The sequence below is a fragment of the Candoia aspera genome, chromosome 7, assembly GCF_035149785.1.
Source record: "Candoia aspera isolate rCanAsp1 chromosome 7, rCanAsp1.hap2, whole genome shotgun sequence".
Taxonomy (NCBI): Eukaryota; Metazoa; Chordata; class Lepidosauria; order Squamata; family Boidae; genus Candoia; species Candoia aspera.
Genome location: NC_086159.1, coordinates 46,140,381 through 46,199,473, shown reverse-complemented (window position 1 = coordinate 46,199,473; position 59,093 = coordinate 46,140,381). Strand labels below are relative to the sequence as shown.

General features: G+C 40.9%; 2 protein-coding genes across 2 annotated transcripts; one reads left to right on the top strand and one right to left on the bottom strand.

Annotated features, from left to right (window-relative positions):
• Positions 1–2,786: 2,786 nt before the first annotated feature.
• On the top strand, positions 2,787–23,012 carry LOC134501036 (cathepsin E-like). The gene is made up of 9 exons (XM_063308590.1): positions 2,787–2,842; positions 3,907–4,084; positions 7,212–7,329; positions 8,667–8,785; positions 10,316–10,515; positions 11,307–11,426; positions 13,236–13,380; positions 19,873–19,971; positions 22,220–23,012. Exons 1-9 carry the CDS (start codon positions 2,787–2,789, stop codon positions 22,409–22,411), a joined length of 1,227 nt encoding a protein of 408 aa, XP_063164660.1. The 3' UTR covers positions 22,412–23,012.
• Positions 23,013–24,675: 1,663 nt separating this feature from the next.
• Positions 24,676–42,638, bottom strand: BEST3 (bestrophin 3). The gene is made up of 10 exons (XM_063308589.1): positions 42,477–42,638; positions 40,907–41,070; positions 39,595–39,689; positions 38,730–38,963; positions 36,866–37,020; positions 35,700–35,777; positions 34,914–35,066; positions 28,712–28,792; positions 27,627–27,778; positions 24,676–25,752 (listed from the first exon to the last, which is right to left on the bottom strand). Exons 2-10 carry the CDS (start codon positions 41,056–41,058, stop codon positions 24,822–24,824), a joined length of 2,031 nt encoding a protein of 676 aa, XP_063164659.1. The 5' UTR covers positions 41,059–41,070; positions 42,477–42,638; the 3' UTR covers positions 24,676–24,821.
• Between the last annotated feature and the right edge of the window lie 16,455 nt (positions 42,639–59,093).

Below are 59,093 nucleotides of genomic sequence, written 5' to 3'. Positions count from 1 at the left end.
TGAATCTCCTCTTTAGGAAGTTTCATTTTTGAGGTTTATGTTCCATGCCTTAATGACCACTAATGTCATCAGCAATACTCTCAGCAGTTTATCCACTCATATGTCTGGCTGGGTTCAGACATTGTGTTAAGTCATGATATAGCTTCTTCATTTTTGGTTTAGCCCATGGTATGAATGCATGTTTATGGTGGGCTGAGCAACATTTTTTTTTGGCTGTGGCTGTATTTTTTAATTAGAACTATGAAGGCTACAGTGGTATGACACAGATGAAGTGACATCACCAATGAAGACAGGGACAAATATTGGACACATTTTTGAGGGGAAGGGGATATTTAAGGGGAAAAAATCAGCATACATGTAAAGAAGGTAAACTCTCTTAAGTTAGGAACAATATGGAAGTTTGCCTTTGTCCTCTTATAGGATGTTTTTTCTTTCCATCTTAGCCTTCAGCTCAGGATACTCAGGGTTGACTGTGGTCAGCCCATTGAGAGTATTTATGGCAAGCAGCACATTCTATTTTATGTTGCAGAGTACTGACATGGCCCTCTGCCAGAAAGGTTGAAAGAACAGCAGCTTAGAGGAAGGTATAGAGCAGGAAGAAGGTCATAGGGAGATGAACTTACAGCAACCTCCCCCCAACCCATAGTCCAACACAGCCTTCAAATGACCACAGCTCAGCATAGGAGCGTTAACGAAGTTTGAGATGATAATGCACAGTGGGAAAGCAGAGGCTACTCAACCTTTATCCCTGTGACATTTTCCTGCTGAAAGTAGCCTCGTCAAGGTATGAATATCACCTTCAATAGTTGAAAAATGAGGCCAAGGGATGGAATTAATTTCCCCTCCATTTCACAATGATCCTAATTCAAATCTGGGTCCTCATTGGCAGGATTTTATTTAAAAAGTAGTAAGCATGGAATGAGAAATGTTTTAAAGCATCATCTGATCAGAAGTGGAGTGGATTAGTTCAGTTTTCATGGCACAGTTAGTCACATTCAAAGTCAGAATGTGGCTTTTTGTTATCTTAAATATTAATTATTCAATAAATATGACAGTTTATTTGTGCTTTATTACATTTCTTTAGTGTTCAGTATTTTTTTAGGATGTACTACAATATAAAATTTAGGTGGGAAGCTCTGGCTTACCATTTAACCATTAATCTGGTTTATCAACATAGATCACTGTGACCTCAGGTGACTGCAACTTGTGACCATTGATGAAGTCAAAGTCTCAGCAGGGAGATCAGGGCATGAAACAAAATATTGCAGAGAATGAATTCTGAAAAGTCTCTGGTGTGTGTGGGGGTAGGGTAGGGGTGGGAACTGATTAATACATTTATTCTGCCTCTGAAAGATGGAAGCTTTAAGAAAAACAGTCCTTGCCGCTTTGTCTGCAAAGAATGAGAGCCCCTTCACAAGGTGGCTTTGGGTGTCAGAGAGGAATGGTGTCATGTGAAACAACTTTTTTTTTTTTCGAGCTGAAAAATACACAAATCTGCTTAGGGATATAGCTGAATGAAGACCAGACTTTTGAGTTACTATTTTTGGTACAGGATAATTTTTGTTGCAGATTGATTTTTCCTCCCACCAGAGGTGACTATATTTTGCTAGAATAACTTGCACTGATGAATTAGAGTGCAAGGCTTTAACCTGCTTCTTTGGACTGTAAGGAAAATTAAAGGCATTCTTTAACACCCAGTGAGAAGCTGATTTGTTTTATTCATATCCCACCCTTCTTCTAGGTTATTTAGGGCCCAATGTGTAGTTTTTATCTTTGCCAATATTTTATCCTACAATAAACTTGTAAGGCTGGGAAAAAGATTACTAGACTAATGTTAACGGCTGGATATGATTTGAATTGTGTTTTCCTCAATTTTAGTTCACTATGACCATGAAATCACTGGTTCTGAAGTAAGACAAGGTCAAATTAGTTTCCTCTATTGAGTCATTTAGCTGTGTGATGTTCATATTTTTACAGAGTTCTGAATTTATTATTTGTTCACTGTTTTCCTACTATACGTTCATCATAAGGATGCTCAAGTAGCATACATTAAATTCTGAAAACAAAATATTATTACAATATTACAATCCAATCCAATACAGACAAGGTCATTTAAATGCCATAACCAGCAACCAAATTAATCTCAACTAAAACTGAATAGACATTGTTAAAATAGCTATAGAAGATAATTAAATTTTTAAAAAATTTCTGGGCAAACAGAAGTATTTTAATCTCATGCCAAACTCTGTAAATGTATACTGTAATAGTAAAAAGACTTCTTTATAGTCATAGACCAGCATATACCGTACATTTCAAATCCATCATAATTAATAAATGCAATATATTTCTTCAGATAAAAATTTGCAGAGATGCCCACTCTCTTAACTCAGTGAACAGGCAGGATGCTCCAGAAACAAGCATTCCTTCAGACATTTGGTCACAAGTGATCCATGCTCACTTAGACTTGGAGGTAAGGCTTTCAATGACCTGTGTGCAATTAGGTGTTAAAATAATTTGTGTCAGGAAATGTACTGATCTACTAAAATAGTTCAATGATCTACCATTAAATCCCAATGTGGTGTCTGCCCACCCCTAACAGGTACAATATTTACACAAACAGCCGTACTTTTACAGCACATTGCAGATGTACTGCCAAGCAGCTCCTGACCCTCACCTACTGATTGACTCACTGAAAGGTGATTGTGCTCCAATGAACCACAGTAAAACATAAAAGAGCAATTGCTCAAAGAAATCAGCTGCATTTTCATTTTCAATACAGTGAAGGCATGAAGGTTCTCTTAGTAACTCTGGTTTATATGCCATTCATCACTGCTCTAACAAGGTAAGGAAGAATTTCAGAGCATTCTTATCTGTGTGTCTATATAGCAATATGAAAGAAATGTATCAGCTTACTTCAAAAGCTTCTTTAGAAAAGATTATGATGTTTAAATAATGTAGGAAGGTATTTATTAGAGAATGACACTGGTTTTCATTGCTGGCAAAACCAAGAATGTTCTTTCTCACATGCATGCACAAAAGTTTACAATCACATCCATTCAGTTCCAAAGGGACTCTCTTTTACTAGGCCAGATTATTTAATCACTAAACCTAATTTATTTGGTATGGAACTAGGGGACATACTACATGTAGTCATCTCCTGATGAGCCTCTCAAGTGTTATGTTTCACAGACACACACATTTATATATATATTTTTGAAGAAATTTTTAACAAAAGAAAAGCAATACAAATACTAGGAAACAAACAAACAAAAAGAATAGTGAATAAGTAAAATAGAAAAAGAAAAAAGAAAAGATTAGAAAGAAAGAAAAAGAAAAAAGAAGAAAAGATTAGAAAGAAGGAGCTTCTGATATTTTTGACAGCAGTTATCAATGCATTAATATTTTACCCTCTCTCTCTAAGGTTACATCATAATTTCCTTCTTCCATAAGCTACCCTGTTATGTTTCATTTTTTGAGCTGATGTTTTGGGTTGGAGGAGGGTCCATCTGGCTAATCCAACAGTGAGTCTCCCTTAGCTCCAGTCAGTGATTGCTAGCAACTAAGACTAAGACATGCTTAAGACACGCTTCTGTGGCCTGAGGTCTTCCAGATGGAACCAGCACAGAGTGCCCCACACTGCGTCCAAGACCAGCATCTCCCTAGATGGCTTGCATGTAACAGCTAGCTTTTTAATTGTCAGTGGCCACATTTTCTCATGGACAAGATCTAAATGGTTCGCTTCCAGTGAGTGTGTCCAATTAAACTAAGGGTTATATGAGATAAAGTATACTTTGATAATAGTATCAGTGAGTTCACCAAATCTCAAAGCAGAGAAACAATGCAAGTCCTGACATTTGGGAGGTGCCAGTGCCAACATTCAAATCTATATTTATATTATTCAATCAGGATTCCACTAGTTCAGTTTAACTCTATCCGACATGTACTTCGAAAAAGAGGAGAACTGGAACAGTTTTGGAGGGATAATTTACCTGAAAGTTTTGCTCGGAAGTACTATCGTTGCTTTCCATCAGATACTCTTTTGTCCATGGGAACTGCAAAGGAAAAGCTTCATGATTACATGAATGTGAGTATATTCCTAGACAATGGAATGAAGAGAACAGGCTGGGACAGCCCTGGATCAACCATTAAGCAAAATAAGCATGGGTTTAGGGCACTGAGGGAAGGGGGACACCACAGCTTTTTCCCCCCTAGCTATCATGCCCTGAACTCAGCTTTAGTCAATTTTTTTGTAATTGTTCTTATTTGCCATGTTTAACTTTAATCTGCTTTGTTTTAAAAAATGTGAGGGTTTTTGGCATGGTGAGTAACTAAAGTTTAAACTGACCAAAGAGAGCCAGTTTGGTCTAGTGGTTAAGGTTCTGGGCTAGAAACCAGGAGACTGTGAGTTCTAGTCCTGCCCGAGACATGAAAGCCGGCTGGGTGACCTTGGGCCAGTCACTCTCTCTCAGCCCAACTCACCTCACAGGGCTGTTGTTGTGGGGAAAATAAGAGGAGGAAGGAGTAATAGGTATGTTCCCTGCCTTGAGTTATTTATAATAATAATAAAGGCAGGATATAAAATTAATTAATTAATTAATTAATTAAAAGTTTTGCTTGAAGGTGTTGTCAGATATTATATTTGTTTCTGTTCCACAGCATGAGAGTTTTCCTTCCATCAAGGGACTATGTTGAGAGGAATGGAAACCTTTCCTGGAACAGCACTGAATTGGCCTCTTTTGACCTTTCGCCTAGACTTGTGTTTCTCCACCTTAGCCCCTTTAAGAGAGGTAGACTTCATCTCCCAGAATTCCCCAGCCAGCAAGGTTGAGAAACACTGGCCTAGATGAACAAAATATGCAAAATGTGAATTACCAATCAAAGCAAATGAAAATACCGATCAGACACTCACAGTTAAACTCACTGATAGTATTCTTGGCACACACAATCATGTCATAATCTAGCAGATGCCAGTTAATTCCTAAAAATAGATTGTCAGCTGTGGTTATGATGGTCTCTGGTTTGGTATGGAGAAGAATCCTGATAAACTTCTGAAGGCAACAATGACTGATTCTCTTTGGCATCTTAGATTCAATGGCTCACTTTTTTTTATCAACCTCAGGATTTTTTCAAGCTTCACAATACATGAATTTGCTGGCAGAGTTCATGTGGAGCCTTGGAGTGAGATGTCACTGGTGTATGCTGATGACACCCAGCTCTGCAGTTATTTGTACAGGATGCTCTGATCTCCCTGACAGTTGCCTAAGTTTGATAATGGCTGGATAAGACCAAATGAACTAAAATTCAATCCAGATAAGATGGGGAAACTACTGGTGGACAGAAACCCATCCTTTGTGAGTGGTGCTTAAGTGGTTTTGAATGGAGTTGTACTTCCCCTGAAAAAAACAATTCCACAGTTTGCTCCTTAACCCCCCAGATAGCTTTGGATTCCCATGTGACAATGACCGCAAGGAGTGTATTTGCACTGTGCTTTATGTAACCATTCCTGAGCTGCTGGACTTGGCCAACGTTCCCAGGGCCGACTATAATACATTTCATGTATTTCATGTTGGGCAATCCTTGAACAGTGTCCAAAGCTGCATTTGGTGTAAAATCTAGCAGCCAGGCAGCTGACTGGTACACATTATTGGGAGTAAGTTGAATCCCTGTTAAAGATCTGCAGTGGTTGGCAGTTGCTTTCTGGATACCATTTAAAGCCCTAGGCAAAAAATCCTGATTACCTGTGGCACCACCTAAGCTGTTATAAACACCAAGATCAGGAAGAGACGCTGTCTTCAGATGCCCTCACTCTCTGAGGGCTTCTTGTCAGGCATATGGGGGAGTCCCTTCCCTACACTGCATCCATGCTGCATCCAGGAATTGAGATCAATATCCACTTTTTCCAGTTTTAGAATGGGAGTTAAGACCTTCCTATTAGCCAGGCCTGTTCAATTTGAATTAGGTTACAATGCTTTTTGCAATGTCTTAAGTATTTATGCTTTATTATAGTTGAGTGCCATATGGGCATAATGGCAGAATATAAATGGAAATTTTTAAAAATACTTAATACAAACATTTGTATAGAAACGCATATGCACTTCACAAAGTGCATGATCAAGTTCTAATATGCTGAATTAATCTGAGTATGCAAACAACAACAACAACAAACAAACAAACCTAAACCCCAAAACAACAACAACCAATAGTGGAGTTTATTTGATTGATTTGGATTCAGCACCCCACACAGTATTATCCCCTCCTCCCACAATAGATTTCTGTACTGCTCAAAATGCCTTTCCTAAGTCTTGTTTGATCTGCCATACATTGATCTCTTTTTCTTATTTCTCCTTTCACCCCTGTTTCCCATATGACTTCTTGGGGTTTTTCTGAGCATCCTCCTCACACCTAAGGAAAAGCTTTTGGAAACCAAAAGAATCTATGGGGAAGAAAAAATGGGGAAATCCAATTTCATGAGCATAGACTTTGGATTCGAACTATTTTATGGTTTACATTTATAATACAAATTAAAAGCAGGTAAACAAATAAATAGTAAAAGCATAATAAGCTGAATCCAATTGTGCATTGATTTCCTGAAAAGATCTTTGATGTAGAAGGATCTTCCATTAATGGAAGGGTTTCTGTCAGTTCCTCCTATGCTCCCTGTATTTTTTTTCTTAAGGGCAGGGAAACAACCCAAATAGAGTTAAAGGTGGCATGTGGAGCTGAAGGAACTAGCAAAAATCAACTCTCTTTATCTAAGTTTATCATAACATTGTCTGTGCTAATAGTATGATAGACTTTAGGCTTATGGGTTCTATTAAGTGTGTTTATCAGAATCACAGGGTCCACTAATCAGAGCGAGATGCCAGTTAGATAGCAGAGGGCACAGTGGAGCCAATGGCCTTTCTAAAGCCATAACTAATTATCTGTATTTACAAAGTAATAATTCTAAAGCTGAAGCTGAAATTCTAGATATCAGAGTTCCAAACTAAATTTTTTTCCAGGTGATTAATAGGATCTGCACAATACTTTAGTCAAGAACAATTCATTCTTATACTGTACAGGTGGGAAGGCTAGCTATGAGAGAAACCCTCCATACTGTCCTTTCTTACGAGAGGCCTGGGCTGAGGGCTTAGGACTAAAAGGGGTTTAGAGCAAGCTGTAAGTTGGCAGATGACTGACTACTGAACTGATGGATGTCTTTTTCCCCCTAGGCCCAGTACTATGGAGAGGTGAGCATTGGCACCCCCCCTCAGAAATTCACTGTGGTATTTGACACTGGATCTGCTGATTTTTGGGTACCATCAGCATATTGCATCAGTGATGCTTGTGGTAAGAAATATTTTTATCATTCAAATATTTAAAGAAAATCAACAATTTAAAATCTAAATTCTGCACTAGAGAATTCTGTCATTATACAAGAAACTAGGGAAAAGAATTGCTAAATTTTGTGCATGCCTGGCTCCAATGCAATGATTTCTCATGGACATGGAACCCCCTTTGAGGCTTCTTCTCTGCTGACATTTCCCATTCATTTCAGTTAGATGATTCAACTCTGCAAAATTTATGTCATTTTGGAGTTGTCCCATTTATTTTAATGAACTTTGTTTTGATTTTTGTATTTTTATTGATTCTTGTAGAATTTGTGATTTTATTGTTCATATTTTTGTAAACTGCTTTTACCTGAGGAAGGAGGAAAGTCTGTATAGAACTAAAATAATCAAGATGAAAGAATAATAGAATGCTTGAGCTGAAAGGGACCTTATACTGTAGGTCAACATGTTCTAACATACCCGACTCCTTCAGCCAGTCCTTATAAGGCTTGGTTTCTAAATCATCTATAATCATGATAGACCTAGGTAGAGATATTCATACCCACAAAAGCACTGCATGTATCTTGAATCGGAATCTAATTGTTGATCAAGTGATTATTCTCCCTTAGTAGGAAAAATTCCTACAGCCATTATTCATAAGCTGTCAAGAATAAAACATCTTTAGCTGCAGAATATCTCCCTGGTGTTTTAAGTAAGGAAACTAGATTTGGGGTGGGTCAGGAACATTTTTGAACCTTTCTCTTGGTAAGAGAGTCTCCTCAGTATACTTTGAATTGCTTAACATTCAGATCCAATTATCAGCTTTGCCAAGGGCCACCCCACAATATTTTTCTGTCTGAACAAACAAGAAGGTGACATCCTTCCATCACATGTACAGAAACTGAATAGACTGGTATTTTAAATCTTACCTCAGCTCCCTCTATGACAGTGTTTCTCAACCTTGGGAACTTTAAGATATATGGACTTCGACTCCCAGAATGGCTGGCTGGGGAATTCTGGGAGTTGAAGTCCACACATCTTAAAGTTCCCAAGGTTGAGAAACAGTGTTCTATGGCATGTCCCAAGAGAAGGCTAGCTAAAGGAACATGGAGCAGACTTCATGGATCATCCAGTTCTGCCCTCCAACAGCTCACTTTGCTCTTAGCATCTGTCACATAAAGCAGCTATCTCATTCTGCTTAATCAAAGGGTTGGCTCTGCTTTCTGCCAGATAGTTTGGCCCTGGACTATGAACATACTTTAATTTCATGCATTTATTTTGGTGAGGAATATTTTTAAGAGTTAATCCTACTTTCAAGAAGAAGTAACGGGTTAAGAGCAAACTTTATTTTTACAGAAATTCATCAAAAATTCAAGTCATTTTTGTCCCATTCCTATAAATATGGAGGGCAGCAATTTTCTCTGCGATATGGCACTGGGCATCTCATGGGAATTTCTTCCAAAGACATAGTCCGGGTGAGACAACTGCTGTTATCTTCAAGGGTTTTATGTTTTCTGAGAATGTGTATGTACTGGAATTAAGAAATAAATTGCTGGAGATAAATAAGGCCAATTCTCTTTTATAAAGAATTAAGCTAAAGTTTTGAAGGAAGGCTTGGAAGGATTGCAATATATGTTGGCTAACTCTCTGGTGACATTTAGCTTCAACATATTCAGAGCGGGTGGCAGCTATAACCAGGAAGGTTTTTGCATAGCTTCATCTGGTGTGCCAGTTGTGCCCTTTCCTGGACTGGGAGATCTTTTAGTCAGTCACTCACACTCCAGACACTTTACAACCCGACCATTGCAATGCACTCCACATGGGATTGCTTTTGAAGAGCACTCAGAAGCATCAACTGGTTCAGAATGTGGCAGTTATGGGCATGCTTTGGTATGCTATGTGATATCTCTGCCCTGTGAGCTGCACTGGTTGCCAGTTTGCTTGTGGGTGAGATTCAAGGTCCTGGTTATGACCTATAGGGCCCTACTTGGAATAGGTCCTGGTTGTCTGAGCTACTGCCTATTTCCTGTGCTGTCTGCTCAGCCAATTTGAGCTGACAGAGCTTGCGTATACTCTCAGTTTCTTTGATTAAACAATGTCATCTATCAGGACTTGGGAAGCAATGCCTCCCCTTTAAAATGAGGTTCCTCCAGACATCCAGGCGGCTCCTACCCTGTTAGCATTCTGAAGTACCATAAAGATCTGGTTGTTCTCCCAGGCCTTGGACTAGGGTGGTTGGTGCCCCCTTTGCTGGATGTTGGTGTTGGGATGTTTTGGGGTTTGCTAGATTCACCATCTTGCCTTTCTTTCTTCGTATTTGACTGAGTCTCAGTTTGTTGTCTGTAGCTTCTATTATATTGTTTTTATATTGTTTGGTATATTGTGAGCTGTCCAGAGTTGTTTGAAGTCAGGTGGCATCAAACTGAATGAATGAATGAATGAATGAAGAATGAACGAATGAGAATGAATGAATGAATGACTCTATCTATCTATCTATCTATCTATCTATCTATCTATCTATCTATCTATCTATCTATCTATCTATCTATCTATCTATCTACCTTGCTGAAGCCCAGGCTTGCAAAAGCCAGAGTTTTCATAAAATATCAATTCCATAATTTAGAAGTATAAGTCAACACCACATTTACATCTTTGATTACTATATTTTCTCCCAAAGTTATGTTAACCTATGTAAGAACTTGAAGTCAAAAAACAAACCTTGAATAGTTAGAAACTGTTAATACTTGGATGAGGGCAGTAGGGTACCTTCAGAAGTTGAAAACACATTCCAGAAGAAGGCAATAGCAAACTACGTTTGTATGGTTGTTGAGAAAACCACACAGACATGTCCAGGAAGTCATTAAGAGTGAAGCTTGATCTGAAGGAGACTTTATCTTTACCTCTTTAAAAACAATGCAAATTGGGGAATTCTCTTGAAATGGTTCACTTGCTATGCAGCTACAGTATTTTTTTCATATTGTTTTTCTCTTAAAATCCATGAACAGATTAGCAACATTTCCATTGCGGCCCAAGGCTTTGGTGAATCTGTCTTTGAGCCGGGCACCACCTTTATCTCCGCACATTTCGATGGCGTGCTGGGCTTGGCATATCCTCCCTTGTCTGTGGTGGAAGCTCTTCCAGTCTTTGACAATATGATGCAGCAGCATTTGGTTGAAGAGCCTGTATTTTCCTTCCTCTTGAACAGGTCAGTATTTTCATGTGAAAAGAAGGAAGAACTTTAATAGATATGAATGGAGGAGAAATAGATGCATCAGTTGATCAACGTCTACTCAATCCACATGCTATTGCCTTTTTGGGGAAATGATCCAGCTCTGCCTCAAAAGATTGATACATATACAAGAAGGGTATTGGTTCACCTAATTGTGTATTATATATTCTGGGGTACACTATTCACAGCTCATAGTTAAATACAGTTGGAAAACTCTTGTTTTGCAGCCACTGGGGTTCCCTTCTCTCAAAATAAACCACCAAACCACAACAATATGATTACCTGCTAATTTTCAGCCAGCCTGTTTGATCAAAGCTAACTGCATTACTTTGCATTTTTTAAAAAAATTAAGAAAATCCATGTTTCTATGAGCAACTTTTCCTAAGTATAGATTATTACATGTCCTACAAGCATATCTCCCTAATTTATTTGTATCTATACAGCATTTCCAGTTATATACATGATACACAACTTTCTCAAATATTTATGCATTGTATGAAACCTCCCCCAATATGCACTGTTTTGTATGCAATTTTTTGCTGAGAAATATTTTGTGGTAGATGTTAATAATTTGATGATTCATACTACAACATATTGCTTCCATTTTGACAGGTTACAGCATTTTTCTTGGAAATAAATCTATAACAGATTTCTTTACCATCCCTAATTTTATTTCAAATATTCTCCTCTGAGTCCCAGCATGCATTCTCATTCAGTTTGACAACTGCATCTTTTGCTGATCAGCACAATGCATTTCATCTTTTCAGAGATGGTTTTGAGGATGGGAGTGAATTGATATTTGGAGGTATAGACCATTCACTCTACACTGGGCCTGTTCACTGGGTTCCTGTCACTCGGAAAGATTACTGGCAAATTCCTATTGACAAGTAAGTTTGCTAAAACAGACATCTTGAGGTAGGTGTATAGAAACAACTTCTGACCCTTGATAAAGCAGACCAACCATAACCGATCTATAAATATTATGCCCACACTTGAGTATGAGAACCAATTTTCTGTGCCTGCACTGCTGGCTGCCAGCCACAGTCCAGTGATATGCGAGCTCAGGAAGAATTTTTAAAAGAAAAGATCCTTTTTACCAATATGTTATGATAGCAACTGTGAACATAGTCACAGGGTTGGCATAGATCGAGACCAGGAATCCAACAAACAAGTGAAAAATTCAGGGGACAAGACAAGAGACACAGTGAGGTGGGATCCAGAGTTCTAGACATGGCACAGCCAGCTAAATGTGACAGAGCTGAGGCCTGAAAAATTGTTCTCGGCATCTGTTCCAGGAAGGGAGGCCAATACACCAGCCCTGCTGAGCCTTCATCTAATAGACAGCTGCAGCAGCTGACTCCTCAGCATTGGCTCTTCCGTTGTCTTGTTTCCTGGCAAGTCTCTCCAATCTATGAGTTGCTCTCTCTGTGGCTGAATCTTTATCACCCACCTCTGCTTAGGACTGGTGGCTGGACTTCAGAGTCTGAAGGGCTGAGGGTGCAGGCAAAGAGTCCTGGGGCTTCCTGGAACTGCCTCAGTGAGAGTGGAGTCATTGGCTCTGTTGTTACTCTACCCTTACTGGAATCGCCCAAGCCAAGATGGTTGTCCCCAGATACGCTTGATTCTACTTTCTCACCATCCTGCTCATTGGAGGACATATCCAGCAGGGCCATAAAAAGCAAGCTAGCTGCGACATTTATCATGCAATTTGTCCTTCCATGATTTTTAAAACATGTGCTCACCTCTCACTCTCAAAAAAAAACAATTGTAAGTTGTGCATTTTACATAGGTGTTCATAATTTTTTATGTGGACAATTTTTATATAACTATAATTTTATTGCAGAGCAGACTTACTTTAACTATATAATTTAATTTTCTTTTAATATTTTCACTTATAAAAACTTTTTCAAAAGAAGAGACAGATCTCACAGAAAGCAACCCCAAGTTGTTTCCTCTGAATATCACTGAATATTTTTGTTTTATTTATTTATTTATTTCCTATCCTGCCTTTATTATTTTCATAAAGAACTCAAGGTGGCAAACATACCAAATACTCCTCCCTCCTCCTATTTCCCCCACAACAACAACCCTGTGAGGTGAGCTGGAGTGAGAGAGAGGGACTGGCCCAAGGTCACTCAGCCAGCTTTCATGCCTAAGGCGGTACTAGAACTCACAGACTCCCAGTTTCTAGCCCATTGCCTTAACCACTAGACCAGAATGGTTTTCCAATAATTTTATTGAAGATTATATCATACAGGTAAAACTAATATGACTACATAATACAGAAATACATTAATTTTTTTTTGCTTTTTAAAAGAAAACCAGAAGCATGGTTTTCTCATGCTCCCATTATAAATAAAATAAATTAAATATTTGCTTGGGCTAGATGATAATCTAGTACATATTTACTACTACAGGATTTTACAACAGGTATCTGTGAGATTGTAGCATTACTTTCTCTTTACAATATGCAAAAATACAAATGACATTAAAGTAGAATACAGATATAATATTTCTGAATGTGTGTGTGTAATACACAGACAGAAAACAGATTTGAGGTTGGCTGTTTTTATAGCTATTTAATTTTGTTTGCTTTTTTATTCACTTATTCCAACTACTTTTAGTTTGTTTCAAGACTATGAATGTCTGCACTTTCCCCCCCATCCCTTTCATGCTTCCCACATCCAATAATGCAGTGTGAAAATCCAGGGACAGATCATAGCTTGTAAAAACGGCTGTGAAGCTATGGTCGATTCAGGAACCTCTCTTATTACTGGTCCATTCCAAGATATAAAAAAACTACAAGCAAAAGTTGGAGCCGTTCCCAGTTCTTCTGGAGAGGTAAATAAAATTCTGGGCTGGAAAGGATAAAAACTGTTGATATGATGGTGACTCAATCATATTAAGAGAAAAAGAACTCTTGAAATAAGAGATATACTAAAGCACAAGTCAAGATTTGTTTTGCTGAAATGTAAAATTAAAAATGAAGTTTTTGTTATAACCCTTTTATCCACTATGCCCATATTTAACATATGTGGAACCTGGCATAGATGCTGCTGGAAATGGAAGAGGCTGTGTTTTTGAAAAGAGACAATTTGGCATTTATTTACAGAGGATTTCTCTGCTTTATTTGGAGCAAATGTCTTCTCTACAATGGATGCTGGTGTGGAAGAGTGAAAATTAGGAAGTTTCTGTTTTTAATCTTTCCTCTGCCACAAACACATCAGGTAAGTTCAGGCTTAGCTTTCTCACTCTTTCCCCACTCAGCTATAAGTGACAATACTTTATGGGATTATTGTAAAGATGACCTTACAACAACCCAAGGGTGAAGAACTTGAAACATTATACAAATTAATAGATTAATATAAATACATTAATATTAAATACAAATAAATACATTAATATTAACTGAATTTGCACATTTAAAAAATATTTATCAAGCCATAAGACTCCTAGTTTTGTTTGATGACCTATCTGGATTATCCTTGATTCTTCTGGCTATGAATTAATACAGTATCTTTCTTATGAGGCTTGGCCAACTTGATGCTCTCCAAGAGTGTTGGACTACTGAGGTCATAATGCTAAGCCAGCATTGCCAAATTCATAATTCCCAAGCATTCTGGCCATGCTGACTTGGAACAAGTTGTTCCACCATATAGGGGAAGGCACTAAATGGAAGATGGTTAGATGAACTGGCCAGCCTTTTTACTCTAGGGCTATCAGGTCTGGGCTGCAAACATTTGGATGACCACTTGATGGCAGTAAAGAAGGCTTGCTGTATCTCTACTCTCATCTGGATTTTGCAGCCCAGACCCTGGGTGCTCTTCTTCAGGGTCATTCTTTACTGGGCAGCAACACAGCCCATAATTTTCAAAACAGGCTCTCTCTTTTATCCATCACATCTCTGATCCAATCCCCCAGCTTGGGACTGGGATTGGCTCAAATAGCAGCAGACCAGTGGTGGAAGTGAGAGATGAGCTTGTGGGGTTAAGAAGGATAGTGAGAAGCTTCCTCTGCTGCTGCTTCATGGCACAACCCACCCCCCCACCCCCGTGGGTCTGTCATCGTTGTTGAACATAGTTTTAATTGCTTTTTCAAAAGAATGCTAAACCCATGTTTAAAAGCCTGACTTAACAATTGAAAAATGTGAAGTTGCAAGGCAAAATGGGAGTGAATTTTGAGCAACCACTCCCCATTGGTCAGCTGTTAATTGGGTACTTTTGAACACAGGTTCATGTTCTTCTAAAAGAGTGGTAAACCTGCCTTCAGGAGGAATAGAAAAAAACAGCTGAAAGGAGCTGGGGAGCACATGCAGTGAAGCAGGATCTCTTCCTATTTACAGTTCAATCCTGTTTCTCAGACTTGCTGATAGGCACTGGAAGGTACAGAATTAGCTCCCATTACAGTTTGTACAAAGCCTCAAACTACTTTTGACGGATGCTCACTTGCTCTCCAGCCTTTTCCACGTCCCTGTTTTTAAAAAGTATTTTAATAAGCACTTTATTCAATTTCAATATATATATAGTTGAAGCCTGTTGGGGAAAGAGATTGATGGCTATTTTCCCACTGGCTAGTGGCATTGGGTAGAGCGGGGTGGGAGACAATCCACCCACCCTTTTCCTTAACTTCCCCTGTTCATGTTAAATAAGGGCACCACCATTCTGGAGGCATTTCTCTTGCGACAGGATAGGAATTGTGAGAGAAGAAATTTTATATTGGTATAGTCTTATGCTCTTCAGCAAAGGATTGTTACCCTGTCGTGGTGCTGGAGCTTGAGCACCTCAATGATGCCATGAGCTAAACCATGAAGGGCCACCCAAGACGGGAAGGTCATGACAGAGAGGTCAGACTAAATGCGATCCCTGCGGAAGGTAATGGCAACCCACCCCAGTATTCTTGCCATGAAAACTAAATGGATCAGTACAACCAGAGATATGTCGGTATACCATCGGAAGATGAGACCCCCAGGTCGGAAGATGGTCAAAATGCTACTGGGGAGGAACAGATGATGAGTTCAACTAGCCCCAGACATGATGACGCAGCCAGCTCAAAGCCGAAAGGACGGCTAGCGGCCAACGGTGCTGATGGTGAACGGCAAATCCGATGTTCTAAGGATCAACACACCATTGGAGCCTGGAATGTAAGATCTATGAGCCAGGGCAAATTGGATGTGGTTATTGGTGAGATGTCAAGATTAAAGATAGACATTCTGGGCATCAGTGAACTGAAATGGACTGGAATGGGCCACTTCATATCAAATGACCACCAGATCTACTACTGTGGACAAGAGGACCACAGAAGAAATGGAGTAGCCTTCATAATTAATAGTAAAGTGGCTAAAGCAGTGCTTGGATACAATCCAAAAAACGATAGAATGATCTCAATTCGAATTCAGGGCAAGCCATCTAACATCACAGTGATCCAAATATACGCCCCAACCACAGATGCTGAAGAAGCTGAAGTAGAGCAGTTCTATGAGGATCTGCAGCACCTACTGGACAACACGCCTAAAAGAGATGTTATTTTCATCACGGGAGACTGGAATGCTAAGGTGGGCAGTCAAATGACACCTGGAATTACAGGTAAGCATGGCCTGGGAGAACAAAACGAAGCAGGACATAGGCTGATAGAATTTTGCCAAGACAACTCAATGTGCATAAGAAACACCCTCTTCCAACAACCTAAGAGACGGCTTTATACATGGACTTCCCCAGATGGACAACACCGAAATCAGATTGACTAAATCCTTTGCAGCCAAAGGTGGCGGACATCTATACAGTCGGTAAAAACAAGACCTGGAGCTGACTGTAGTTCAGATCATGAACTTCTTCTTGCACAATTTAGGATCAGACTAAAGAGATTAGGGAAGACCCACAGATCAGCTAGATATGAGCTCACTAATATTCCTAAGGAATATGCAGTGGAGGTGAAGAATCGATTTAAGGGACTGGACTTAGTAGATAGGGTCCTGGAAGAACTATGGATAGAAGTTCGCAACATTGTTCAGGAGGCGGCAACAAAATACATCCCAAAGAAAGAGAAAACCAAGAAGGCAAAATGTCTGTCTGCTGAGACACTAGAAGTAGCCCAAGAAAGAAGGAAAGCAAAAGGCAACAGTGATAGGGGGAGATATGCCCAATTAAATGCAAAATTCCAGAGGTTAGCCAGAAGAGATAAGGAATTATTTTTAAACAAGCAATGCGTGGAAGTGGAAGAAGACAATATAATAGGAAGGACAAGAGACCTCTTCCAGAAAATTAGAAACATCGGAGGTAAATTCCAGGCAAAAATGGGCATGATCAAAAACAAAGATGTCAAGGACCTAACAGAAGAAGAAGAGATCAAGAAAAGGTGGCAAGAATATACAGAAGACCTGTATAGGAAGGATAACAATATCGGGGATAGCTTTGACGGTGTGGTCAGTGAGCTAGAGCCAGACATCCTGAAGAGTGAGGTTGAATGGGCCTTAAGAAGCATTGCTAATAACAAGGCAGCAGGAGAGGACAGCATCCCAGCTGAACTGTTCAAAATCTTGCAAGATGATGCTGTCAAGGTAATGCATGCTATATGCCAGCAAATTTGGAAAACACAAAATGGCCATCTGATTGGAAAAAATCAACTTATATCCCCATACCAAAAAAGGGAAACACTAAAGAATGTTCAAACTATTGAACAGTGGCATTCATTTCACATGTCAGTAAGGCAATGCTCAAGATCCTGCAAGGTAGACTTCAGCAATTCATGGAGCGAGAATTGCCAGATGTACAAGCTGGGTTTAGAAAAGGCAGAGGAACTAGGGACCAAATTGCCAATATCCGCTGGATAATGGAAAAAGCCAGGGAGTTTTAGAAAAACATCTATTTCTGTTTTATTGACTATTCTAAAGCCTTTGACTGTGTGGACCATAACCAATTGTGGCAAGTTCTTAGTGGTATGGGGATACCAAGTCATCTTGTCTGCCTCCTGAAGAATCTGTATAACGACCAAGTAGCAACATTAAGAACAGACCATGGAACAACGGACTGGTTTAAAATTGGGAAAGAAGTACGGCAGGGCTGTATACTCTCACCCTACCTATTCAACTTGTACGCAGAACACATCATGCGACATGCTGGGCTTGAGGAATCCAAGGCTGGAGTTAAAATTGCTGGAGGAAACATTAACAATCTCAGATATGCAGATGATACCACTTTGATGGCTGAAAGCGAAGAGGAACTGAGGAGCCTTATGATGAAGGTGAAAGAAGAAAGTGCAAAAGCTGGCTTGCAGCTAAACCTCAAAAAAACCAAGATTATGGCAACCAGCTTGATCGATAACTGGCAAATAGAGGGAGAAAATGTAGAAGCAGTGAAAGACTTTGTATTTCTAGGTGCAAAGATTACTGCAGATGCTGACTGCAGTCAGGAAATCAGAAGACGCTTAATCCTTGGGAGAAGAGCAATGACACATCTCGATAAAATAGTTAAGAGCAGAGACATCACACTGACAACAAAGGTCCGCATAGTTAAAGCAATGGTGTTCCCTGTAGTAACATATGGCTGCGAGAGCTGGACCATAAGGAAGGCTGAGAGAAGGAAGAGAGATGCTTTTGAACTGTGGTGTTGGAGGAAAATTCTGAGTGCCTTGGACTGCAAGAAGATCAAACCAGTCCATCCTCCAGGAAATCAAGCCAGACTGCTCACTTGAGGGAATGATATTAAAGGCAAAACTGAAATACTTTGGCCACATAATGAGAAGACAGGACAGCCTGGAGAAGATGATGATGCTAGGGAGAGTGGAAGGCAAAAGGAAGAGGGGCCGACCAAGGGCAAGGTGGATGGATGATATTCTAGAGGTGACGGACTCGTCCCTGGGAGAGCTGGGGGTGTTGATGACCGACAGGAAGCTCTGGCGTGGGCTGGTCCATGAAGTCACGAAGAGTCGGAAGCCACTAAACGAATAAACAACAAACAGTCTTATGCTGGCTGAAGAACTGGTAGACAGACTTTATGCAAATCATGGGAAAAACCTCTAATATTCATAACAAGTGACAGTGCAACAACTGCTGGTTCTGAAAGCCACCATCCTTCTGAAAGCACTCAGTACCTTTCTGGACTGGGAGACATAATCAATTATTTTTTATTGTTTCTATTTGATTAAGCTGATCTAATCCATGCAGATCTCCTTTGAAATGTTTTGATTACCTTTTACTGCCATCTGTTGTGCTTATATGATTATGGGCTGTAGGACACTGGTATAGTTTAAGGCTGTTATTGTATTTAGATGTGGCTGTGAATTCTTTTTAAGACTCGGATAGTGACCCAATCTAGTAATCTCGAATGTAGTGCATTTGATTAAGTTTCATGGCTGAAAATTTTAACACAGCTTTGTAGGAGGAAAAGAATTGCTAAACTTATGAACTTCACTGTGTAGCTTCAGAACTGTACTCCTCTCTGAAAACTGTTCCACTTTATTGACAGGTGACTTTGCATATCATCACCTATACTGATTGGCCCCTTTGACTGGCTTGATAATAATGCTTGTTTCTATCATTGCTGCCACTGATATGCAACGTAGGACTAGTGGGCAGTTGTGCACACCTCTGAAAATGGTGTTTCACAGTACATACTGTACATGTATTACCTTGTTTTGAATCATTAAAGCAGTGACATCCTTTGTAAGGCTCACATGGCTGTTTTTACAGTTTTAAAAGAAATGTTCAGTACATAGGCCCACACACTGCAAACTACCTCTTTTGATGGTTTTATTAGTGTATGAGCCTTGCAAACAACACAACTGTTTTAGTGATTCAAGAAGTTCCCCTTTGTTCTTTAGCCACTCTTTTGAAGATTTGTAGGGTGCTATTGTTTTGTTGGCCCACTCTCTGTTTTTATGGTCAGTTTAACTTTATGCCAGCAGCATCTGTAGCTCCTTGTCAAAGAACGCAGGGTAGCTCTATCCAGCCCTGTCACTTCCTTGTGCTCATCTGATTGGATGTTGCACATTCAGCTCTACCCAGTGGAAAAGCAATTTGCAGTGACTACATTCTTATGAGAAAATATTGCCTCTTTACCAGTTCTAATATCTCCTTATGCTGTTTTCAGTAAGCCACTGTATCAGTTTGTTGGCTTATACTGTGGAAGATAGATCTAGCATCTACCATTATACTTAATTGCTAAAAATGAAACTGCCATATTCAGATGCAATAGATGATCAGATGTAAGGAATTATCAGGAACAAGAAGATGTCTTTTTGTTGGTTTCTCAGATGCACAACACTTATATGTTACTTTGCAAGTTAGTATAAATGGTGATCAAAACTTTAGTTCAAGGAATGCTTTGATTTATGTTACAGTTTCTTGTGAACTGCAGAAGACTTTCCAGTCTGCCGCCAATAAGCTTTACCATTGGGCAGAAAGAATTCCAATTAACAGCACAGCAATATATAATTAAGGTATGTATCCAAGCTTTAATAATTGTCACATTTTCTTGCACCACACAATAGACATAAGTGCTGTGGCAGATTTTTACATGCATGATTTTTGACACAGAATATTATTTTGGAAGAGTTTAGAAATCAGGTCAGGAAACTTTTTAATTTGTTGATCCTTATCTTCAGCACACCAGTTCCTGCTTGCAGTCAGAATATGCTGCTGCTTTAGAGCTATTTTCTCCTTCAGCAAATTAGCTTTGCCATTTGGTGATGAGACTGTGCACAGGATTTGCCCACTGTATCTGGAGCTAACCAGCCTTGGATAGGTGATGGTAATATTTAGAGCAAATGGAACCCATTGCCCTCAGTCTAAAGAAGAGGCGGCATGCTCCAGCTGTCTAGTCCAACTGCTTCCTCCCTGCCCCAAGGCTTGAGCAGCAGGACTTTTCCCCAATCTGTTCTATTCACATGCAGTGATGGATTACTAATTAGGGCAGGAAGGGGATGGCCCTTTCATAAAGCCATGCAATAGTTAGGCATTATTTTAGATCAGATCCAGTGCAGGCACAGGCAGTCACACCTCAAAATGACTAGAGACATAGTTGTGGGTGGTCTACTGACTGGGATTCCAATTCAGATCCAACAGAAGAGGATAGAAGAGACCAAATCAAGAGACAATGATTAGGTCATCCTGATGTGGTAGTAGTCCAAGGGCAAGTATCCAGAGTAAGCGGTTGGCTTGGCTGCAAGAAGTTTAATGGGCCTGGTGTACCCCAGTTGGCTCCCAGGAGAGGTAGAAAGGAGCAATGGTGACCCTTCTCCAGATGTTGCTGAACCAGAACCCCAAGCAGGTCAAGCCAACATGGCCATCAGGGAATGATTCTGGAAGCTGTAACTGAGAAACATCTCGAGAGCCACATGTTGACCACCCTAGTTCACAGTGTCAGCTGACTTTCTGAAGTTTATTTATTTTTATTTATTATTCCAATTTCTATCACCGCCCATCTCCCCCTGAAAAGGAGGACTGAGAGTTGTCTTAATGGCATCCTGTGTTCATAAGGTAGTCTACCTCTTGGTGATTCATGGTTACAGTAAACATTTTTGGGAAGTGAGGACCACAGTGGATGGACCCTTGCTTTCAATATGGGTAGAACCAGGATTTTCTGTTTTTCCGGGTTTAGGGCAGTTGTGAGATTATTATTACTATTTTAAAATAATAATAAAATATTTATTAAATAATAAAGTGTATTTCAGGACTTCTTATTTTGCTAACGTTTAAATGAGGGAAATCAGGCCACTGAGTTTGGCAGCTGTGGTCAGAGGGAGGCATCAGGCTAGAAACCAACAGACCGTGAGTTCTAATCCCACCTTAGGCACAGAGCCAGTTGGGTGACCTTGGGCCACTCCCTCTCTCTCAGCCCTAGGAAGGAGGCAATGACTTCTGAAATCTTGCCAAGAAAACTGCAGGGACTTGTCCAGGCAGTTGCCAGGAGTCAACACTGACTCAAAGGGGAACAGGGGTGGGGATTACAGTGTGTGGACTAAATGCAGCCATGAGATCTCAGGCTACTCACCCCAGTCTTAAGTTTAGTCTGCCTGAATTTCTAAGCAACAGCAATATAGACAGTATACTGTAGAAACTGGCAGTTAAGGGGTTTGGTTCAAGGAAGCTCCTGTCAATTCACAATATCCCATTGATGGATGACTTTTATTTTCAGAGATGTTTGGTGATGAATGCTATTCATCCATTGTACATTATTTCTAACTGCATCTGAACTCCAATGTGCACGAGAGTTTGCATCCATTTCTACCTTAGCTTGCTAAGTATATGTAATAAGATTGGGGAAAGAATCTTTGGAATGATTTATAGGGTTGGGTGAATTTGTCAATGTCACGTTCTCAGTTTTGTAAATATATTAAGCTTGATTTGTTGAGTTTGGCTTCTTTATCTTTTCTTTCATTTCTTTTTTACAAAAAAATGCAAGAAAATTTATATGGATTTCAGTGGATATTTTTGTGACTTTTTTGTTTTTTGCAATTTTGCCTAGTGTTCTCAGACTATAAGATCTAGTCCCCCCTTAGGCACAAAGCCAGCTGGGTTACCTTGGCCAGTCAGATCACAAAGCCAGTATCTCTCAGCCTCAGGAAGGAGGCCACGGCAAACCACTTCTGAAAACCTTGCCAAGAAAACTGCAGGGACTAGTCCATAGCCCCCTGTTTCAGGTCCAGCTCATGTTACCCAATGGCAGCCTTTGTTTCTCTTTGGCAGGAAAACAGCAGAGAAGAGGCCTTGTGTTTCAGTGGTTTCCAGCCACTGGATCTCATCACTAATGAAGCACCAATGTGGATTCTAGGAGATGTATTTATGTCAGCTTTTTACTGTGTTTTTGATCGTGGGAATGATAGAGTTGGCTTTGCAAAACCAGCTCCTAAAGGAAAGAGAATAAAGCAACAGAAATAGTAAAGCATCACTGGTAGAATTAATATTGATAATTTTACCTTTCACACAATGAACAAGAATCACTTTTGCTGTGTGGAGAGAGAAAGGGGAGAAGACAATGTAAGAAGATTTAACTATCTGGAGCCAACTTTTACAGCCGGACTCTGATCTTTATGTATTCATGCTGGAGGTGTAGTGGCTTTTCCCAGCCTGCTGACTGTCTTAAGTGTCAGGGCTAACATGATGCCTGATTGGAGATCTATTTATGGTTGAAACCTCAAAACCTGCTAAGAAGCCATATCAGAAGAAGCTGAATAAAATCTTCAAAAGTCATAGAGCTGAGCCATTCAGCTTAGCCAGTTTACATTTACTTGGATCATGATGTACATCCATTTCTGTCTGCAAAGGATGGTAGCTTTAGTTTTCAGTCCTCTATATACTTAGCTGGGAATTGAACTCACTGAAGTAAACTGAACTTCTTTTGTTCTGAGGTGACATGTAATTCTGTTGATTAGTTTATTACTACCAAATGGTAAGTAAAAAGTTATTTGTCTGGAATAATTACGTTTCTTGTATAACGGTTGGCATAAAGGAAAATTGTCCGGCAGGCCTGATTAGGCCAGTGGCATTTCCTCATCAGTTTTGCTAGATTCTTTTCCATTTCCCAGCTCATTGCTAACAAAGAGGGCAGCTCTTCAGCAGTGGGAAGAGGCTTCTCCTCACTGTAGACTCAGGCACTGGCACAATTAGTTAGCTGGGTGTGTGGCTGGATAAGATTCCCCTCCCCTGCCATGAAGATAGGCAGGATATTTAAGATTACTATCCAATGCATACTTACATGTGAGTTTGTTTCATTAAAATCAGAGAGACTTACTTGTTCTTGGTAAAATTAAAATACTATTCTACTTAAGAAGGCTTAAAAGTAGAATTGCAGATGTAGAATTGCCAAAACCTATATAAGATTTACTCCTCACAATGCTTTTAATCCCCCAAATCAGCCACTTTCAAATACCATCTCTCCACATGAATACTGCACTTCTCACTAACATTTATTTTTCATAGCCAAATATGTTCAGAGCTATCATTTCTCCGTAATCACCCTTTTGTTCAATCTGTTTGGAGTTTCAGATGTACAAATTGGTTAAAGCTGATCAAGAAAATAATCTTCTGAGTCATTCTGTTTTAAGTTAATTTGACCACTTTGTTTCTACCTGCCTGAAAACTGAGGTCCTGCTGAGCACTAAATCATGGATTCTGTTCCAATGGAGGCAGCTGAATTCCAATAGTTCTCTCAGGCAGCAGAATGAAACCGGTCACCTTCTGGCTTTCCTTCAGTGCTTGGCACTCAGAGTGTCTGATGGTGGCCTGAAGGTTGTAATGAACTCTCCTTTATGCTTTTCTCTCATTAAACACCCATCTTATTCCCCCCCCCCAAAAAAAAATACATAAAGCAATGACACACATTTCTTTGAGATGTCATCCTAACTTTGGAACATTTTCTCACAAACAATTTTATTGGTATTTTGGCAGTAGGCCAAGACTTTAAAAAATCAGTGCTACATTGACAACTTTTCAATCTTTTCGTAATAGAAATGGATCTTAAGGCCACAGGAATGCAAGAACTTTAATGATAGAGCTTTGTTAGTGGCAGGATATTCTCTGGGGTTTTTCAGAGCAGCAGTGCAGAGAATGTAAACAGGCAACTGGCTCCAATGAACCGTTAGAGGGAGTGTAAGAAAAGGAAGTATCTTTATAAAAGGGGAGATAGATTTGAAGCAAGAGCGGGTATGAATTCTGTACTCTTTCTCCTACTTGTTCAGAGATTGTCATCTGGTTGTAATAGCTTCTATTCATTAATTACAAAGAGTCTAGTTCTTAGACACATTTGTATAAGTCAGTGGAAACTACTGTTGAATTCATACTTGTCATGGGGGAGACTCATAATTTTTTATTACCGTTATTTGTTTCTGCTGTTCAGAGCAGTTCAGGAACCCTGTTCCGAGGGTCTTTGCTTACATGGAAGTCATAATGCAAGTTGCCATACCTGCAGATGTTTTCCTTTGTTTAAGCAACATCAGCCAGGGATGGGTTTTAGAAGGAGTGTTCCCTGTTAAATACTTAGATTTACTAACAAACGAATGAGGCTACTTATAGAAACAGAATGCCAGTTTCTTGAAGTTTGGTTATCCTCTCTCTCTGTCAGTCCTTCTGACATTTACTCCACTGTATCTTAATCCTGTTTGATTTGCATTTACATCTGTCAAAAAATAAAAGTAGGTGCAAACATTTTAAAATTGATTTTATGAAAATAAAAGCATTGAAAAAACATTAGACACTGTGCAGGCTGCAAAGCTTTGTTTCTCCAAGGGAAATTAACATTCTGCATGTCAGAAGTTCATAACAAAACTATGAGTCCATAGCACACTATTTGTCAGAGGTGACCTTTAGTGGAGTCATTATTAAACTCAGCTATATGAAGGATATCGGTTTCTTTAGTATCTGCTTGCTCTAGTAAGTAGTGTATGTCAAATGTATTTGGAGAAGTAGGACTATCAGCAGGCGTGCTTTCGGTGCTTAAGTTGCTTTTTTCAGAGGAAGTTGCCAGTTCATTGGTATTAAGTACCTCATGTTGAGCAAGAACATCTGGGAATCTCCATCTTTGATTATCTGTTGTATTGACAGATGACTTTTGAGATAAGGGTGATTTATTTCCTTTCGGCATGCCCAAGGATGAATCCTTCTGCTTGGATTCCATGTGAAGACGTTTTGTTTCTGAAGGTGTTACTGAGAAATCTGCATTACTATTGGGTGTTCCACAGAGGGTCAGCACAAGTCCTTCAGAGTCTGTCTCTGACTCACTTTGGCTGCCAAAATCTTTTCCTGTCATGACATGGGAGATGTTGTACGTCTGTGAATCCAGTCTGGTTTCTTTGCTCTCAGTTTTGACAAGAGGCTTTTCAACCGCTGGTGAGTCTACTTTGGTAATTTTCTCATCCACTCTGGATTGGTACAAGGTCTCTAGAGCATCATTCTTGCTGGTTTCTCGAATAACTTTAAGATCTAGACTTCCATGCATCTTTCCAATCTGATCAGGCCACTCGTGCATTTTCCTGCCATTTAAGGGGAAGTGTCTCCCTCTAGAGTGCATTTCCAGCAAATTATCAAAATGATGCCTTTCATGCGATGGGAAAAATATTGAGCTTTCACTTGATTGTCGCTGGTAGGTCCTCCTGCTGGGGGAAGGGGAGACTTCTCGGACACTCAGAAAACGCTTCACTCTTCGCAGCACTGAACGCTGCCTTCTGGGTTTATCATCATCCCGGAGCCAGTTTTCTCCATGGAAGAACTGGCTGTCTGCCAGGCTGCAAGGAAAAAACATGCAACATTCATTTTATGTATTAAGAGCAAACCAAGGTCTCTGAGTGCGGATGCCTAGGCAGCCCAAAACTCATCCATAAAATGGAAAGTACATCCGCAGCCTTGGGAGAAAGTTGAACTTTACCATAGACAAAGGAAAAAACTCTGTAAGGAGGAATGGAACCCTCAGTCCTCAAACCGTCTCCCTAAAATGTGAATAGGCTGAATGGTCATTCCTGAGTGGGGAAAATGAGAAAGGAAGAGGGTATGCAATGGATTTGCTTTGAAGAGGCATGGCTGGCTGGCTACCAGACAGAACACAAGCTCTCTTGCAACATTTTGCAGATTCTTTGTGAACTTTGTCTATCACTGGAAACAATTGCTGAAGTAATGATTTAAATACAAAAAATAGTTTAAATGCTGTTATAGTCATATTATTAGATCAGCAATCAACCAGCTATTTTATTTATTATTCTTACTGTTATCATTATCATTATTATTCCCGCTTTTTTATATATAACTCAAGGTAGCGAACATACCTAATACCCTTGCCTCCTATTTTCCCCACAACAACCCCATGAGGTAGGTTGAGCTGAGAGAGAGTGACTGGCCCAAAGTCACTGAGCTGGCTTTCATGCGTAAGGGAGGCCTAGATATCCCAGCCTTCTGGTTTCTAGGCTAGCACCTTAACCACTACACCAGTCTGGCTCTCATCTAACAATGTCTATGCCATTATTTTTTATATATATTATACATATCTCATTTTTCTTTGAAAAAAGTTTGTATTGCTTTATATTGAATGAAACGAAAGATCAGAATAAAAAAATATGAAGCAAAAAAGCAAACCAATGTAAACCTGCCCTCAAAATCAAAATGTGGGAGTATGTGAATATATTTTTTTATTAAGGAGAAAATAATCCCATTCCTATTCATATATCTCTCCCCAAAAAGATACCTGTACAGCTTCTCCCAACTGCACCTCTTCCAGCCACGTGAACTTCAATTCCTGACATTCGCAATAATAACTGTGCCTGCTGGGGAATTCTAGATGAAGTCCACATACTTGGAAAGCACCCAGATTATATGAATATATGAATTATTTTATAGTCAATTCTTGATGACTGAAAGTAGATTTAAAGGGAATTTTATGACATACATTTCCAAGCTGATCAATTAAATTCAGATCCCAAGTTCTCTTGCTATATCTTTCTAAAATATTCAGGAGAACCTGTTGGATTTGACCTGAGAATTCCATATAGCACTGAAGTGTTCCTTTGATTTTAAATGTTCTGCTTAAATGTTGTTCATGGTTTTAATCAGTGAGCTCTGGTAAGCCAAAAATAAATATTTGAACTTGTCTAATCTGTCCACTCTTCCTCCAGCTGAGTGAATGGTAGGCCCATCCATTTTATCCTCACAACAATCCTCTGAAACAGGCCAGGCTGCGAAAGAGTGGCCAAAATCTCCAGTCATATCTTTCTTTCCTACCAAGTTCATATCACATAATTAAACTAAATTAAAAAGGTAACTAAAAGCTAGAATCAACCAAAATGTAATTCTTAGTTAAGGCAAAGAAAACATTTATTCACTGGTGGGGAAAAAAAGGACATTTTTTAAAAATCAGAATGCCCAAAAGTCATCAAAGGTCACCTTCTGAGATCGAGAATTCCATAGCCTTGTTATTGTAACTGAAAAATGTTCCTCGTCAACAGACTTCCAATGGTAATGTGTTAGGGGTAACAAGGTTTTAGATAAAGAACATGAGGCAGGCTCCTGTCTATCTAGCTTCATTAAAAAAAAAACTTACAAGAAGAGACCGTTAATAATATAACACATTTGGATATAGAAAAGCTGAATAAGATGTTGCAGATTTGCATACCCCATTTCAATAGTTGATCCAAGGAAAGATGGAATGCAGGAATCTGCAGCTGCTAATGTATATGGTGGACGAGCTGAGGAATCATTCCAGTAAATATCTTTATTCATTCCTGGTAAATTCATATGCATTTCATCAACAGCCAACAGTGAAACCTATAAAAATTATTAAGAATTAGAATACCTGCCACACAATTTAAAACATCTCAAATATAAGCCACAATCCAGAGAACTGCACAATTAGCTTGGCATACCTAACAAGCCATATCATTTTTATTTAAATCAGCAGCAAACTGTACTTCTTTGGACCAAAGGAACAGTTTGAAATGCGGTTACTATTTAAGATGAAGTGATTTTATATCTTGGATATACAGTAGCTAAATGAGCCAGCCTTGCTGTAACCATAGGCTGCAATCAGAATGAATTAAGTTAGAACAAGAATTAGACAACCTCAGAAGGGGAGGATCCTGCTGCAGGGCCTCAATGCATATTAAAGAGTCAGCTTATGTCATGTCACCCTGACAGAAGACATTCCGCCTGAGAAGTCTACAGGGTCACCAAATCTGATGCACTCTGGCTACTCCCACCAGCATAATTTAAAAATCCCAGGGACAGAGATGGCTGTGCTCAAGACAGAGAAACCCTCCTCCCCCAGTATAGTTTGGAATGGTTCTTTAATAATGCTCTAAAATATATTGCTTTCTAATATTACTACCTACTTCAAGTGTAGAGAGTGAGAAAGAACAACATTTCTTTCTCACTCTCTAGACTTATGCTCAAGCGTCTTGCTGGACAGCTCCGTTATTGCTTCAGCAACCTTGCCATGGAACTGCGTCTTACTCTACTGGACAACAAACAGCAGTCTATTCTGAATGCCTTGCTCCATATCATAGCATTAGTTGTAGTTGCCCATGAGAAGGCCGCCTTTGTAGACCCATGGACAGTAACTTAAGACAGTAGACCTTGCCAAGAAAACTACAGGGACTTGTCCAGGCAATCTGTGAGAACTGGACATGATTGAATGGATAAAAAAAAATGATGTTACAAGACAGCAAAAAATAGTAACCATCTGAAGCAAAAGGGTGTCACCTGGAGATTCCTATCAATGCACCAATTTGTTTCAAAATCATCATCATCTTCACCAAATGGGTTGATAAGCTGCTCAGCAACCTGTAATTAGAATTGGATATTTTGAGCACAGAGTTACATATTATCCAAAACTGATTCATAAATACATCTAACCACTGCAGATATGAATAGTTCTTTGGCAACATCAAGGAGAAATCTACATAGAATAGATACAGTACCTTGTGTGGTGTAGTATTCATGGACACACCACGTTAATAGCATTAATCATTGATTTTTCAAGAGTCTATTGTTTTATTTTTTTTATTAGCTGGATATGTTGCATTCTGTCCAGACAGAGAACCCAGGGCAGCCTACAGTGAAAAACTGTACATACAGATGTAGCAGAAATAAGCAGAGCAAAACATTAAAAACTGAAAGATGACACCCTAAATATTTGCATATTTATTTATTGCAGTTATTTATTTCCTGCTGTTCAGGATCACAATCCTCCCAAATTATCTTTCAAACAATTGCACCCAAACAATACATATTATTTAAAAACAAGGAAACAAAATTCAAGGAACACTTGTTGGTAATGGATGGCAACCAGAGTGGGCTATGGGGATGGTCTTACCCAGCCTTTCCCCCCTCTCTCGTTCCCACAGCACAGTTCATGGAATGAGTTAGAAGCAATCAAGGATGTCGGATGTCGACTTTTCATGAGTGAAACAGCCTATCCCCAGTCTGGTGCTATCTATAGGTGTTACAATTCCTAACAATGCCAGACAGTCGGGCAATGGTGGAATAGACTAAGATAGTAGAAGCATGAAGTGCAGAAGGTGGCTGGGTTGGTGGGATTCTTCTGAATATTCTTTCTGCATGGTAAAATATACTACACCTGGATAAAAGATACTAGGCGTGTTAACCGTTTTGCTACATTCCTGTTTGTTATTGGTACTGTTTGATATAATTGCAACACCCAGCCTTAGAACTGCCAATGAAGATATTGAAGTGGTAGATAGCTTCTGCCATTTAGGATCAACCTTCAACAGTAAGGGAACAAGTAGGCAAGAAATACACACAGGCTAGTACTTGGTAGAACATCCATGAAGACCTTGGAAAAGATATTCAGATGTGTATCTACAAATATAGAATAGTGCAGGTACCTGTAACACAAATAGAGAATAATATGTTCCCTGTAATACTTTATAAAAGCAAAAGTAGGACTTTGAAGAAGCCGGATAGAAACAGTATTGATGCTTTTGAACTTTGGTGTTGGAGAAGACTCCTGAGAATACCATGGATAGCCAAGAAAACAAACAAATGGATCATCGAACAAATCAACACACTCAAGGCACAAATGACCAAGCTCAAATTATCCTACTTCAGACATATTATGCGAAGACCTAACTCTCTGGAGAAGGTTCTGATGCTGGTAAAGGTGGAAGGAAAGAGAAGAAGAGGAAGAACAGTAGGAAGGTGAATGGACTTGCTACAGTGGCAGCAGGTGAACCATTGAAAGACCTGAAGGACCAGGTTAGGATTGTCATGGAGAAAATCTATGTGTTCGTTAAGAGTCAACACTGATTTGATGGCATATAATCGATCAATCGATATACTTTGTATATTATCTTGGATTTCAGAGGACTCTGTCTATTAGTTTTGAGATTTTCTAAATGTTTAGAAAAATAGACTCTTTTTACTCATATTTTTCCTGGCTGTTCCATAGCTTTTTCCTCTAAATGGGCATCTAATCCTTACATCTTGAACTGAGACTGCAATACCAACTTGCATTTTTCTTTTTATGTATACGTTTATTTTGCCATTAAACAAATAAACTAATAATGTGATAATAACTAAGTAAATAAATAGAGTGCTCAATTAATTATATCAAACAGCTAGACCAGTACACAATCTGGCACTCTCAAAATACTTTGTACTTCAATTCCATTAGCTCCAGCTTGCCCCAAAAATATCATGGCAAGGGGTTATTGGAGTTGTAAGGAGGACACCAACTTTCCTCTTCCTCTGAATAAGGTAGATATTTTTGCATTGGCAAACATGCAGCAGGACACCCTTAAATGAATGTGAAAGATATATACAAGTGTGACTAGAGCAAGAAACTTTGTACTGGCTGGCTGCACGGCACATCTGCCATTGGACTGTGGCACATAATCTCACAGGATAGAAAGGAATGCAATGCAAGACAATTACATGTAACTTTAGATACTTGGCTACCACAGTGAAAAGGATTACAGACTAATTCCAGACAACAAGGGCTAGGATTAAAAGGATTCCAAGTGAGAAAATCACTGTCCTATATATAACATGATTGGCAGGCAAGCAATGATTTAAAATCATCTGTTTTTAAAGCTGTCTTGCTTACAAAAGAATACACATACTCTTATGATTAAAGCTCCTTTATTAACCAGAGAGGTAGATGAAAACATATTCAGAGGGAAATACATTTCTGCATCTTTCGTGTTGTTGAAGCAGGCAGCAATTTTTGAACTGATTATATGAACATAATTAATTCAGCATATCTGTTTTGACAGACAAATTCAATTTAGGATATCTTTACATAGTGACTTTGCTATGATGAAACTTGCTTTGTGGGCCTTATCAAAAGGAGGAGGAATTTTTATCCAGTAAGTACTAAGACAAAGAACCTGTTATATGTGTTGCAGGGATGTATATTATCAGACATTAAAAGACCTAAAAATCTGCTGCTTTTTTGCTTGACTATGGTTTTAGAATGGTTTATCAATCCCAGCATTGTTGAACTAGAAGGTAGGATGCTAGAAATTAGAATAATGCTCTGGATGAATTATTCTTCGAAAGTGAACCATCTTTAGATCAGCACAAAACATTATGCTCATATAAAGGGACTTTGCTTCAGAGTTTTTTTCCTCCTCTTGCCTCTAAATCTGCTCTGGAAAGCACTCCAGTCCTTTGAAACTGACGTGGAGCAGTGGAGGAGCAGAATGATCTGTTCCACCGGTGGACGCTATCTGCCAGCAGAATGACCCTCTTAATATCCAACCCTTATTTATTTTGCTATTAATACACTAAATACTCTTGAGACATGTCTTTACTCTGTTTAAAATGTATCACCTGCCACAATAAATGTGTAATATGGCCCATGAATTTTAGTTAAAACAAATTGATTGTTGGAATTCAACTTTGCATGCATTGGTTTGTTGCCCCTGTTAACTATTAGGCGCAAAAGATGTGGAGATATTTAGCAGAAGGACTCTGCACTTGTGTCTCCTTTCCTTTTCTAAAACACGTAGTTTGCATGTCTCTATGCCTCCTGCTAGTCAGCCTGATATTCTCAAGGCTTTCATCCCTTCCCTTTTCAGTTCAGTTACTCTTTTATCTTTTGACTCTGACCGGTTGGTTTAGGGACCCACCTGATTCACTCTCTCTCCACAATAGAAGAAAGCACGCAACAGGCTTTCAGCTGTAGAATGACTTAAGGAACTCAGGATTTTTTGCCACCATGTTATTTCCTAAGTAAGACTTATCTTCATTTTAACTTCACACAAGCACCAGCCTCCAGAATACGTTCTTATAAAAGTTATTTGCCTGACTTTAATGCTTCTCTCTCCACCCGTTCTTTTCACAATATAAAACCATCTACTATCTAACACTTATATGATAAAATCAGATTGAAATGTATATATGTTGATATTCCCCCTTTCCTGAATAGGTATCAGTAGAAGATAAAGTTCCTTTGCAAGAAAGAGTATAGGAGACATACTATTCTTCTGTAGCAAAAAACTGTTATAGGTTAAGCAGGCGTGACTAGAGGCAGTGAAGGGAGGAAATGGCACATAACACTAGCACCCAGAGGTCTCTTATACCTTTGGTAACTTGTTTACACTGGCTATGAAGAAGGTAATGGTAAGCCACTTCCATATTGTTGCCAGGAAGACACGTGGACATGTCCAAGTAGCACCAGGAATTGAGTTGGAATCAAAGGAGATTTTATCTTTTTACCTTTACACTCACACAGGGTTCCTCAACCTTGGCAACTCTAAGCTGTGCGGACTTCAACTCCCAGAATTCCCCAGCCAGCTTTGCTTTGCTGGCTGGGGAATTCTGGGAGTTGAAGTCCGCACAGCTTAGTTCCTAAGGTTGAGGAACCCTCCACTAGCAGATCTCTGCCATAGAGATGCTGGAACTCTTGCACAGAAGAGCCTTTGTCTGTGCTCCAGCTTCTGTGGCCTTGGGTCTCTGTGTTTTTTGAGCATTGCTCCTTATAGGTTGATTGCTGTGACAACTTGGCTGTACTCTTTCCCAAAGGCAGGGAATTTCACTACCACTATTTACAGTTTTTAAGTTTGAGGATTCACAGTTATGGTCAGCTTTGTATCAAGGTATCTTTAAGAAACATAAATTACAGCTCATGTTCTCACAGGAGTGGGGAGATGCAAATTATCCGGTGTGACAATTTGTGGCAACAACTTGTCTCTTTTCCAGTGATAGTAACTGTAACTGTCATAAAAATGGCAAATAGTCATTGGTCACTTACACTTCTCCTTGAATGCATCCCAGTTCCCTACTTTTATGTTACACAATCATCACCCCCAGTTTCCCCAGACAACTTATGAGTTATTCAGCATATACCACTTCTATCCAAGTTAAGTCCATCTCCATCTAATGGACATATTCTGGCACTATCTCCGATATCATTGCAACAATATATTATAGTACATTATAGTAGCATAGCAATGCGGTTAATCCAATTATGTTACCAAAACATGATAAAACAATCATGTTACTGTTAAAAACAAGCAAATAAACACCCAAAATATCATTAGCTCTAGGATCTTCAGAATTTTTTATAATGATTAATAGAAATGTTTTTAATGGAATCAATATATTTTCTAGATACAGTTGCCTTAAATATTCTTCATTTGTTATTTTCCATTTTAATCAAGTCCAACTGCACTGGAAAATAAAAAGAGGTTGCATTCATAATGGGTTAAAGAATTAATTAAAAAACAGCAAAGATCTATGAATTTACAGATTATAATCTTGATAAGGAACTGAAATAACTGAATTAGAAAATGTTCAAGGAATTCTACATCTGTAACTTGTAGCTAATTGCTTTATGTGAAGGCAGAAGTACAATTGTCATTAACTCTGTTTAGTAGCTTATGGCACTTGAAATTTCTTTTTTACTTTGACTAGATACAGAATCTGCATGGCTGCCTTTGAGAGTCAGTAAAAATAAATGATTATGACAGTTGATTACTCATTTGAATCCTTTTCTTAAAATATATAAACTTAGGGGGGAAAAAAGGATGGATTCAATGCTACATGCTCCTTGTGGCCTCTAATTTTGAGACTCTTCATGCAAGAGGTCTGGAATTTGTATTACTGTAAGGGCATGGAGTTCAGTACATTGGTGACATCCAGCTCTGTTTCACAATATAATCAAGCCAAAGTCAGGCAATTTGATCTTTGAACAAGCTTAAGCTAAAATTGATAACAGTGAACTGAGTGGTTCCTTTAATCAACTTTGCTGATAAACACTTTCTGGTGATAAGCATCTGATCACTAACATCCATGCTTTGATGATCTCCTGTTGGAAAGTTGTAATTTTTTCCATTTTGCCTGATGAAGTGATCTATGAAATTTGAAACTTGTGGTTTCCTCAGCCCAGGCACAGACACTGACACATCAAGCAGTTGGATATCAGAATGTTTTTGGCAGTTATGATAGTGGGCTATATATAAAGCTGGGAAATTGTATGGCTGACAATGGACATAGGAATAAGTGGCTAAATTCATCTACACCCCTGATAATGGACAGATAGTGAACCAGGGTACTATAAATGTGCATGTAAGGTTTGATACAGAAGTACTGCTGACACTGTGGTCACAAATGTTAAATACTTTGGTGTGTCGTATCATTAGTGTTAATGTGTAAGAGATTTGTTCAGTGCAGAGGTACTCAAGGTCTCCTATGCAGACAAACATTCCTGACAGCTTTGCTAGCTCATAAAATAATTTGCAAACACGATGTTATAGCACTACCATACAACTGTGAAATATTTCCTGTCCCATGAGAACTGGTGCTAAGTAAATTGTTAGCTCAGTTCCACAGAAAACATTAAAATTTTAACAAAGGAAAACTTTCATTCACACAAGTCTCTGATTTTGAAGAAAACAACCAGAAAATTTTAAACCTTCTTAAAAGTATTATTGTTTACCTTAAGCCATCCTGCATAGAAGAAAAACTGTAACAATGTGAAGATAGGAATGTAAAGATCTAAATCATGACCTGGGATGCCTTGGTCAGGATCCAAAAACTGACGTCCTATTAGGCACGTGAAGAAGAATGTATAAACAGCGAGGGTGACAACCTAGAAGAGTTAAAATTCATACAGAGATATACAGTAGTTTTGAATATAATAATGAATGCAGAATTTTTGGTATATATCCAGAGACTTGCCTTACCCAACCTAATGCACTTCTGTGGTATTGGACTACAATTTCCAGAATTTCCAGTGAACATGGGCAACAAAAAATATCTGGAGAAAACTACTGTAAGTTGGGGAAGGATGCAAAAGACTCTATATTCTTAAGATATGAATTATAAATCTTGATGGCTCATTCAATGCAAAATGTTTATTGTTGAAGGTCTTTGATTTTACTTCTTGCTTCCCCGATACTTGGCAGTGAATAAACAAGGCTTCTCAGTCTATGGTTCTTCAGATGTGTTGTGAGTATGAACCTCATTAGGATCAGCCACCATTGTCATTCATGCATGCCAGTAAGACTATATGTGGAGATGATGAAACTTGTGTTCTTACAGATTTGAACGGCCCCAAACTAGGGAAAGCTAAATCAGAGGAGTGAGAGGTACAGAAATGTTTTCAAGGTTTGAATATAAAAGTATTTATATTTGAATTTAAAGTTTTCAGCACTCAAGATTCCACCCTACCCCAGATGCCTCTCAGATATATTTAATCATATGTAAGTCTTCACATCTATACCTGTGTGTACACGAGAGGAATTCCAACCCAGTCATAACCAAATAGCAGGCTACACCATGATCGATACCGATTCATCTCCTAAATGGAAAATAAAAACAAATAGAGCGACTGATGTATCATTGAGAATTATCTCAGTGTATTAATTATTATTGATATGGTGGTGCTTGGCAGGAAGTGATATGATGAATTTTGAGGCTATGTTTTGATTACACTTTTTTTTGGTGCCTTCCAGTCAGTGTTGACTCCTGGTGGCTGCCTGGAGTATTCCCTGCAGTTTTCTTGGCAACTTTTTTGGAAATAGTTTGCCATTGCCTCCTTCCTAGGGCTGAAAGTCACTGGCCCAAAGTCACCCAGCTGGCATTGTACCTAAACTGGGATTAGAATTTAGTCTCCTGATTTTTAGCCTGGTGCCTGCACCAATACTCTAAACATTTACCCATTGCTAACTTAACCCTGATTTATTTAATTAACTAATTTTCTGCTATTGTCTGACACATTGGTTAAGGATGTCATGTGAACACAATTTCAACTTGCAATTGGTTTAGCTGATATATAATTGCAGGCAGTTCTGTATAAGGGGAATGGTGCAAATCTTCAGGTAGGATTTTTAGGCCAAAGATAATATGTTATGACATAAACAGAACAAACCTGCATAAAATGGTCTGGGGGAGATGGGCGGTGATAAAAATTCGATAAATAAATAAATAAAACTACTCAGAAGTACCTCCCTCTGAATTCAACAGGGCTTTTACTCATAGGTAAGTGTGCATACAATGGCACCATTATAGGGGACATTAAAATGATATCTCCCAGAAAATGCTGCCAACAGGTAAGCCAAAGATAACTCATCTGAAGTAAGAAGAGGCCAACAGCAGCCATTTTACCTAGTGTGTCTTGAACCCTGGAGCTGGCCTTCAGATACAGTACAGTGAAAACATTTAGGGTGGGGAGGTGGGTAGTTATGGAAGATTCTCCTTGTCTTGAGTATCATTTTCATCTAGAAGCAGCCTTGCACAGGAGTACAAGAACTGAGAATGAAATTCTCAAAATGTGAAAAAGAGAGATAAGGAAATTAGAAACATAATTTATATGGAGTAGATGAATTTTAAAAAGAAGGCACTCCATTCTTGGCTTTCAAATATTTTTCACAACCGCTGCTTACTTACATTCATCAGTGTCTGCAAGTCCACACTATCTCTGATCCTTCCATCTTGTCTTGCTTTGGCTGCCAAATTTCCAAACCAAACAAAAGGGATCCAGTATTTAAGATGGGGTGATTTAAGATCATCAAATATTTTCCGTTCCTCTGCTGTCATAAAGCCTGTGTATAAAGAAATGCAGCTGGATTTTGACCACCTGTTTTTGTTTCCTCAGAATAGAAGCTCCACAGCAGGGAAGATTCTAGCTGGTAACAGGATGAATGATCCTAAACTTCTAACATACTTCAAAGAACTGATTTTTAACTTGATGCTAAAATCAAGGATGACTAGTAGTGGCCAACAAGAAATGACTTTGAAGCTATTTTATCTGTCGTGTGGTGAACCCAACAAATGTTAATTTTACAACCTACCCACCCACTCACCCACCCACACTATTTTATTTATAAAGAAAAGAAACAATATCTTATTATCTATATTTCTGTTATACATGTTAGGGCATGCTATATTTTAGTAATATCTTTTTGGCCCATCATAGCTCATGTGGTTTGAAAGAGTTAGTTGTGTTTGGCCTATGTGCATTGGTCCAATTCTTTCCACTATGACATAGCTAATACATATATATATTATAGCATTACTACCTTAGCTGAATTTGGCAAAGGCAACTATCCTGTAGGTCATATTCATTTCTCACTCCACCCATATCACTTCCATACCAATTAGTCTCTGGTATGTGAACTGAAGCCCTGCTGCTAGAAGATGCAAACTTTTACTAAAGAATATAAGAACAGCCCAGCCGATCAGGTCCAGACCTTGGCCCAGCATTCCATTTTTCACAGTGACCAACAAGATGCATCTGGGTGTTCCATCAGGAGACTAAAATCTATCCATCACCTATAGTTGTTTCCCTGCAACTGTCCCCAGCATACTACCCCCAGTAGAAGAAACACTACATATTCTATACTAATCGTGCTTAATAGACCTCTGCTCCACAAATTCACCCAATTCCCTTTGAAAGCCACCCAAGTCAGTCACTTGCATTGCATCTTGTGATACCAAATCTCACAGGTTAATTGTCTGCTCTATGATAAAGTGCTTTCTTTTATCTGTTCAGAAACTCCTTCCAATCAGATTCATTGGATGAACCTGGTCCTAGTGTCTTGAGACAAGTGGAAAACCCTTCTCCTGTCCATTTCTCCTTGACAAGCAGGATTTTAGGCATTTTGATCTTCTCCCCTTTTAGTCACCTTCTTTTCATGCTAAAGAATTCCAAAGATCTAGAGTTTTCACACACTGAATTTGTCTGCTGCCCATTCCACACTTTTCCCAGCTCTATTTTATCTTTTAAAAAATGTGGTGACTGAATTGTACACAGTATTCCAGATGGAGATATAGTAAAGATTTGTATTAGGGCATTACAGCATTGGCAGTTTTATTTTCAGTCTGATTCTATATTGATCCCTAGCATGGGATTTGTCTTTTTCACAGTTTTTATATAGTGAATCAAAAATGGTTGATGATTTATCTGGATTAAAGATTATAGCTCCTTCTGGTAATTTTCATAATCATTGTCATGAATAGATTGAAATCACCTGTAGATTTGGCCTGCTCATTATGGCTGATGATGATGGAAGTTGCAATTGAAAAGTTCTAGAGGATACCAGGTTGGGGAAACCTGGAGTAAGGCATGAGGTCATATAAAATTATAACAATAGCTTCCTATCTACTTGTTTCTTGAAATGTGGTAATGCCTATTAAGTGTGATTGCAGTGGCTCTATAGTTGGTGAGCAGCACCATCCCAAATATCTGATACACTAGGTAATAGTGACTTTAATTAGGTCAAAGACAGGAATGAAAATAAGTGAACAGTACCTCCTTCTACCACATGTTCTATAGTTGGAAATCTTTTGTAGACAGCTGTGCTCACTGATCGAAAGATGAGGAGAGATGTTAAATTCACATAACGCATTAGAGTTCTCCTGAGTAAACGACCATAGTCATCTCTTCCCTGAACAGTGCTGGAGATCAAGAACATAATTCTGTCTGGCCATGGCAGATTTACAAATTGGTTCCACCAACGGTTCACCACCAAAGTAACATAGAACCCTGGAGAGTTCAAAAATCCTGATTCACATTTCTTGTTATACATCCCACAGAAGATATTCTAATAATATGCACAGGTAAACTCTACATATACCCTTCTAGTAACTCCCTTGATATCTATTAGTAGACTATTTTTTTCACCCATCCCAGCTCCAAATACACTGATGAAATCCTCAGCCAGCCTTTGCCTATCTGGTTTTCTCCAACTGTGGCCACACTGGGAATTGTAGCTCCAACAGATCTGGAGAACAGTAGAGTAGGGAAGGGTGTCCTAAATCAGGTGTGAGTCACTTTTAAGATTTGAGGGAAGCTACATGGATGGGTTAGTCATTCAGAGAGTAAGACTGAGCCACTTGCCATATATAGGTGGGGATTTTATAGATGCTTCAGTTTTCTTTGTTTTTAAAGCCAAGTTAAGCCAATAAATGATTGTGTGGTAGCACCAATTAGATGAATTCCTTTGGAATTTTATTTAATTTTGTAATGTGGTTTTATATTTATATACCACCCAGAGTCCTTAGAGGACAAGTTGTAACAACTGCAAAGGATATTTTAGGTTTTACACTTCAGTTACGTAGCCTTGCAAATGCAGATTTTCCACCCCTGTTCTGCATGAAATGGAATATAAGCTTACCCAGAACAAAAGTGACTGGGATTTGTTCTGCATATTTGTCACAGTAAATGGACAATTTCTCAAAGTACCGTTTCTGGCTTCCCGAAAGGAAACATCTGTGACAAAGAAAGACAGGGACTTTTGATATAAGGACTAAATAAATACAAATTAAGAATAAAGATAACTATCCCAGGACACGTAGCATTAGATTGCACATTGGATCATAACTGAAGGAAGGAAGTGATAGATTCTGCAATGAGAGATTTCTCTGGTAGTTCAGCTGGAGGTTGTAATAGCTGCAAATTGCAAAGCCACATCAGACCTAGATCTAACTGCGATGGATTATAATAGTAATTGTAGCAGAAGGAAATCTTTAAATGATTGCAAAATAAACACTTCCAAATTGTAATTCCACAGGGAGATGAAATTCAGTTAGAATTTGAAGCTGAGCTGACTTTTCTTACATCGTAGTCGCTGAAACTGTTCATTGTGAATTTGCATCTCCATGAAATGACAGTTGCCACATAGTGTACTTCAGAGACCGCTGACTTAGGCTTGCCATTTCTTGCTTTTTTCCCTCAATGGTAAAGGCACTAATTTTGTTTGGCAGTTGCCCTGTTTGTCAAAATACCATTATAAAACATTATAATGTTTTAATGTTTTCTAAAAACATTATAAAATACTGAAACATATTGTTTTAATAAATGTAACTATGTTTTATAACACATTTGATTCTAAATATAACCAAAAATTCAATTCAGTCATTTTTAGTGAATTGGCTAAATTCTTTGCTTTAATTGCAAAACACTCAGATTAAAACAGAATGTTTGAGAGCTACGAAAAAGCAAGCTTGAGAAGCAGTGCTTTTGTCCAGGTTGTATAAGTTTCAACAGTTTTTTTTATAAAACCTTCTTGAATAGTTATGATCTACATAATCATATCTACCAATAACAATTTCATTTTCCAAATCCAGGTGTTTATGTAGTCAAAATAGTCACTCTAGATGTACAAGAGAGAAGCATCAGTAGACATGGCGGGACATCAAGACTTACAGAAGTATAAAAAAATAAAGGGGGAAATTTCTAAAGGAGGAATCTATGAAATATTTCTATTAGGACTAAGCATACCATAAAATCCTGAGTATTTAGCTGGATGGGGAAGAGATACAGAAAATTGGGAAAAAGAGATGGAAAAGGAGGGTGGCTGGCTAGAATCTCCCAAAGAACCACACCACACTGCACCACTTGAGGTCCCACTTGTTTAATATAATATCAAACATTCTCCTACAAGAATTGGGGAGACAGAACATAGTATAATGTGAAAAAAGTTGTACCTATACAATATACTTATCGCTGTGTAAAGACAGGCAAAGAGAATAAATTCTCGGTAAAGCAGTTTGTAGATGCTTCCTTTCCATTTGAGAAGTAGCCTGTGGAACCCAAAGAAGGTAGCATTTGCAACTTTACTGGAGTATGTGACGGTCATCTGTCCAGAATGCTTTTGAAAAAATGGAAGACAAAAGCACAACATGAAACCAATGGACTTTATGGAGAATATTGATTTGAACATAAACTGTAATAGTTTTTGCAATGAAAGGCATCATCAGAATGTTTATGAACTGGATAGCTGTATAATTTTATCCGTCACAAACTACAGTTTTCCAAGTAGCTTGTTTAGAATTACAGTAATGTAGTTCATTCTCCAACCTGCTGCCCATTAGATACATTGGAAAAACTCCAAGGAAGCAGAAGTTAAATACACCTGGAGGTCACTACTGTATGTTGGAGAAGGCTGGTGTAGATGGTGAATTCCAGAAGAGATACCAGATCCTGCAACTCTGTGGCAATCTTGCTGACAGACAGGATATGTACTGCCTTACTCAACCACTAATCATGGCACTGCAAAAGGGTATTAGCCTCAAGGTAGAACTGTTGAACTAGAACTTTTTTTTTTTTTACTATTTTTATGTTTTGTGAACTGCCCAGGGTTGTGGTACATAATATGGGCAGCTATGTAAGTCCTTTAAATACATGCATACATAAAATAAAACTATTTAGATTTCAATTGTACATAAATCAACTTTCTATTTTACTGGGTAAAGTCTGCAGAAGAAATTGGTGTCCCCAAACCAAGTCAAATGTTCCATTAGTAGGTCCCTGGTTTGAATTTTTTTCATTGATTAAGCTAATTAAAATCAAAGTTACAAAATATATTTCTTTATTGATGGTATACATTGACCACCCACAAGAAACTATCTAATCAAGATGTTAGTTGCAATTTTACTCATAGTTTCTGGAAGGCATGGTCCTTTGATGATACTTTGGGACCCAATCAGTGTTTTAAAAAAATGACAAAAACATTAGCATTGAGCCACTTACTGATTCTAGTTCTAACTCAAATCATCCCAAAAGTTTAGTAAAATACGTTTAAACATGTCTCAGTAGCCTATAACTAGACTATAATTAATAATTAGAGGTATTATTCTTCCTTAAGGCCTGGTTACCAAAAAACAAGAAGAAGGAGTTGGAAAAAGTTTGAGAGTCATGTATGGTAGGAATATTTCCACCATATCCCTTTCCATTTGTTTTTTTAATGCAAACATTTTGGGGCGGGTTAATCCCCTACTGCTGTAAGCACGTGGAGTAAATCTAATATATAAGCAATGAAGTGACCATGGAAGGGCTTCAATTATATTTAAGCAAAGGGAGGAGTATGAGTGATACACCTCCACAAAGCTTTGCTACCTACCTTTTGAGGTGGGAAACAGTCTAGATATTGATTAAATGTTAAATTAATTGTCCATGTTAGAAACATCCTGTTAAGAAATCAGATACAGATGAACTCAAGCACTCGGAAAGATGCCAACACAAGAAGAAACACAGTAAGATTCTGGAAACACTCACCGTTTATTCTGGCTAGGCCACTCAAATACAGAGGTGATGATGTGGGGCTGTTGTGATCCCCAAATAAAAATATTCAGGCTACTTTGTTCTTCTCTTTGCTTTCGGCACGCAGCCTATCAGGGGCTCCAATTTCTCCCCGGAGCTCTCGCAGGACTGGACTGACAAGCACAGGGGTGAACGCATCTTTCCACTTCGGGAAGTGTGTTTTTGCCAAGTTTTCTTCTGCTGTCACTTATAACTGAGAACAAACACAAGCAACAGCTGCTGATTTGGCTCTTCTCTAATCTATAATTATCACTCCACTTGTTCTTCACAGGAGGACCCCTTTGGTGCGAACTCAGAATCACGGAAATAATTTGCACCAACCTTTTCCAGTTTGGATGCATTCCTTCTGCCATCTCTCAGCCACTTAACACAAGAAGATCCACTATTCAAAAAAGAAGAAAGAAAACAAATGGAAAAGTAAAAAAGAAGGTAAAAGAAAAATATCATTAGAGTCTTATTTTGTTGCTATTAAAACGTAAGAGTCAGAAAGGAAAGAGGGGGCAGGACTTTTGGAGTTGTGGCCTAAGAACTATGTGAAGTTTTTAAATTAATGCTGACTAGTCAAAGGAGACTGGACCAATAAAAGGTTATTACCTTCCTGATGTCCTTTCTTCTGACTATCGTTTCCACAGGATGGACATGATACTGTATGCAGGTGCTATAGAATCTATGCTTTAAAAAGTCCTAACTGCTGATTACAATAGACAAAATGTGCACAGTGATTAAGAATTAGATGATTCAGAATGCAGTTCCAAAGAGGTTTATCTAGAAATAAGTTCCAGTGACTGCAGTGGTTTATTGACATGTAAATATGCATAAGTTTGCTTTGAAAGTTTACATATCTCTGTGCTTTTATCTGCAGTACCTCTGTAAATAGATGCTATTTGAGTGCCACAACTGATAAAGAGCTGTTTTCTGGAAAGTCAGAAATTGTGTTATTCATTTTCTCATACCTGACAGGATAGCAAATGTGGGGCTCTGTGAATTGTGGGCTAACCTGTAGGAAGAGGATTTGGCAATGGGATAACTGGCAAAAAGACACAACTCAGAACTCTCAATACAGAATAATTTAGGATGAGAAGTTACTGTAGAACTTAGCGTAACAAATGATAAAAGTGGCTGTATATTCAACCAGTTTTGTTAGCGTTACTAAGGCAATAGCTGGAGAGGCAGGATGACATATATTTGATCTAAAGGAGAGGACACATTTTTCTAATATTGATCAGTAGATTGGTCAACACCATCTATTAATTTAGCAGAGCATTTAGATTTGCCATTTGGAAAGTTGGCAAAGTTGGAAATAGTAAGGAGCAGAGGAAAACGTAGTTGGACTGTATGGCCTAGGAAACAAAAATAATACAGGAAAATAACTTACCAGTTTCTACTAATTTAATTATTTCTTCATTGTCAACACATTTTTCAAACAATCAAATGACACCTACATAACATTGCCAGATAGAATACACAGAAATCAAATTGATGATGTTATTGGTACAAAGAGGTGGAAGAGCTCAGTTATAACAGCAAAGACACGGCCAGGGACTGACTGGAACAGATCACAAAATGCTCATGTGCAAGTTCTGCTAAAGCAGAATAACAAAGCCAACCTATGATCCTAAGCACATTCCCACCGTTTTGCAAGAAGAATGCCAGGAACTGCTTTGAAGTCCTGAGCCTCATTGATATGGAACCAGAGGACTACGGAATGAAATCAAACAAGTTGTTAAGGATAAATGTGAAAAGAGACTATGACAGACCAAGAAACAGAATAAAGCAAACTGAATGTCAGAACAAACAGTGGAAATTGCCGAGAAGAGAAGAGAAGCCAAAGCCAGGAAAGACAAATATCTCAGGAACAAACTTAACAAAAATTTTTGGAGAGCAGTTGGAAAAGACAAGGAGCACTATTACAATGACATTTGTAAAGATATGAAAGATAGAAAAGACATGAAAAAAGAATGAACATTTCCGTAAAGGTCTCTGAACTCAGAAGGAGATTCCAACCTCAAATTGGTATACTAAAGGATACCAATGAACAGATAGTAACTTGTTCAAAGAAAAACAAACAAAGATGAAAGGAGTATAATGAAATTCTATACAGTAGAGATGTCAACATCCAAGATACTTTAGAACAGTGGCTGTTAAACCAATTACATGTTTTAAACTGTTAAACAAGTTACCTCTTTTCCTGGTCTCAAAAAATATCATTACCCCTACAAAAAATCAGACTCTGTTGTTTCAGCAAGCATCTTGGCAGTGGCATTTCCAAACTGAATCCTAGACTCACAAACAAGGAATTACAAATGGCTCCATTACCCCAGATTGCTTGGGGGTAATTACCCCCAGTTTAAGAACTACTGCCTTAGAAGACACTTCTATTTACTGTACAAGACCCTCAAGTATTAAAAGATAAAACTAGATCAGCACTCTGGTCATTACCAAGTCAGAATGCTACAGGAATTGATAGAATTTATCAGAATGGTTTATGTATCTATATTATTTATATGGCCACCCATCTCACAGCAGTGACTCTAGTGTACAAGTTTAAAATACCACTTAACAGTCTAAATCACAATGTCCAAGGCCAAAATAGAAATCCCAATTTATAAAAACAGCATTAACCAGCAGAGCTTCCCTAACCTTTGGCCAAAAGCTGGGGGAACAGCTACATCTTCAAAACGCTATCAGGTTAGGGCTATCTAGGTTTTCAGAAGGATGCTGTTCCATAGGCAGGCACTGCCACAGAGAAGGCACAACTCCTGGATCCAACAAGATGATGCTATTTTATGAAAGGACATTCCTTCCCTGCTAGATCTGGTGGGCTGAGCAGAAATAACGAGAGACAAACAATCCTGTAAATAGTCTGGCCCTTTGCCATGTAGGGCTTTATAGGTAATAAGTAGCACCCTGAATTGCATCTGGAAGCCCACTGGAAGCAGAGGCCTCAGGCTCGACCTCTTTCCCCCACTAACACTGACTGGAACTAGCCTGGGACCACAATAATACCATGCCTCCCACTCCCAATCCCTCAGCTGACCCAGAAGAATACCATGACTAATGGTATTGAAGGCTGCTCAGAGATAAAAGAAGGCCAGGATGAATACACTACTCTCACCCTGAGCTTGCCAGAGATCACTGACAAGTGTGATCAATGCCATCTCAGTACTCTGACCAGGCCTGAATCCTCACTGAAAGGGGTCCAGATAATCCAGGGTCCTCTGGAACTGTAAGCTGACCACCTCCCTCAGTAACCTTCCCTGGAAACCTGACAAAAATGTCCAGATCTTTTGGGTCCAATGATGGCCTCTTAAGGAAGGGGCAGACAACTGCCTCTTTCAAGACAAAGATAACCACCCCCTCCCACAGAAAAGCATTCACCACTGCATGGACCTCATCACATCATCTCCCAGGAGACAGTAATCAATTAGGAGGGACAGGGATCTAAAACACAGGTTGACAAATTCACAACCTCAAGGACCCTGTCTACTTCATCCGGGTTGATTAGTTCAAACTCTTTCCAGATAATCGGGCAAAACTGTGCCTCAGATAACTCCATAGGACCTGTACAGCCAGATTCCAACTCTGAGAGAATCCAAGTTACTTTATCCAACAGATACCTAGATACATAGGGGTTTCTGGGTAAATCAATCAGCCTTACATGTTCAATATTCATGTCCACAAGGAGGCTTCTTCAGCTGCTAATCAGTGAGAGTTTTGCCCATGGAAACCTCTGCCCAGTGTGCATGAGTTGAGCACATATTCACTACATTGTGTAAGGAATGTAGTGTGCACTTGGATGCACCTAACAAGTTATCAGTCTCATTAGAATTACTATCAAGGATAACATTTTAGATAGATTTTCTGTGAATGCAGTAGTCCACTCTCCTCTTGGATTAACCCATGGTCTTTTTAATAGGAGACTACAGTGGCTCCTTTGTAGTCCCTAAGAACATATTGGCATGTTTCCATAACACACTGAACCATAAATTAGCCACATTTTATCCTAGTGTGTTGTGAGAAGGAAGACTGTTTTGTTACTTGAGGATCCACTGTGTGGTGCAAATCTAGTAAATTCTGTTGAAGAAACCATACTTGTGTTGTTGAAGAATAAACTTGCTATGCAAACACAACCTTTGTTGTCTAATCAAGATGCTGCAAATTCTTTTAGAGCCCAATTATGGCAGGTATCTATGTAAAATAATAATGTGACAATTTGTGGAAGTTACTCAGAAATATGTGTGTATAGGATAGAAACATAGTAAGTAGGTTTACACAATTTGCTAAAGTAGGCTAAAATGGGCTCAGTAGTTCAGCATGTTGTGGGAAACCAAGTCATTGTCCTAGCATTTTAGGTGAACTAAGTCACCAATTTAAGCCATTAAAAGACTTATTTGATTAGGATCTTATGTGAACACAGCCATTGTGTTCTGGTAATTAAGGTTTAAGATTAAAGATACAGTAGACTCTCAGTTAACCAGAACTCAAGCAACCAGCACTCTCAAGCAACCAGCACAAAAATCTGTATCTCTCTGCTGCCATCAAGTGGGTATTAGGGTTTAAGAGTAACTCTCAAGCAACCAGAAACTACATTTATCTGGCATCTACCAATCCCCATGGGTGATGGTTAACTGAGAGTCTACTGTATTGAGTGAACTCATCCAGGAAGCTGTTTCCTGAGTGAGATAACTGAGTTGTCTAATGCAGTACAGGTAGTCCTCCCTTAACAACCATTCATTTAGTGATGGTTCAGACTTACGACAGTGCTGAAAAAATTGACTTACAACCAGTTCTCACACTTATGACCACTGCAGTATCCCCGTGATCATGTGATCATGATTTGGGGGCTTGGTAACCACTTCACATTTATGACTGTCATAGCATCCCATGGTCATGTGACCATTTTCAACCTTCCCAGCTGGATTCTGGCAAGCAAAATCAATGGGGAACTGTATGATTTGCTTAACGACCACATGGTTCACTTAATGCCCATGGTGATTTGCTTAACAGCTGCAGCAAAAAAGATTGTAAAATTGGGTCAGATTTGCTTAATGACTGCTTTGCTTAGCAACCAAAATTCCAGTCTCAATTGTGGTTGTTAAGCAAGGACTACCTGTATTGTCGATCCTGACAGGCCATAATTCTCAGGATTTCAGGCAAGTTTCCGAACTTATGTGGAAATGTTAGAGGCCTTTCACATTCAAAGGATGTGTTCTACTGCTTGCTATACCTTAGAGAGACTGATGAACCATATTCCAAAATGGTGCAACTGAAATAGTCTGTACAGTACACTACATGAGATATTCTTCAAACATCTGCTGTCAATTTTAAAACCCAGTTACCGGGAGAGTAAGTACTACTACATTTAATAGAACTTTTTCTGAAGAAATAAGGTTTCTACTTGATTTATTCCTCTTTTATCTCAGAGAGGGGGAATCTATAGCTCTCCTGTGGAATGCTTGCATGTGTAATTACTTTAGATACCTCTCACTGGAGGGAAAAATTGCCTGGGAATTAATAGCAGGAGTAATAGCCTTCTGCAAAGATTAAGGTGCTAAACTGATAAAGGACCTGTTAGCCCACAACTCCCAGAATTCCCAGTCAGCATGACCAATGCAGAAAATAGGGGCTTGAAATAGGGCACTTCAGAAGGTAGCTAGACCATTTTCTCCCTAGTGATTTATTGTGTATTATGTTCATCACGCTCATCTATTGTTGTGACAAAGGAAAGCCTGTCTTCACCGATATACTAGCACAGCAATGACTGATGACACAATGGGCTCACGTCCCTCTAACTATGGCATGAAGTTGCCCCGTGAACCATTTTTGAATGACATGTCCTCAAGAGGTTGCCTTTCTCTTGCAGAGGCAGCTTACTGTAAAGTTATTTTTAGCTGTTCCAGTTTAAAAATATTTCTCCATATTCCCCCGACCCAGTTCTGGACCTGGCCACAATCAGAACAATTTTTCAGTGGTGTGGTTGATGACCCAGACAGAGATTGGGATCTGCCCAGCTCCTATTGGCTATTTCCAGGATCCTGTGGGCATGACCCCTCCCCTCCAGTCACTGCGAACTGCCTTCCATGGCTATTTTGGTTTGAGCTGCAGGAGTGACCAGACATCTGGTTTCTGCAGAAGTGCCTGCTCGCATAATGTTTGACTGGAAGGTGCTGGTCAGACACTCAACCCGCACCTCATATACTGAAAGCGTGCTAGACCCATGCCCTAAAATAACCCAGCTGACAGATCATAGGCATGGAGGAGGGTTTCCAAAGGGCTTTGTGGGTGTTCCCTCCTTCTGTTTCTCCCAGCGTGCCTCTTCTGTTAGTTGAGCTGGAGCACAGACATATACCAATGGAATTCAGTAGTTATTTGAACTGACAGGGTGTGAATGTGCAATGAAACATTTCTAGTTACTCTGTGGCTTCCTGTCATGATCACCGTTGCGATGATTGTGACATCGCAACAGCTCGCATGACAATGCAGGGAAATGGGTACCGGGCAGATTTAGGAATAAGGCAACTAACTAACAAAAGGGAGCAACAGGTGCTGGCAACAAAGTATCAATCTTAGCCAGAGGTGTGGAAGAGAGAGATACAATGTTGCAAAGAAGGTAATTGACAAGACCAGACCACGAGGCGCGCCCGAGCTGTCAAAAAGATTACGAACCTAATCGCCCGGCAATGAACCATCACCGGCCGGGGAAACAATCAAGGAAACGCCCGGAGCACAGAAGGGGCTCCACGACCCCTCACCTACTGGCAACGGAGCCGACGGGGCTCAGGGTGCACCCGAAGTAAGAAGGGGCGGAGCGCTGACCGGCGCGGGCTATTTAAATCCCGTTCCAGCGCGCTCCACTCACTCTCAGCTTTTCTAAGGGCATGCATTCTATACTCAAATAAAACCAGAACCTAAGCCTACGCTAGTGTCTGTGTTTTACTGGGTAGCAGGCAGAGCCTGACATAAAGCTGAGAGTCACCAAACCAAAGTCGCCAAGCTCCACTGGATGAAAATTTTTCCGCAGAAGAGACCAACTGGCGAGAAACGGAACCAGGGACAGCGATGGAGCCAGCACTTTGCACCAGAGGCGTGAAGGATGGCCCGCAAGAGGCAGCGCACCCGAAAGGGGACACGGACACTCTCCCTGCCCACACTGCACCCCAGTTCCAGACCTGGAGCTCCAACCCAGACGGGGGAACCCCGACGGAAGACGAAGTCGAGGACCAGCAACCCTTTACCTGGGCCGGCGGAGCAGGACCCTGGATGGGAACACCCTACTCCACCTGGAGGCTCCACTACCCCCAAATGCCCGAGCAGGAAGGCGCAAGACTATGTACCGGACGGCATCTGGCAGCACTGACGCCGGGTGACCAGGGCACGCCAGACAGGGTCACGGCCCTGGAAGCCAGGGTACGATACCTCAAACACCTGCTCCTGTCCCTGGCATCGGCAGATGAGAACACGACCCTGAAGGACACGACCCTGAAAGCCAAGGTACGAGACCTGGAACATATGCTCCAGTCCCTAGCAACAATCGTCAGTGAGTGCTCCAAGACTGAGACGGCACAGGGGCCAAGGGGATCGGGGCAACATACCCATCCCGCCAACAACCCCAAGCGGAAGGGGCCAAGCACGAGACTCTGTCGCAGGGCTTCGCAGCCCCAGGCCAGTGGGAGCCATCCCTCACCACCCACAGGTAGGGGACCCACAAATTGGGAGGTTCGCCAAAGACTTTACCGTACAATTTGACGGGAACCCTACGAAACCGTCCTTCTTTCTAACAAATGCAAGGGACTACATGGCCCAATATGGCCATTGCTTCAACACAGAAGCTGCAAAAATCTTGGCAGTGGCCACCAAGCTCCAAGACAGGGCTGCGGACTGGTACGTGCAGATGTCCGAGTCCGGAGCCCCAGCCTTGGCCAATTTCCACAACTTCCTTGGCGAGTTGAAACATTACTTTGAGGACCCCCTGGCGAAGGAAAGGGCCAAGTGCACACTTCAAGCGCTGCGCCAGGGAAGAAAAACGGTAGCCGACTACGCCCTCAAATTCAAGGTCCTCGCGGGCAAAATCACGGAATGGTCCGAGGCCACCCTGATCGACATGTTCAAGCGTGGCCTCAACCGGGAGGTGCTTCAATGGGCACTCTACAGGGATGACCCAGCCTCCCTTCACGGGTGGATTTGCCTAGCCGGAAAAGCGGAGCACGCTCAGCGCACGTTCCTTCTCGCAACTGCAGATGACAAAATTCCGCCCAGCACAAGAGGACCAGTCCCACAGTCGGGCCCAACCTGGCACGCAGACCAACAACGGAGGCTTGCCCGTGGGCAGTGTACCAGGTGTGGGAAAATGGGCCACCGAGCGGCGGACTGTCTCAGAAACAGGACAATGGACTGCCCGCCCAGACCCACACCGAAGACGTCGCACAAGCCATCCAACCCCCCCCCAGACGGCTGACAGGAGCGTTAGCAACCCCGGACGAGGACGCGGACGCCTACCTCGCAGGGGACACGATCGACGCCCAAGAACAGCCGGTGGAAAACACTCCCCACCTGCTCTAAGCAGCGCTGCTGGGCAGGTGGTGAAGAAGGGGCACAACAACCCCAAGGTGAGTGACGATTGCTCCATCCTGGCAGGGACAATTGAACTCTCTTACGGCCCTAGAGCCATTGCGACCGAAGCTATGGTGGATTCTGAGTGCTCCAGAAATCTGATCCACCCGGACATTGTTGCCGCACTAAAACTGCCCTGTTTCCCCCTCCCTAAACCGCTGGCGTTCCATCAACTAGACGGTTCTACAGCGGGGGGGAGACCGGCCACTCAGAGGATCGGAATGGTCACCCTGACAATGGGCACCCACAAGGAATCAATAAACGTTGTGGTGACCCAGATAGGGAAACCCATAGTAGTACTGGGGATCCCCTGGCTAGCACGCAACAACCCACACATAGACTGGAGGACACGCTCCATCAAGTTCAAAGACGGGGTCTACCAGGCACCGACACCAGACAAACCACCTGCTCCGACGGTGGGGAGGGCAGAAGTCGTCGGACACACCCACGACCCCCCCCCCCCAGAAGGACTGCCGGAGCAATATGCAGACTTTGCAGATGTCTTTGGAGAAGAGGAGGTGGACCAATTACCCCCCCACCGCAAGACAGACTGCACAATTGAACTGCTCCCAGACGTCCCATTACCCAAGCCCAAGATCTACCCCATGACCCAGAGAGAATTAGCGGCGCTGCAGAAATTCTTGGACAAAAACCTCTCCAGGGGCTTCATAGAACCAGCGAACTCGCCGGTTGGAGCACCCGTCCTATTTCAGGAAAAGAAGGATGGCACCCTGAGACTATGCACCGATTACCGCGGATTAAATTCCGCTTCCCTATCCAACAAATACCCCCTGCCCCTCGTAAAGGACATGCTAGCACACCTGTCAAAGGGAAGGGTGTTTTCCAAACTCGACCTCCGTGAGGCGTACTACAGAATCCGCATCAGGGAGGGGGACGAGTGGAAAATGGCATTCAACTGCCCCTTGGGCTCCTTCCAATACAAGGTACTACCATTCGGTCTTTCGGGGGCCCCGGGGGTCTTCATGCAACTCATCAATGAGGTACTGCATGAACACCTATTCAAGGGTGTACTGGTTTACCTGGATGATGTCCTCATCTACATGAGGACGCAGAGGGAACACGAGAGGTGGGTGAGGCAAGTCCTCACCAAGCTCCAGAAAGCCAAACTCTACGCTAAGCTGTCCAAGTGCAAATTCCATAAGTCGTGCTTGGACTACCTAGGGTACAGAATCTCTGACAAAGGCGTAGAGATGGACCCCGGAAGGTCCAGGCAGTTTTGAGCTGGGAACGCCCACACACCAGGTGCCAGCTTCAAAGCTTCCTTGGGTTCACAAACTTCTATAGGTCCTTCGCGAGGGGGTTCACGGAAATCGCCCTACCCTTAACCAATTAGCTCAAGACCAAAGGCGTCGGGGAGACGCGCAAGGTAAAAAACCCGGGGGCCATACTTAATTGGACTCCTGCCTGTCAAACCACGTTTGACAGGCTAAAAGCGCTGTTCACAGCGGAGCCAATTCTAGCCCACCCGGACTCCGAACGGCCTTTTGTGGTGCAGGTGGATGCCTCTGACTTCTCAATAGGCGCCATCCTGCTGCAAAAGGATTCTGCAGGAATCCTGAAGCCATGCGCCTATCTCTCGAGGAAATTCTAGGAGACAGAGAGGTGCTGGCACGTGTGGGAAAAGGAGGCATTTGTGGTCAAAGCAGTGCTGGAGGCTTGGCGTCACCTTTTGGAAGGGACGACTTGCCCGTTCGAGGTCTGGACAGACCACCGCAACCTCGAGGCGCTCTGTACGCCTCGGCGTCTCAGTCCCAAGCAAATACGCTGGGCTCAGTTCTTCAGCCGGTTCAACTTCCAGCTGAAGTTCATACCAGGCAAAAAGAACTTCCTGGCAGATGCACTCTCTCGACTGCCTCAAGATGCGGAGCCTATCTCTGACATCGTAGGGATGGTGCTTTCCGATTCCCAGCTGGGTATGGCAGCGGTCACCCGGGGTCGCGCTCGGGGACAGCCTCCCCCCCACTCACAAACAACTACGATGCAACCCACCCCTAGATGCAGGCAACCTCAAATGCCAAGTGGGCTATGAGCAGATTTTATAACGGCATTAAAATCTGACCCCTGGCTCCTCGCCAACCCCAACAAGGTCACTATGGACCAGGACCTCGCATGGGCGGAGGGAAGGTTGTATGTACCCGACTCACAACGGTAGGCGATCCGCAACAGATCGCATGACAGCAAACAGGCTGGTCACTTTGGGTTCTTGAAAACCCTACACCTGACTCAGAGACAGTTTTGGTGGCCCTCGCTGAGGAAGGACGTCAAGACATACGTGGTGTCCTGCCCAGTGTGTGCGATGGCCAAGCGATCAGCTGGCAAACCCCAGGGGCTGCTGCAACCCGTGGCTGAACCCTCCTGCCCTTGGGAGGAAATCTCAATGGACTTCATAGTTCATAGCATACTTACCGCCCAGCCAAAAGAAAACAGTCATTTGGGTGGTAAAAGACTACTTTTCAAAACAAGCACATTTCATCCCCTGCGCCTCGATCCCGTCAGCCCAACAGCTGGCGAAATTGTTCCTAGTCCACGTGTACCGCCTACACGGATGCCCCTCCCGCTTGGTGACCAATAGGGGCACACAATTTACCTCGAGGTTTTGGCGGGCTTTTTTGAAACTGATAGGTACCCAGCAAGCCCTGTCAACCTCCTGGCATCCCCAGACGGACGGATCCACAGAGATCCTTAATGCCACATTGGAGCAATTCCTCCACTCCTACATAAACTATCACCAAGACGACTGGGTGGACCTCCTCCTGTTTGCAGAGGTCGCATACAACAACGCGATACACCAAAGCACGGGAAAAACCCTCTTTGGAGTGGTGTCGGGTCGGGAGTTCGTCCCCATCCCTGAACTACCAGCCTCTGTCCCCAACAGTGGCCGCCTGTGATTGGGGTGAGAAAATTGCGGACTCCTGGCCAGTCATCAAAGACGCGCTTAAAGAGGCACAAACGGCGTACAAATTACAAGCGGACAAACACCGGCACCAGCAACCAACATTTCAGGTGGGGGACATGGTCTATCTATCCACCAGATTCATAAAATCGCCGCAACCGTCGAAGAAGCTGGCCCCCAAGTTTATTGGACCATTCCAGGTGACACAAATCGTGAACCCAGTCACAGTGCACTTGGACCTGCCACATAATTTAAAGAGACTGCACCCGGTATTTCACTGCAGCTTACTCAAGCTGGCAAGTGATCCCTCCCGGTGGCACCCACGCATGCCCCCCCTCCACCAGTGATGATAGACGGACAGCAACACTTCGAAGTGAAGGAGGTACTTGACTCTTGCAAGCGGCGGGGCTCCCTCCAATACCGCGTAAAGTGGAAACACGTTCCACGCCCTGAGTGGGTCGCTGCCTGTGACGTCCAAGCTCCTGACCTGATCCGCACCTTCCACACCGCCTACCCCTCCAAACCCGCGGCTTAACCTTCCCAAAGGGGGGCAGTATGTCATGATCACCGTTGCGATGATTGTGACATCACAACGGCTCGCATGACAATGCAGGGAAATGGGTACCAGGTGGATTTAGGAATAAGGCAACTAACTAACGAAAGGGAGCAACAGGTGCTGGCAACAAAGTATCAATCTTAGCCAGAGGCAAGGAAGAGAGAGATGCAATGTTGCAAAGAAGGTAATTGACAAGACCAGACCACGAGGCGCGCCCGAGCTGTCAAAAAGATTACGAACCTAATCGCCCGGCAATGAACCATCACCGGCCGGGGAAACAATCAAGGAAACGCCCGGAGCACAGAAGGGGCTCCACGATCCCTCACCTACTGGCAACGGAGCCGACGGGGCTCAGGGTGCACCCGAAGTAAGAAGGGGCGGAGCGCTGACCGGCGCGGGCTATTTAAATCCCGTTCCAGCGCGCTCCACTCACTCTCAGCTTTTCTAAGGGCATGCATTCTATACTCAAATAAAACCAGAACCTAAGCCTACACTAGCGTCTGTGTTTTACTGGGTAGCAGGCAGAGCCTGACACTTCCTGAAAGTTAGTGCAGTCCTTGCAGTGAGCAACCAAGGAGTCCAGTTCTGATTTAAGGGTCAGCAGTATGTGGAAGTAGCCTTGTGTCTACTTTGTGAGCAAATGTCTCTGTGGAAACTGGATATGGAGGGTAGTGCCCAGTGATCAGGGCCAACCTTGCCCCACCACACTTTAAGGAGAATGTTTGGTGATTGTTTTTCCAGCCAGCTGGTGATGGTGAGAAGGGAAAGGAAGCCAAGGGACCCACTAATCATTTTCATTAACTTGACCCTCATTAAAACTGTAGGGACAGCACCACTCACTGGCCTTGTCATGACCAGGGCATCATAGGACTTCACACTTAGGGGTGTCCACAGGCGTGGTCAAAAGAAACAAGATGCCAGCCACGTCATGCATAAAAAACAGGTGGAGCTTTAATTGCACCATTGTGGCTGCCAACTTGACTTTTTTAAAGTATACCCTGCAGATATCCTCCATCACAGCTTAAGCAAACGCACTTTTCTGCCAAAGACCCGAAGATCGCTCATCATTTACCCAGCCATGAGAAAAGCTTTATAAATCTCTATTGTGGAAATGGTCTCGAGAGTGTTAAGCCAAGCAACACTCTTCCTGGAAAGAAATCCTACTCAGCCTCAGGCGATTTCTGTCCTCCTGAATCAGAAATCGGATTTTAGAGCATTTTTTCGGGGGTGAGAGTTTGCAGATGTCATCATTTCGCTTCTCTCTCTCATAGAAAATGCTGCACAGGATGAGTCCAAGTCAGTAGCAATTTGCAGCTGGCCAGCAGTATTTTTTTTGGCCCGGAGGGATTAGCCTCCAACTGCCGTTCTCGTCCTCCCCTCGCTTCCCGGCGAAAGAGCAGCCCTGCCAAGGCCATTTGCGCATTTCCTCGCCAGCAGCAGAGCGTGAAGTCGCCAGACACATCCTCTAGGGGGAGCCGCGCAGCTCTCCGCCCCGCCCCTGAAGTCCTAACTGGCATCGGCGGACTCTAGTTCCGCCCTGATCGAGGTTGTTGTGCTTTTAAACGCATGCGCAGCCGCACCCCGTTGTGCCTGCGACGCTGGCGATCAGGATCGGGAACTCGCTGCCGGAGCGAAAGAAGAAGTGGCAGCTGCTGCTGGCTCGTCATCTGCGGCTGGGAAGGGCGGCCTCGCTGGCCTCCGCAGGTAAGTCTCGCTGCTAGCTTTTTCCTCCCCCTCCCCCTCCTTTTGGAGCCACTCGAAAGTGCAGCTTCAGAGGAATCGTGCTGTTCAGAGGCATTGGATTGCAACTCCCATTACCTCCGGTTAGCGTGGCTGAGGATTTGGGGAGTTGTAGTCCGACACAACTGGAGGGCACCAGGTTGCAGAAAGATGGACTTCAGCCTTTTTCCTTTTGCGTCGTCCCTGTGCCATCATCGCCCGTGACTAATAGGACCTCGTTTCTTTTCCTAATCCCTCAGCGATCGCAGTTTTTATCTCTCCTTACTCAGGTGTTTCAGACGCCGTTCTGGGCGACCGCGTGTGCAAGGTCACTTGAATGCCTAGGTTTGAGTCCCTTTGCTCACCTGCGGCCGGGAATGATTCCTTGCACAAACACGCGCACAGACACTTCAAATTGTATCCAGTTTTGTAGGTGGACTAACATCAGACATCATTATGAAGTGTCTTCAACAGCCCTATGGTGATTTTAATTCGTATGGGAGAAGGGAACACAGTGTGATAAACATAGGATATAAATATATGGATAATGGTATGTTGCTATTTCTGGCTTGCTAGATATCTCACCTTGCAATCAACATTCAGAATCTCCTGTTGGGGCCTGAGCATCCAGCATCCATTGTGCTTTCTTGTTTTCAAAGTAATCAGCAATCTGCTGCTTTGCACACATCAGCCCAGGCTACTTCTCAAGTTCTCTGTACTCACAGTTAACTATCTCAGGCCCAGAATCTGCACATTTGAACAGATAGTTTTCATCGTTCATGTGAGGTGGATTCTCATAAAACTGACTTTTTCAGAATGCTGCAGCGCTCTTGTTTTTTCCCTGAGAGGCTAACCCAGTCATTCTGGAAATCTTTATTTTGTTTGTCAGAAAGCCAGCACTAGAATAACCTTGTTGCCTGAAAATCTGCAAAGTAGTATCTTGCGTTCTGTAGCAACAACAATTATGTCTAGCCTTGCAGAATCACTTGTCTTTTCCCAATATCTGTGACTTATTCTTTGCCTCCCTGAACCCGCAAACTAATATAATGCTATCTTTCATATAACTTTTATGAAACTAGAGTGTTGGTTGCAGTGGCCAGAATAATTTGTCCGGACTTGATCTGTTTTTTATAACAGGTTAATATTCTTCAACTGGAGATTACCAGTACTGTAAATACTGCAGATTTAAAGTAATAATAGTTGATAATTATACCACTGAGTTTACATTGGTTGAGGGAATAACAAAATATATGTTTCTCCAGAATTCACATTGAAAATCCTGACTGAAGTGGTGTTTGATACAAATTTTGTAGATCAAGCAGGATTTATTTTTAAAAATAGTGTTTTTACTTCTTTGTTGAAATTAATAATTGTGGATTGTTTAAAAAATAGTATTTGAAGTTGTGCATAGCTCTTGGAAAATTACATCTGATAAATAATGGAAAATTAATAATGCATGCATTTGAGATCCATTAGTACCTGAGCTTAATCTATAATATATAAAAAGGGATTGGTAGGCAAAAGTTAAATAAAATCATATTCTTTTACATCTTTCACTTCACATATGTTTCATGTCCATTGTACATGTCCATGAACCATTATTTTTAGACTTTTTCTGGAGTTGCAGAATTCTTATACTCTTAGGTTAACATTACCTTGAGTATAAAGAGGGATAAATAATTCATCCTACCCATTATGTTTTTAATAAATAACTAACTAGTCTGTGTGTGTAATTTGCAGTTGATGCCTAATTCTATTTAAAGGGACAGTACTTGTGGAAGAGGATTCTGGTGGAACTGGATTTTTTTTTCAATAGAGAGAAACTATTTTGACTAGGTACAAGAAAAAGGTCATTGGCATTATATAAACTGGATGACATTTAGTTGTTTTTGAGGTTATTCTGAAATGTTTCAGTGAATATCACAGCGATGCAACTATTTACCAAAGTTGAGTAACCAGATTAAAAGTGTTTCCAGAAAGCCTTTTGTATGGACCCCAAAAGTTTTGCCAAATGCAAATTGTAAAGTGGCAAAGGGGATGTTATTCAGTGCATTACTGAAAAGTAGTCATATTATTAACTTTAATTTAAATGTAAATCAAGACAGCTTTTATCCTGACCATCTATTATTTTTGTGAATGTAGCTCCTGACATGTTTTTCATGTTAATATTCATGTTAATATTACAGTTTTTCAGGATACTAGCCCTTCAGGGTGGTTTGTAATTAATATTAAAGTACATTCATGAAATCACAGTTATAGACATATATAAAGTCTTTACAATCTAGTGAACATTTTTGAGGTAATTGTTTCAGATGACCCTCTGTGTCCCCAGTCTGGCCCTTCATAAAATAGTTTATTTTGATGTAGAAACCAGAACATGGATTAATATCTACAATTTATGGCTGAATATGACCTCCTTTCCTCAGGGCTGAAGTCCTTTAATATTTCCTAATAATTTGACATCCAGATGCAAGGGTGAAATTGAAGAGAAAAATGCTTCAGTGAGGTCTTCCCTCCTATTGTAAAAGGAATTGGGCTATAATCAAGTAAAGATTGCATTAATCTCTGGTGTGGGTAATAACCAGACAGAACTTGAAATCTGCCTTACAAATTATTGGATATTTTGTAAATGTTGTAATAGGCAAGAATGCTTCCAAAGTACTGTGGCTATTCAGTCTTCTCCCATAAAAGTCCTTCAGTGGCACTGGAAGGCAGGGTCAGGAATATCCTCCACAGTGCTAGAACCTACACTTGTGTTTCAGTGGTCATTGAA

Bases quoted from the DNA above. Each gene is read 5' to 3' on its own strand.
- LOC134501036 (XM_063308590.1), top strand. From the start codon at position 2,787: ATGAAGGTTCTCTTAGTAACTCTGGTTTATATGCCATTCATCACTGCT. The intron at 11,427-13,235 runs GTAAGTTTGCTA...CCAATAATGCAG, and splicing joins TGGCAAATTCCTATTGACAA to TGTGAAAATCCAGGGACAGA. The intron at 19,972-22,219 runs GTATGTATCCAA...TCTCTTTGGCAG, and splicing joins CACAGCAATATATAATTAAG to GAAAACAGCAGAGAAGAGGC.
- BEST3 (XM_063308589.1), bottom strand. From the start codon at position 41,058: ATGACCGTCACATACTCCAGTAAAGTTGCAAATGCTACCTTCTTTGGG. The intron at 38,964-39,594 runs GTAAGCTTATAT...TGAACTCTCCAG, and splicing joins CCCAGTCACTTTTGTTCTGG to GGTTCTATGTTACTTTGGTG. The intron at 27,779-28,711 runs GTGACACCCTTT...TAATTTTTATAG, and splicing joins GCATTGATAGGAATCTCCAG to GTTTCACTGTTGGCTGTTGA.